General features: G+C 43.6%; 4 protein-coding genes and 1 pseudogene across 6 annotated transcripts; 2 read left to right on the top strand and 3 right to left on the bottom strand.

Moving 5' to 3' along the window:
* Positions 1-41,139: 41,139 nt before the first annotated feature.
* On the top strand, positions 41,140-42,672 carry LOC127307474 (peroxidase 57-like; annotated as a pseudogene).
* A 2,016-nt stretch (positions 42,673-44,688) lies between these two features.
* Positions 44,689-46,896, bottom strand: LOC127307476 (uncharacterized). The gene is made up of 3 exons (XM_051338202.2): positions 46,427-46,896; positions 45,785-46,353; positions 44,689-44,716 (listed from the first exon to the last, which is right to left on the bottom strand). The coding sequence occupies exons 1-3, from the start codon at positions 46,550-46,552 to the stop codon at positions 44,689-44,691; spliced, it is 723 nt and encodes a 240-aa protein (XP_051194162.2). The 5' UTR covers positions 46,553-46,896.
* Positions 46,897-48,430: 1,534 nt separating this feature from the next.
* Positions 48,431-49,784, top strand: LOC127307473 (peroxidase 57-like). The gene is made up of 2 exons (XM_051338201.2): positions 48,431-48,692; positions 48,799-49,784. Exons 1-2 carry the CDS (start codon positions 48,465-48,467, stop codon positions 49,558-49,560), a joined length of 990 nt encoding a protein of 329 aa, XP_051194161.1. The 5' UTR covers positions 48,431-48,464; the 3' UTR covers positions 49,561-49,784.
* Positions 49,785-50,368: 584 nt separating this feature from the next.
* Positions 50,369-54,461, bottom strand: LOC127307477 (protein FAR1-RELATED SEQUENCE 5). Its single transcript, XM_051338203.1, has 5 exons — positions 54,201-54,461; positions 53,937-54,071; positions 53,013-53,063; positions 52,881-52,943; positions 50,369-52,791 (listed from the first exon to the last, which is right to left on the bottom strand). Exons 2-5 carry the CDS (start codon positions 54,063-54,065, stop codon positions 50,668-50,670), a joined length of 2,367 nt encoding a protein of 788 aa, XP_051194163.1. The 5' UTR covers positions 54,066-54,071; positions 54,201-54,461; the 3' UTR covers positions 50,369-50,667.
* A 764-nt stretch (positions 54,462-55,225) lies between these two features.
* On the bottom strand, positions 55,226-59,401 carry LOC127307478 (protein FAR1-RELATED SEQUENCE 5). Of its 3 annotated transcripts, none has more exons than XM_051338204.2 (4): positions 59,149-59,401; positions 58,868-59,002; positions 57,854-57,916; positions 55,226-57,760 (listed from the first exon to the last, which is right to left on the bottom strand). In XM_051338204.2, exons 2-4 carry the CDS (start codon positions 58,994-58,996, stop codon positions 55,616-55,618), a joined length of 2,337 nt encoding a protein of 778 aa, XP_051194164.1. In that variant the 5' UTR covers positions 58,997-59,002; positions 59,149-59,401; the 3' UTR covers positions 55,226-55,615. The 3 variants fall into 3 exon arrangements, with proteins under 3 accessions (XP_051194164.1, XP_051194167.1, XP_051194166.1); XM_051338207.2 differs by having other exon boundaries at positions 57,868-57,916; positions 59,149-59,399; XM_051338206.2 differs by lacking the exon at positions 57,854-57,916 and having other exon boundaries at positions 59,149-59,400.
* Between the last annotated feature and the right edge of the window lie 11,913 nt (positions 59,402-71,314).

Below are 71,314 nucleotides of genomic sequence, written 5' to 3'. Positions count from 1 at the left end.
CTGCTATCTAGCCTGTGGTGCGTGAGAATTGGAGACAGAGAGAATGTTACGTTTACTTATTTCTTTTCGATAGTGAACTCTTATGTGGGAACATTCCTTATGCATTATTTTATACAAGCACACAGGTCAACGAGAACTAGCTTAATTATAATGAACCCTAGACAGACGCCGCGGGCATAATAATATTATGACAGTTTTACTAAAAAGTATTTTAATACTTAAAAAGTTTAAGCATTACACCCGATCTCTATATAACTAAAATGCACACAGTTATTCAACATCTAGATTGTGAATACAAAAATAAAAGGCTCGATACACGAAGTCGTCATGAAACTGTATCGACTCTTAAGGTGGTGGGAGTCCAATTCTTGATTATGCCTCCATTCATGTAGAGAGTTCGCGGTTATCCATACGGTGAAGAGATGACCATTAACGGGCAAACTGGTGCACCGATAGATAACTTTAACTTGCATAAGAGAGCAAATTTTCTTATTAAAAACCTTGTCATTTCTACATAGCCAAAGCTTAACGGCAAGCTCTCCACCCTAATAAGTATTTTAAACTATGATTCACCCTATTAAGTTAATTGGCAAAAGTTTTGACAATGCTACGTGGTGGGTATAAGGTAGAACCTATTTAGATGATTGACAATATAGATCTTGCAAACTGGCTGAAGAATAAGTGTTTATAGTCTTATCCTGGTGCCAAAAGACACAATTTTTACTTCCATGCTAGTTCCATTTTGCAAGGTTGTCCATAGTGAGAGTAACCCCTCGACGAAGATACCGCGCGAAAACCTTGGTCTTAAGCAGTATCTTCATCTACCAAATCTTCTTATTATTAACTATCGGCTCAATAGGCTGGATCAACTCTCCATAGATGGAATCCACAAAGAATTTATCATTCTCATTTAGGTTCAATGGGAACTCGTCCGCCCCTTGCGGAAAATGGACGAAATCCTGACCCTATAGCAATGCATTCCAAGATGCAAGCTGGGGACCAACAAGGTCTCTTCTAGACATCACACTCGGTGGGAAGGATTCCATCACCTTACCTAAGGTATCACATATGCACAATATTGTACAAAGTTGGATATTGTTCTCAGAGCGTTGTATTTTTCTAGCCATTTATAATCCTAGAACCTTATCTCAGATTTATCCTTAATAGAGAAAGAACCATATGGAAAGAAATTCTTCTTTGCTGACATAAGGCCAGTCCAGAAGTGTGAATCCCCAAGTTTTAATAAATCTGAGGTATCACATGCGAGCCAACATATTTTATCCTCGGAATAGTATGCCAAACCTCATCTTCGGTGAGTAGCTTGGCCAGCCATTTACCCTATTCTTAACCTCAAGGTCATGACACCAAGCCCTATTTGATATTTTGAGCGGCAAACAACACTCCATTTAGTAAGCCGGTATTTCTATTTCTCACTACCTTCTTGCTAAAAACTCTTGATTGGAAGTAATTCAATCGATGTAAGACTTCTTTGGATATCTGGAAAAAATATATCATATACATTACACTACAACAAAAACATGCAGTAGCCCACTATACCTCTTAAAATCATATCCAATTTGTTATAGGGGCATTAAGAAAGACACTTCAAAAAATGCCTTAGCGGGAGAGACATGAACCTAGAGACATTGTCCAAAATGTCTCTTAGCCTACATGTAAAGGCATTGTATGAGCCATTCTTGAGAATGTCTTAACAATAGAGACATCTACTTAGAGACACTCTTTATAATGTCTCTTAGCATATTTGTACAAACATTAAAAGAGACATCTCTTAGAATGCCTTAAAAGTAGAGTCATTTTCTAGAGGCACTGGGTATGTATTACAATGAGGAACATGTTGCAAAATGCGTTAAAAGTGAGAAGCTTGCAATATCGATCATTTCATCTACACCAGAATATCGACTTCTATTTCTAAAACCCTCGTTCTTGATGTTTCTACCTACCAAACCCTAAATCGTGCATGTAGATTATATCTACTTGGTTATCTTCAATAAGATCAGATTAGTCTCGTAATCTCATGCCTTTTAGCCCTATTTTGACCTTACACCAAAGCCTAATTAATGTTTTGTAATCTATTATTATCGACATAATCTTTCTTTTTCGTGTCATGTTTTAAATCATGGTTGCCAATCTTTGATCCTGTCATATTTATCGAACCTTGTGTCGAATGATTCGTGCCTTTGTCATATATGAATAGTTTCACTTCCCTTTTGACAAACTTTCAAAAAACAAAAGCAAATGAAGAAAATATGAAAATAAAATAAAAATATTATGACGTAGGTAATTTTATGTGCCTATTCTTAGTCGCTATGAAAAATTACAAACATTTCTTTTGACATCTTTTGTCGAAAAACATGCATGCCAAGCAAGGCACCACCACTATGTGTCTACTCCTTTTTTTGTCATCTTTTATGTGTCTACTCCTTTTTATGTATTTATGCATTGCCTTGGCGACATGATTAGCATGGTTGAATCCTTTTTCTAATTAACATGTCTAGTACATACAGAACCCTTTTTTCAAATTAACACATCTCTTAACAGTGTAAATCCACATGTATCTAGTGAGAAAAAAATAGATCGAGTCCGGTCTATTATTGTTCGTCCGGCCTATTTCATCGGCACGTATACATGCATCTCGTGTCAATCTTTTTTCCTTTGAGGGTTGTCTCAAAATAATTGAGCGCGACTGGGCCGAGTGTGTGCGCGCGGGGGGCGATGGTGATTTTGGAAAGAAATTTGGCAACTTTAGTGCGCACTGAACCGACTATCTGACTTATCTCTTCACCACGCCAAAAATCCTAGACTTACGGGACGAACGTGGAAGTAGTCAGTTACTTGCCACCACGCACCATCTCCTGTCCAAAAATTCCCCTTCTTGCCGCCACCCTACTACCGATCCAATCCGCTGTCGTCGAGATGGTTCTCCTCCCATCGATCCCGTCGTTGACCTTGTCCATCTGGTAGCCGTCTTCCCCTGTCTTTCCCACCATGTGCGCGGTGTTCGGCGACGAACACCCAAGACGAGCGCCACCGCTAGATCCGCCGCGACTCCCGCAAAGGTGTGTTCATCCTTTCCATGCCACCCCGTGCTTAATCCTTGCTGAAATGGCTCCCAATGTACTGGTACGCCATTCAACATATATTGGAAACCGACACCGGGGGCTCCAATGCTGGAATGGCAGTAAAACCTCAAACTGTAGTTTTCGCAAAAGAACTGAACTTTTAGAGAGTTCCCAAACTCCTGTTGAGATGAAACCAATTTTATTGGAAATATAACGACAAATGGAAATGTTTGGACTCCTCACGGAATGTTTACATGATTTTATAGAGGAAGCGACTCAACGTCAAGAAAGGTAAAAACGTCCAAACTCGAAAAAACAATAGAAGATGCATTCAGATTTCGTTTTCGATGAATTTGGCCTTGCTGAAAAGCTAGCAAAAAGATCAAGAAGCTCACGCAGAGAAATACCAAGAAGCAAGAATAATATAAGGATGCCTCTATTTTTAGTGTGTAGATTCACTCATTATAGGATTATCTATTTCATTTTAAAATATCTAAAAGGTCTTATATTTATGAACAGAGGAGTAGATCTCAAGCATTTGTTGAGGAAATTAAGAAATGCACATAGGCTAGTTGCCAATGGCGCACAAAAGTCTTCGTAGATCAACTCCAGCTACCTTCTACATTTAAGACAATCTCGTGGAACAGTACCGAATATGTTCAGCACTGCATATGTCATGCACTCTGTGGCTCACTAACATAGACTGAATCTTATAAAAAATACAAAATATGAAATTATTGAAGTTTAGTTAAAGTTTTTCTAATAATATGAAATTTGAATAATATTAGGATACTGGATATAACTTTTATTGTGTTTGAATACAATTTTGTCATGTTATCAGTCAAACTTTGAAGATTTGATTGTCAAAATTAATTTGAATATGTTGGGAACTTGGGAATTGTTTGAATAGATTTCACTTCAAAGATATTTAAAAATAATAATGGTGGTCATAGTAACATTTTGAGACCGTGTAAATTTCAAAAATGCAACATCTTCATGTATTAGAAGAATTAAATATTTTGCAATAGCCGTACAAATTGTTTACATTGCCCTTATTTGCAAAATTTTGTTCAAATTTTGCAATAGCCGTACACATTTCTAATTTTTTTCTAATAGATGTACAAATTTATAAATTTGGAATAGTTGTAAAAATTTCTAAATTTAGAATATTTAATGTTACCCCAAGGTTCGGGAACACTACAGACATGATCGAGACGCCTCTTCGATCAATGATCATCAGCTGGACTTAGATACCCATAATGACCCTTATGTATTACATGAATGTACATACGTCGTTAAACCATAAATGTTGAGTCGTATTCTCTTTGTTACTTCGATACTAGCACTTGTCCGAGATCTGATCATCGGTGTCATCATATCTAGTTCAATCTTCTTATTGACATTAGATGAATTAAATTACTATGGTTATAGTAACATTTTGAGACCCTGCAAATTTCTGAAATGCAACATCTTCATGGATTATAATAATTAAATATTTTGCAATAGCCGTACAAATTGTTTAACTTGCCCTTATTTACAATTTTCGTTCAAATTTTGCAATAGCCATACACATTTCTAAATTTTGGGATAGTTGTACAAATTTGGAATATTTAATGTTGCATGCAAGGATGAATGCGAGATAATCAAATGTACTCCCTCCATTGCAATTCATTCTACTACATTCTTATGCACTTTCTGGGACTAACCTATTAACAAGATGCCACAGTGCCAGTTCATGTTTTCTGCTGTTTTTGATTTCAGAAAAGTTGGTTTACAAATATTCTCGGAATTGGACGAAACAAAAGCCCACGGCCCTATTTTCCACGGAGTGTTCCAGAAGACCGAAGAAGAGTCGAGGTAGGCCAGCAGGGGGGCCATACCATAGGGCGGCGCGGGAGGCCCCACTGCCGCGCCAAGGTGTGGTGAGGGAGCCCCTGGCTCCCCCGACGTGGCCCCTTCGCCTATTTATTCCTTCGTCTCCGAAAACCCTAGCACCGGGAGCCAAAATACGAGAAGAGTTCCGTAGCTCCGCTGCCACCAAAAACCCTAATTCGGGGGACAGAAGTCTCTGTGTCGGCACCCTGCCGGGACGGGGAATTGCCCCCGGAGCCATCTCCATCGACTCCATCGCCATCTTCATCGTTGTTGCTATCTCCCATGATGAGGAGGGAGTAGTTCTCCCTCGAGGCTGAGGGCTCTACCGGTAGCTATGTGGTTCATCTCTCTCTCCCATGGTGTGATCTTTATGTGATCATGAGCTTTGTAATCTAGTTAAATATGTAGATGTTACTCTTGTTTATTATGCACTCTAGAGGTTACTTTAATATGAACTCCGGAGTCACTCTCCATGGTGTGATGGTGACAGTGTGCGCATCGTGTGTGATTCCTTTATGACGTTGTGGAGTTTGTTTACTCCGGCTTGAGGTGTGCTTTTGCAGCCCTACAGAATGAATGGTGTTTGCTATCCAACAAGAGAGTGTTTGAGAGTAGCATTTATTTATTCAGTTATGTGATCATTGTTGAGAGTGTCCACTAGTGAAAGTATGATCCCTAGACCTTGTTTCTAAGCATCAAAACACCGTTTCCAACAAATTCTGCTACATGTTCGCTTGCTGCCATTTTTATTTCAGATTACAATTACTACTTATAATCATCCATATTACTTGTATTTCACTATCTGACAAGGTATTAACTTGTCAATGCCTACGGGTTGTAGACTACGGTTTAGTTGGAAGTAGAGGGCAAGTAGATCTCGAAGGTTTCAGCCGAAAAGTACTCGACGATTATGAAAACTAGGGTTTGAGAGACAATGATTCGATGCTTTTTTGTCCCTCGACTCCCCCTTATATAGGAGGCGGAGCCGAGGGATTCGTATTGTACAAGTTACAGAGTCCGGGAGGGTTTCTAACTCATCCCGCAAGATTACAAATAATGCTTCCTATTACAAGTCTAGCTTTCCTTAATAATATCTTGGGCTTCCAAATCTTCTTATTCTTTGGGTAGTGGGCCTTCAGTAAACCCCGGGTACTATCTTCGGCAGGCCCATTGGGGATGCCTATGTCAGTAGCCCCCGAGATTTTGCTTGAATTGTAGAGTCAGGGAAAATCTCCACTGTTTATTTTTACTCGACAACTCAAAACTTTTCTATATTTCTTCACGTAAATTTCTATATTGTGCAGGGATAATGGTAGTTGGGGCTAGTTCATCTGACGGATCAGGTACTAGTTAACTGCTCTAGCGGCAATCCGCAAAAACCTACTTCAAGATCACATCCCTGGACATGATCTCGGGATACTGGTGTAAACTTCGACAGGTGCCGCTTAAGGTCTTACCATTCTGTCGAGTCCCAGTCTTATTTATCGGGTACCTAACGCGTCCATTAGGATTTTTCTTCGTATCTGTTGATACGGATAAAAGTAGCAAACCGACGTCAGAGACGGCGCCACGCCTCACAGAACGGATCTGGGGTCTTACCTTCGCAAAGTTTTGCGGCATTCAGAAATTGATCGCAACTTTGGCGTTCTGAGAATATATTGTCGAGTGCTTATTCGGCTGTTGGAATGGCACATTTTATTGAGTCAAAGATGACTTATATTGCTCTCCCGATGGGAGTACATGCAGAGTTATTTATAACTCGAAATATACTCTTTTGCTCTTCTATCTTTCTTCTTTTCACTCTTTCTTTCTTTCTTTTTAATAATTTCATCGGGCACGCGAACAGCGTTCCCGATGGGAGTAGCCCCCGAGGCTATAGCCAAGGACTTGTGCTTGGGTGTAGGCTCCACGTCCTATGCCGCTATATTTTTCTTTCTCTCCCGAAGTTTTACAATTTCTCGGGTGCGCGAACAGCGCTCCCGATGGGAGTAGCCCCCGAGGCTATGAGCAAATATTTGTATTTGATCATAGGCTCACGCCATTTCTATTTTGTCTTTCTTGATCTTTTCATTTTTTCAAAGTAGCCCCCGAGCATTTGATCAAAAACTTGTATTTGATCAAAGGCTCATCAATATTTTCCATATCGCCTTTTTATGAAGCTGTTGAGGCGAATTTTTCCTTCTGCCAAGGTGACGTTATTGCTGACGATAGCCACGATTGCAAGTCCGAAAATCGCGAGAATTTTTTCTCCCGCTGCCTTGCGGGCCCAAATTATCCATTATCTTGACACATCGTGCAGGTGGGGGACACACGTCCTCCGCTTTTCCTGGCGCACGTACCGTAACTTCTCCGGTGTTAAAATACTTTCTTACCCCTGTTTCCACGTGGTTATCATCTGCCACGCACTTTTCCTATCCAACGGTCCACCGCTTCGCCGCACCTCTATATAAGATCCCCTTCTTCTTCCTCGAGCACTTCCGCTCGCGCCATCCTCCTGCTCTCCTCTGCAAAACTTCCTCTCGCGCCCCACAACTCCCTAAGCTCATCTTCTCCAAGCTGCATTCGTGCGCCATTGTTGATGCCACCGCGTCGATTGATCAAGCATAGCACGCCTGAATCATCAATGGCTGCCGTGGATCTGGGAAGTGCGGAGTGGGAAAGGTCCAAAATTTCCACCCAGGACATCAATCTCTTGAAGAAGCTGGGGATCAGCAAGAAACCCAAGGCGTTGTGCTTCCCTAGTGAAGAAAGCTACCCAACCCCTCCAATGGGGTATCGGGTAAGTTTCGTCGACCACCTCATCCGTGGTCTTTCCGCCCCCATTCATCCTTTCCTCCGTGGATTGCTTTTTGTTTATGATCTTCAACTTCACCACCTCACGCCCAACTCTATCCTCCATATCTCCATTTTCATCACCCTCTGCGAGGCCTTCCTTGGCATCCAGCCTAACTGGGCGCTATGGAAGCGCATTTTCTTTTGTCGCCACAATGGCTCTCCCAATGTCGCCTATAATATAGGCGGCGTTGTTATTTCCGTTCACCCCACAGTCGATTACTTCGACGTCAAACTCCCTGACTCAGTTCAAGGGTGGCGCAAGAAGTGGTTGTACATTCAGGAGGAGAACCATGGATGTGCTGAAGACAACATCCCTCCCTTCGATGGTGCCGAGAAAATCCTTCGCCGCCGCTCCTGGGATGCAGAGGCTACCGAGGAAGAAAAAATGTCGACAGAGGCCCTGATGACTCGCATCCATGAGTTGCAAAATACTCGCGGCAAAGAGCTGTCAGGTATTCAGATCACAGCGTATTTTCTTAGAACCAGAGTGCAGCCTCTTCAGGCTCGCAAATTCCCTCTCTGGAAGTACGCTGGCGACAAGGACGCAGATCGGTTGTCGGCGGATTTAGATGTCAAGGACTTAGAAAAGCTTGTCCGAAAAATCTCCTCCCTCAGCAAAAAAGATCCTATCCCTTCTTCTTGTCGTGTAAAACCATACAGCGCCACCAATGCGCTTCCCAAGGTAAACTTTTTCGATTGATTTTGTTATTGCCTTGCTATCTTTTTTGTAATTCCTTTTTTGACATCTTCCCCTGTTTTTTATATAGAACCATCCAAATCTTGTCTCGCTTCCTCCCCTTCCTGAAGGTGGAGAAGTCGATGAAAGGGCCGTTGTCACCGACGACAACCAAGATGCCCCCTCTTTTGTGAATGAACCCGTAGATTCTCAAAAATCTGCGGGATCTTCTGAAGGCACTGCATCGGCACAATCTCCTCCTCCTGCTGTTTCTCCAAAGAACAAAAGGAAAAGGGACGATGTCGAAGATTCCGGCACTTCCAAAGCCGAAGAAGTTGCTCCTTCACGCCAGAAGGCAGCTTATGATCCATACCTCGAGGCCCTCATCAGCTCGTAAGTCATTGTTTATTTCCCTTTATGTTTGTACTCAAAGATTTTGTCTATCTTGCTTTTTATGCTGCCGACATTTAATCATAGTGATGATGAGGAAGAAGTACCAGCTGTTGATGTGGCTGCTCGAACGAGTACGTCACATACTCTGGTTGTTTCGGAGACGCCAGTCGAAAGAGAGGAATCCTCGCCTCCTCAACAAAACGTCGGTGCTCCTACTCCTCCTTCAAGCCCTCTTGTCCCTTCACCAAAAAGGACAAGGGTTGAAACAATCCCGGAGCCTACCCTCCAATTGGGTAGCTCCTCTAGCCCTCTCTTGGATGATGTAAGTTTTTTAGTTTTCTTGTCACTGTCTATATTTCCTCTGTTTGCTTCTTTATGCCATCATATTTTTCCCATACCGACATTTTCTTTCTTTGTCTTTCTTTGACAGCCTATGATCAAAGAGCTTGTTCGCATCGGTGCCCAATTCATTGGGTACCGTGAGCATGCCAGCAAGACTGAAGGTAATAATTCTTTGCTGACCCTTGTTTATAACTTCTTGCTCCTGTTTTGCCGCACTTTTGACGATTCTTAACTATTTTGGCAGAAAAACTTGCGGAAGCCAACAAGCTTGTCGACACGCTTGCTCAAAAATTAGAGCAAAGTGAAGCGGCTCGCAAGAAGGCTGAACTTGATGCTAGCAAAGCTAAAGCGGAGGCTGATAAGGCCAAGGCAGAAGCTGTTGGTGTCGAAGATCTGCAGAAAAGACTTGATGATGCCGAAACTGCTTTGAACGAGCACAAAGCCGCACAGGCTACTCGTGAAAAGGCGATCATCAAGCGCTTGAACACGCAGAATCAGCGCTTTGTCGGTAAGTTTATCAATCCGCTCTATTTTTCTTAGACTTGCTTTTCTTTACTTACTGTCGACCAACATATATTTTCTGCGACAGGTAAAACAAACCAAGAATTCGAGCTTGAAGATCCTGACAACGATCCTCTTCTTGACGCGCTCTCTATCCTTGAGTTTCATGGAACCGAAGCTCGCGAAGGCATTGGACATGCTTATTCAGGATTGTTGCGGCTGTTCCCCTACTTCTTCCCGAAGAAAGCGGAACCCAAGACTTTCCTTGCTCTTGCCAAGGACTTCAACCCACCAGAGGATCTTGGACTGAAGATGCGCCAAGAGAACATGAAGATTGCTGTCAAAAGCACTGTTGCCTTGGTCGCTGATAGCCAACAAACTTTTGACTGGGCGAAAGTAGGCGACACAGAGCAGATAGAGCAAACAAAATGGCGATCGCTGATCAAGGCGGCAAAGCCCAACATGAAGAAAATCCTGGCCTATCTTGGAATCAATTCATCTTCAACTCCTAGCTCATCAAAGCCGGAGGTCTAGTTGAATGCCCCTTCTTTTTATTTTTTCTGTTTCTTTAGCTATTGTTGCCATATTAGCTTTGGCGACAATTACCTTAGTAGTCCCTTTTGAAGAACCCCTTCTGTAATATCCATGTAAATTTCATGAAGATCAATGGAATTCTGTCTTGCGCAATCGTTTGATGTTTAAAATTTTCTTTTGTAGTTGATATTTGATAACTACTCCGACAATCCTTGTTCTGCCGATACTTCGCCTGCTTCTTCATTCTCGAAGAAAACCCTTATCGAAGATTTTTCCAGTAAACATTTGTCGCAAGATTTGCAAGAACTTCGCCAACAACTCCAATCCATGAAGAAACAAACTCTTGCGATGATGGAGCAATCGCGACAAGCATCCGAGAGGGAGAAAATTGCTCTTCAACAGGCGAAAGAAGCCATTGCTGCAAAGGATGCTGCTGTTGCTGAGGCTACCGAAGCTTCTTCTCGAGAAAATTATATGCTTCAGCTAATGACTGACGCCAGCCTGGACATGACAGGTATGTTTCCTGTTCATAACCATGCTGGACGTTGTTTTTGCTATTTTTCCTTCCTTGACAATTTATTTGCTGTACCAGGCTCATTTTTGGATACTGCTGCCGAAGATCAACGTGTTGAAGCTCGAGCCAATGTTCTGCTCAGACTGGCTGCACAACATGGTTCTAATTTCTGGGTTACCCCTGAGTGTACCCGCCAAGTTGTCAGATTCCAAGATCGCGCGGCTCAGGTCCGTGACTTCCTTGACTTCTGTACGAAGACTTTGTTTTTGGTTTATGGAACCATGTTCCCTCGCAACAAGATGCCAGAAACTCTTCTTGCTTTAATGGAAAAATTTCGAGATGCTCCTCGAATCCATGGCTTTGTGCGGGCTCAACTCTCTGCTGGCGCAAGATTTGCTATGATGATGATAAAGATTTGCTATCCAAAATTGCCCATGAATCAAATTGTTCCCACGTGCCTGGCCAAGATGTCGAAGAAAAAGAGAAACATGGGCAAGATTGATGATCTGGTGACTCCTGTAGCCGAAGATATGATGGATGAACTTCTTCGGATGGATGCTGAGTTCTTTGTGAAGGGTAGCTATGCCGAGCATAGTACTCGTCCTTCCAATGAGCGAATAACCATAGACCATGTGCTATGTATTCATTGAGGATTTTCTCCTTTTTCTTGTTGTAGTTTCACCATTGATATGTCTTTGTGCATTTGTAAACATGATCTATATTGTAAAGCTGTCAACTCTGAAAATATGTATTGTTTCTATTTTTGATCGTCAAGCCCCCGAGCCTTTGGCTGGAGTTTATACTGCTTTGTTATCCCGAAGATTTTTCTCTTGTTGCAAGGAGATATCTATATTTTGCTGTCGATGGGTACAAGCCCCCGAGTGTCTTGGTGGTGATGTTCTATATTTTTGTTGCGGGGTTTTTAAACCAAAGCAGTAAATTTTTTACGAGTACTCTATATTTATAGTTGTTAGCTTCCGATGTTCTATTTGGCAAGGTATTCTTGTACCAAGGCGAAATATTTCGGTAAGTCTAGTTTATCTATATTGTGTATATTTTGTAACTTGAAGGCGTTGAGCCCCCGAGCGTGTCGGAGAATAAGAAGTATATCTCCACTATCTTTATTATATTGCAGCACCGCGAGCCCGCCTCATTAAAAACCTTTCCGGCCCCACTCGGTGCCCCGAAAAGGAAAAGAGTGCGTCTGAAAACTCGCGGGCGTTTCAGTACATTGTATTTTTACAGAGGAGGACTATATTTCGACTCTAGGCGTAGAACTGCCTGAGCTGCACCACGTTCCAGGGGTTTTTCTCGGGAACCCCTGTCTTCTTGTCCTTGATCCTGTATGCACCTCCTTCGATTACTTTTGTGATGATGTAAGGGCCTAGCCATGGCGATTCGAGCTTTTCAGTACTTTTTTGATTTAACCGTAAGACCAGATCTCCGACCTGGAAAGATCTTGGCCTTAACCGTCGACTGTGGTAGTTTTTGAGGTCCTGCTGGTATTTGGTGACTCGTGAAAGTACTTCATCTCGAGCTTCATCGAGTGCGTCTACGTCGTCCTCCAAAGCTTTTCTTGAAGTTTCCTCGTCATACTCTGTCACTCTTGGAGAATCATGCTCTATCTCGATTGACAGTACTGCCTCAGCTCCGTGGACGAGGAAGAACGGAGTTTCTTGTGTCGCCGTATTTGGTGTTGTTCGGATGCTCCATAAAACACTTGGCAATTCTTCTGGCCAGGTATGTCGAGCCTTTTCAAGCGGTCCTAGCAAGCGCTTTTTGATACCGTTGCAGATGATGCCAGTGGCTTTCTCGACTTGGCCATTGGTTTGCGGGTGCCCAACTGACGCAAAGTGCAATTTAATGCCTACTTCTGTGCAGTACTCCTTGAATTCCTTGGACGTAAAGTTGGTACCGTTGTCTGTGACAATGCTATGAGGCACTCCGAACCGAAAAACGAGGCCTTTCACAAACTTTATTGCCGATGCTGCGTCTGGTGAATTTATTGGCTTCGCTTCTACCCACTTTGTGAATTTGTCGACAGCAACCAACAGGTACTCATATCCTCCTGGCGAAGCTTTGTGCAACTTGCCCACCATATCAAGTCCCCATGGGCAAAGGGCCATGACAATGGTATTGGCATCAGCTCTGTCGCCGGAGAGTGAGGTTTTGCGGCGAATCTCTGGCACGCGTCACAGGTTCGTACTATCTCTTTTGCATCCTCGATTGCTGTCAACCAGTAAAATCCTGCCCGAAAAACCTTGGCTGCAATAGCTCGGCTGCTCGCGTGGTGACCACATATTCCTTCATGCACATCTTTTAGGATTATCCTTCCTTCTTCGGGTGTGACGCACCTTTGCAGGACGCCTGAAATACTTCGCTTGTATAACTCCCCTTTGACCACTGTGAAAGCTTTGGACCGTCGAATAATTCGCCTTGCCACAACTGGATCGTCGGGTATTTCTTTCCGAAGGATATACGATATGTAGGCTTGCATCCAAGGAACTTCTACCATCATCACAAGCTCTTGGTCCTCTTCGTCCTCCACGGCTTCTTTGAGGGGCGCCGAAGTTTTTTCTTCCTTTGCTTTGTTCTGCGCCTTCTTCGGCTTTGTAGATCTCTCCGCTATTTCTTCCCAAAATACACCTGGCGGGATTGGGAGGCACTGGGACCCGATGTTTGCGAGAACGTCGGCTTCATCATTGCTCAACCCACTGATGTGATTTACCTCGCATCCATCAAACAGCTTCTCAAGCTCATTGTACACCTCCTTGTATGCTATCATGCTATCATTGAATGCATCACATTGGTTCATAACTTGCTGAGCCACCAATTGTGAGTCGCCAAAGATTTTTAGTCGAGTTGCGCCGCAAGCTTTCGCCATCTTCATCCCGTGTATGAGGGCTTCGTACTCTGCTTCATTGTTGGATGCGTTTGGGAACGTCATCCGTAGGACATATTTTAACTTGTCGCCTTCGGGTGATATCAATATCACACCTGCGCCAGCTCCTTCTACTCTCTTGGATCCATCGAAGTTCATGGTCCAAGTTCTCGACAAATCTGGGGGTCCCGTGTTTTGCAGCTCCATCCACTCTACAATGAAATCTGGCAAAACTTGCGACTTGATTGCCTTTCTTTTTTCATACGTGATGTCCCGAGGGGAAAGTTCTATTCCCCAAAGGGAGACACGCCCTGTGGCTTCTGGATTGTTCAGTATATATGAAAGAGGTGCTTCATTGACTACTATTATCGGGTGTGCCGAAAAATAGTGGCGCAACTTTCTTGCCGTTGTAATCACTCCATATGCTAGCTTCTGGTACTGCGGGTACCGCTGTTTAGAAGGCGATAAAACTTCACTGATGAAATATACCGGCCTTTGCACTCCATGGAGTTTTCCTTCTTCTTCTCTTTCAACGACTAACACCGTGCTAACCACCTGGGGTGTGGCTGCAATGTACAGAAGGAGAGGTTCCTTTTCCTTCGGCGCCACCAAGATTGGTGGTGTCAAGATTGTGCGTTTCAAATCCTCGAAAGCTCTGTCGGCTTCTTCGTTCCACTGGAATTTCTCCCCTTGCTTTATTAAGGCGTAGAACGGTAACGCTTTTTCTCCCAGCCTGGCGACGAATCTGCTTAGCGCTGCGACTCGCCCAGTTAATTGCTGTATTTCTTTCAACTTTGTTGGCTTCCTCATTGTTACGATGGCTTGTATTTTGTCGGGATTTGCTTCAATCCCTCTTGCTGAAACTAGAAACCCAAGAAGTTCTCCTGCTGGGATGCTGAAGGAGCACTTCGTCGGGTTCAGCTTGAGACAGAATTTGTCGAGGTTGTCAAAGGTTTCCTTGAGATCCTCGATCAGCGTCGCCCCCTTTTTTGACGTTATGACGACGTCGTCGATGTATACTTGCACATTTTTTCCAATCTGTGTCGCCAAACACTTCTGCATCATCCTCTGATATGTTGCTCCCGCGTTTTTCAGACCAAAAGGCATTGTTCTATAGCAAAACACGCCGTAAGGTGTGATGAACGCTGTTTTTACTTCATCTTCTTCTTTTAATATGATCTGGTTATAACCAGAATATGCGTCCAAAAAAGAAAGACGTTCACATCCTGCCGTGGAGTCGATAATTTGGTCGATCCTCGGGAGGGGAAAGTGATCCTTTGGACAATGTTTATTGAGACACGTAAAGTCGACACACATGCGAAGGACCTTAGTGTTTTTCTTCGGCACCAACACTGGATTTGCTACCCATGTAGCCTCTGTGTGCAGCTCGTTGATAAAACCAGCTTCTCTTAGTCGATCAATTTCTGACAGCATAGCCTTGCGATTTGGTTCCGAAAAACGTCGCAAAGGTTGTTTGATTGGTCTCGCTAGTGGATCCAAGTTTAGGTGGTGCTCGGCAAGTTCCCTGGGTACTCCTGGCATGTCAGCTGGACACCATGCGAAGATTTTCCAGTTCTCACGGAGGAACTCGACGAGCGCGCTTGCCTATGCGAGGTCCATGTCATTTGCAATGGACGTCGTCTTTTTCGGGTCTATCGGGAGAATCTGCACCTCCTTAGAATTTTTCTCAGTATTGAAAGTTGATTCTTTATTTGGCCTTCCAACGTCTGGCAGCACGTCGTAGTCAGTCATGAGCCTTGACGCCAAATACTCAGCTTGCATCCCGAAAGTTTCTGATATTCGATGAAAATCCTTATCACATTTATCGGCTAGGGCGAAGCTTCCTTTGACTGTGATTGGTCCCTTAGGTCCAGGCATCCTCCACAACAGGTACGTGTAATGTGGTACCGCCATAAATCTGGCATATGCTGGTCGTCCCAACAGAGCGTGGTACTGTGACGGGAAATCTATGACTTCAAACTCCAACTTCTCGATTCTGTAATTTTCTCGGGTCCCAAACTGAACGTCGAGATTAATCTTCCCCAGCGGATAGCTTGGCTTCTCTGGTGTGATACCGTGGAATCTCGTGTCTGTTGGCTTCAGGTTTGCTAGGGATATGTTCATCTTCCTTAATGTATCTGCGTACATAAGGTTTAAGCTGCTGCCTCCATCTATAAACACGCGAGATACGTCAAATCCTGCGATGACCGCTGGTAGTATGAGTGCTGACTGCCCTGGTCGAGGAACTTGCTGTGGATGGTCCGCTATGGTGAAGCCAATATCTTGCCCTGACCAATTAAGGTACTCGACTGTTGGTGGAGGCATTTTTTCTGCCATGAACACCTGCCGCGAGATTACTTTCTGAGCTCTATTGGATGGCCTTCCCTTCTGAATCATCGAGACCGCTCCGTTAGAGTTTGGGTCCACGTAAGGCGGTGGTGGAGGTGCTGCCGCTATTCTGAGCTGGTGTCGATTGTCGTCCGTAATCACGGGAGGAGGTGGTAAGTGAATCTCACTCCTGGGTTCTCGAGGATTTCTCTGTGCTGCCTGAGCATTAGCATGCCCTGCATACCTTAGCATTGCCTGGAAATTGCGACAATCCTTCTGCAGATGTCCTGACTGTCTTTTCCCGTTGCTGTCGAGGAAAAAGTGCATCTGACACGGCCCGTTCATCATCTCTTCGGGAGACACGAAAGGCCTCTGGAACCTTGGCCCGCTATTTTGCCTATTGTTTCGAGAGTCATCTCTATTGTCGCCTCGTTGCTCGTTGCTTCTCTGGTACTCCTCTCTGTTGTTTCCTCCTGTGCTTGATCGGAAGCCAGCCGAGATTTGTCCTGGAGCATCATAGCTCGAGTACTGCCGAGAAAATCGTCGCCTTGGTTGATAATTTCGACCGCGGTCTTCCTCTGGCGACCTATGCCGTTTATTGTGAACAGCATCTTCTCCATCTGCCCATCTGTTTGCTATTTCCATTAACGCGGATACTGTCTTTGGATTGGTCCTCCCCAAATCCTCGACAAAATCTCCACGCCTGATCCCTGCGACAAACGCATCTATTGCTCTCTCGTCAGATATATTTTCTGCCGAGTTTTTGATGATATTCCACCTTTGTATATATTTTCTCATTGGCTCGTCTGGCTTTTGTCGGAACGCTCTCAGCTCCTCTAATGATGCAGGTTTTTTACATGTGGACCGGAAGTTCTTGACGAACACCTCCTCGAAGCTATCCCAGCTGTCGATAGATCCTGGAGGAAGTTTCTTTATCCAAGATCGTGCGGCTCCACTCAAATGCACCTGGATGCTTTGCATAGCTGTTGCTCTGGTTCCTCCTGTGAGTTTCACCGTCTCGAGATAATCGATTAGCCAATCCTCTGGATCTTGAAGGCCGTCGAATTTCTTGAAGTTATCGGGTAACTTGAATCCTGAAGGGACTCGAGTTTTTCGAACTCTCCTTGTGAAGCATGGTAACCCGCACATATCCTCGTCGTTTAGCTCTGGGGACTGCCGATGTTCCCTTCTGCTTTGTCGCGCTCTGTCGACCCTTGCTTGTGCTGCCGTGTCCCTTGCTCCACTTGGTCCTTCGGGAGCTGCTGCTGTTGCTGCCGCGGGTCGTGGACTATTTTGTCTTACTGTTCCTTCGGGAGGTGTTGATACAAACGCCGTCCCCATGGCTCCAACTCCTGCCATTGCCATGTTATACAATGCCTCCCTTGGATCTCCTGGTGGTGGCCTGGATGCAAGGATGAAAGCTTGTGTCGCCATATACCTAGCTTCTGGTGTCTTGGGGATGATGTTCCCTCTCGTGTCTATCGACATAAAAGACATGTCGAGGTTTTGAACCAAGTGATCTCTTTCTCCTTCGGGTACGTTTTGCAACCTTGATCTTGCTCTGTTCCGAGCTTCCCTGTGGCTATCACCCGAAGTTCTAGATTGTCGACTGAGCTCTGCCCTTCGCCTACTTGATGCAGAGGCTGCCTCCTTTCTTCTGTTTAGCTCAGCTGTCTGTTTTTCCAATTCCCTTGCAGCTCGTGCGAGCCTATATTGATATGCTTGTAATTCTTCTGGCGTGGTTGTGGTGGCCATTGGTTCTGAGCCATCCATAGCTCTTGCGGCTCTATCCCATGCTGCTTGCAGGAGTCGGACACTGTCTCGCGGCTGTGGCCCGATATATTTATTGCCTAGGCCTCGCCGCAAATCAGAGGGATCGACGTATGGATTTCCCAAATCGTCGAAAGCCTCGGATGTTTCCTCCTGATCACAACTTGGCTCTCCGATGACATAAATCTGATGATACTTTGTATTCAGATCTATGTTGGGTTTGGTGACACCATCATGAAGATTGGCGAAGACCTTGCCCACTGTAGTAGATTTGTCGATGAAGTCGTAACTGTCGACACTGCTTGAGCCATCGCTTATAAAGGAGTCCGCAGATGACTCAAACGACATGTCGCTGAAGATCTTGGCAAGTTTTTCTCTTGCCCTGGTGCTGATGAAGCGTGACAACGAAGTTTCTTCGTCTCCTGATTCGGTTGACGATGTATAGCTTGAAAAATCGGAATCGACCGCCGACGATCCCGACGAAATCGGAATTTCGACACGATACGATCCCTCTTTCTCGACGCGAAAGTGAAATCTTCCGAACGTCATCTCCATAGGCTCCTCCAGATACGCATATGCATCCAAACGGGAGGGCGGATGAGGAACAAAATCGACAAGACCAGTTGCGATCTGTTTACCTCGATCCATCGCGTTGCTTGCGGTTGATGAAGTCGACGATCTTGAACGTGCCATCGAGATCGGATCCTTGACGCCTCTAGTTCCCACAGACGGCGCCAATTGACAAGTTAATACCTTGTCACTATCTCTTCGCCGAACTAGTGCACCTATACATCTGACAAGTGTATTAGGTGTGTTGGGGACACAAGAGACTTCTTGCATCTTCATTGCAGGGTTGCTTGAGAGGGATATCTTTGACCTCTACCTCCCTGAGTTCGATAAACCTTGGGTGATTCACTTAAGGGAAACTTGCTGCTGTTCTACGAACCTCTGCTCTTGGAGGCCCAACACTGTCTACATGAATAGAAGCGTGCGTAGACATCAAGCTATTTTCTGGCGCCGTTGCCGGGGAGGTAAGGTAAAAGGTATTCACATCCTCCGACTACTTAGCTATTTCCTAGCACTGTTGCCGGTGTGTGAGTGCTCGAAGGTGTCTCCTTTAGATTCTACAATTTTATCTTTTTGTCTCTTGTTTTTATTTTCACTAGTTAGGCTTAATGGAAAACAACAACAAAATTAGAGATCTTTATGAACTTTATATTGAATTAGGACATGATGTGTTTGAAGAGAGAATTAAAAAACCCATGGAACTTTGTTTGCAAAATAGTTGTAGCAATGTTTTTAGCATGAATTCTTTGAACACTATTATTTTTAATGCTGTGGAAAAGTCTAAGCTTGGGGAAGCTGGTTGTGATATTTTTAGTCCCCCAAGTTTTGAGGAGAAAATTTTCTTTGATGATACTTTGCCTCCCATTTATGATGATTATAATGATAGTGGTATTTTGGTGCCACCTACTATGGAGGATAAAGTTTATTATGATTATATCATGCCTGCAATTTATGATGATTACAATGATGGTTGTGATAGTTTTACTTCCACTATTACTAATAAAATTGATTATGCTTATGTGGAGAGTAATGATACTTTTATGCATGTGGATCATGATAAGAATGCTTTATGTGATAGCTATATTGTTGAGTTTATTCATGATACCACTGAAAATTATTTTGAGAGAGGAAAGTATGGGTATAGAAATCTTCATGTTACTTTAAGACCTACTGGTCCTTATGAGAGAGGGAGACACGATTTCATATATCATAATAATATTAAGTCTCCTCTCCTTGTGTTGAAATTTTTGAAGTTACACTTGTTTTGTCTTCCTATGCTACTCACTTTGTTCTTCATTGACTTGTTTTCTTACAAGGCTCCTATGCATAGGAAGAGTGTTAGATTTAAACATGTTTTATATATGCTTCTTGATGCTCTCTTTTCAACTCTCATCTTTATGTGAGCATCATAAAAATCACTATGCCTAGCTAAAAGGCGTTAAAGAAAAGCGCTTATGGGAGACAACCCATCGTTTTTATTTTCTGTTATTTTTGCTTTTCTTTTTGTTTTGAGTCAAGGTGCTTATTATTTCTGTAGCAATACCTTTGTATATTTATTTACGTGCATTGTTGTTCCAAGTAAAGTCTTTGAAAGAAAGTTGATACTAGATTTGGATTTCTGCGCAGAAACAGATTTTTAGCTGTCACGGTTTTGAGTTTTTCTCTCTGTAGAAAAATCTAAAAATCTTGAAAAAATTCATGAGTAATTCTCAGATATGTACACAACTTTCATTCAACTGGAGCTTTTCCATATGAGCATGTTAAGTGCCTCGAAAAAAGTCGTCTTTACGGACCGTTCTGTTTTGACAGATTCTGCCTTTTATTTCGCATTGCCTCTTTTACTGTGTTTGAGTGGGTTTCTTTGCTCCATTAAATTTTAGTAACCTTGGGTAATGTCCAGAAGTGTTGGGAATGATTGTGTCCTTGCTGAACATGTGAATTTTTGATTATGCACTAACCCTCTAATGAGATTGCTTTGAGTTTGGTGTGAAGGAAGTTTTCAAGGATCAAGAGAGGAGGATGATACAATATGATCAAGAAGAGTGAAAAGCCTAAGCTTGGGGATTCCCCCGCGGTTCATCCCTGCATATTTCAAGAAGACTCAAGCGTCTAAGCTTGGGGATGCCCAAGGCAGCCCCTTCTTCATCGACAACTTATCAGGTCACCTCTAGTGAAACTATATTTTAATTCCGTCACATCTTATGTGCTTTACTTGGAGCGTCTGTGTGCTTTTATTTTCGTTTTGTTATTTTCATTCTCTGAATAAATCGGATCCTAACATGCTTGTGTGGGAGAGAGACACGCTCCGCTTTTTCATTTGAACACTGGTGTTCTTCGTTTTACTTTTAATGTTCATGGCAAAAGCTGAAAGCCGCTGCATTTATTGCTATTTGGTTGGAAACAGAAAATGCTTCATGTGGTAGTTGGTATATTGTCTTGAATAATTTGATACTTGGCAATTGTTTTGAGCTCTCAAGTAGATCATGTTTAAGCTCTTGCATCATGTAGTTTAAACCTATTAGTGGAGAACTACCGTAGAGCTTGTTAAAATTTGGTTTGCATGATTGGTCTCTCTAAGGTCTAGATATTTTCTGGTAAAAGTATTTGAGCAACAAGGAAGACAGTGTAGAGTCTTATAATACTTGCAATATGTTCTTATGTAAGTTTTTCTGTACCGGTTTATACTTGTGTTTGCTTCAAACAACCTTGCTAGCCAAAGCCTTGTACTGAGAGGGAATGCTTCTCGCGCATCCAAAACCTTGAGCCAAAACCTATGCCATTTGTGTCCACCATAACTACCTACTATGTGGTATTTTTCTGCCATTCCAAGTAAATACTTCATGTGCTACCTTTAAACAATTCAAAACTTTATTACTCCTTATTTGTGTCAATGTTTTATGGCTCTTGAGGAAGTATGTGGTGTTTTATATTTCAATATTGTTGGGCAGACTTTCACCAATGGACTAGTGGCATCATCCGCTTATCCAATAATTTTGCAAAAAGAGCTGGCAACGGGGTGCCCAGCCCCAATTAATTAACTTTCATTAATAATTATCTTCACATGTTTTGCCCAGATTTATCAGTAAGCAACTTAATTTTGCAATAGACACTCCTCCATGGTATGTGAAATGTTGGAAGGCACCCGAGGATTCGGTTAGCCATGGCTTGTGAAAGCAAAAGGTTGGGAGGAGTGTCATCTATAAATAAAACTAAAATACATGTGTAAACAAAAGAGAAGAGGGATGATCTACCTTGCTGGTAGAGATAACGTCCTTCATGGGAGCCGCTCTTTGAAAGTCTATTTGACAAGGGGGTTAGAGTGCCCACTACCATTCGTTGACAACAACAAACACCTCTCAAAACTTTATTTTTATGCTCTCTATATGATTTCAAAACTTGAAAAGCTCTAGCACATGATTTAATCCCTGCTTCCCTCTGCGAAGGGCCTTTCTTTTATTTTATGTTGAGTCAGTTCACCTACTTATTTCTATCTTAGAAGCAAAAACTTGTGTCAACTGTGTGCATTGATTCTTACATGCTTATTTATTGCACTCATCATATTACTTTGTGTTGACAATTATCCATGAGATATACATGTTGAAAGTTGAAGGCAATTGCTGAAACTTAAATCTTCCTTTCTATTGCTTCAAAACCTTTTATTAAGAATCTATTGCTTTATGAGTTAACTCTTATGTAAGACTTTTTGATGCTTGTCGTGAAAGTACTATTCATGAAAAGTTTTTGCTATATGATTTAGTTGTTTAGTCATTATCTTTTTGTTAGCAAACTATAGACCATTGCTTTGAGTCACTTCATTCATCTCATATGCTTTACAATAGTATTGATCAAGATTATGTTGGTAGCATGTCACTTCAGAAAATTATTCTTTTTATCGTTTACCTACTCGAGGGCGAGTAGGAACTAAGCTTGGGGATGCTTGATACGTCTCCAACGTATCTATAATTTCTTATGTTCCATGCTAGTTTTATGACAATACCTACATGTTTTATTCACACTTTATAATGTTTTTATGCATTTTCTGGGACTAACCTATTAACAAGATGCCACAGTGCCAGTTCCTGCTTTCTGCTGTTTTTGATTTCAGAAAAGTTGGTTTACAAATATTCTCGGAATTGGACGAAACAAAAGCCCACGGCCCTATTTTCCACGGAGTGTTCCAAAAGACCGAAGAAGAGTCGAGGAAGGCCAGCAGGGAGCCCACACCATAGGGCGGCGCGGAAGGCCCCAATGCCGCGCCAAGGTGTGGTGAGGGAGCCCCCTGGCTCCCCCGACGCGGCCCCTTCGCCTATTTATTCCTTCGTCTCCGAAAACCCTAGCACCGGGAGCCGAAATACGAGAAGAGTTTCGTAGCTCCGCCGCCACCAAAAACCCTAATTCGGGGGACATAAGTCTCTGTTTCGGCACCCTGCCGGGACGGCGAATTGCCCCCGGAGCCATCTCCATCGACTCCATCGCCATCTTCATCGCTGTTGCTATCCCCCATGATGAGGAGGGAGTAGTTATCCCCCGAGGCTGAGGGCTCTACCGGTAGCTATGTGGTTCATCTCTCTCTCCCATGGTGTGATCTTTATGTGATCATGAGCTTTGTAATCTAGTTGAATATGTAGATGTTACTCTTGTTTATTATGCACTCTAGAGGTTACTTTAATATGAACTCCGGAGTCACTCTCCACGGTGTGATGGTGACAGTGTGCGCATCGTGTGTGATTCCTTTATGACGTTGTGGAGCTTGTTTACTCTGGCTTGAGGTGTGCTTTTGTAGCCCTACACAATGAAATAGATAATGACTAAACAACTAAATCATATTTGAATAATGATCACATAATTGAATAAATAAATGCTACTCTCAAACACTCTCTTGTTGGATAACAAACACATTCATTGTGTAGGGCTGCAAAAGCACACACAACTGAATCATATAGCAAATAGATGATGACTAAACAAATAGATAATGACTAAACAACTGAATCATATAGCAAAGACTTTTCATGAATATTACTTTCAAGACAAGCATCAAAAAATCTTGCATAAGAGCTAACTCATAAAGCAATAGATTCTTAATAGAAGGTTTTGAAGCAACACAAAGGAAGATTTAAGTTTCAACAATTGCTTTCAACTTTCAACATGTATATCTCATGGATAATTGTCAACACAAAGTAATATGATGAGTGCAATAAGCAAGTATGTAAGAATCAATGCACACAGTTGACACAAGTGTTTGCTTCTAAGATAGAAAGAAGTAGGTAAACTGACTCAACATAAAGTAAAAGAAAGGCCCTTCGCAAAGGGAAGCAGGGATTACTCATGTGCTAGAGCTTTTTATTTTGAAAACATGGAAACAATTGTGTCAACGGTAATAATAATTCATATAAGTTATGTATAAAACTTCCTATAAGTTGCAAGCCTCATGCATCGAATACTAATAGTGCCCGCACCTTGTCCTAATTAGCTCGGATTTCCATGGATTGTCATCGCATTACATATGTTTCAACCAAGTGTCACAAAGGGGTACCTCTATGCCACCTGTACAAAGGTCCAAGGAGATAAATCGCATTTGATTTCTCGATTTTGATAGATCTCAACTTGAGGACATCCATACCAGGACAACATAGAAAACAGATAATGGACTCCTCTTTTATGCTTTAAGCATTCAACAACATATAATATTCTCATAAGAGATTTGAGGATTAATGTCCAAGCTGAAACTTCCACCATGATACATGGCTTTGGTTGGCGGCCCAATGCTCTTCTCTAACAATATGCATACTCAAACTATTTCAAATCATGGAAAATCTCCCTTACTTCAATATGCATGCTTTGGTTGGCGGCCCAATGGTGTTTGTTATCCAACAAGAGAGTGTTTGAGAGTAGCATTTATTTATTCAATTATGTGATCATTATTGAGAGTGTCCACTAGTGAAAGTATGATCCCTAGGCATTGTTTCTAAGCATTGAAACACCGTTTCCAACAAGTTCTGCTACATGTTCGCTTGCTGCCATTTTTATTTCAGATTGCAATTACTACTTATAATCATCCATATTACTTGTATTTCACTATCTCTTCGCTGAACTAGTGCACCTATACATCTGACAAGTGTATTAGGTGTGTTGGGGACACAAGAGACTTCTTGCGTCTTAATTGCAGGGTTGCTTGAGAGGGATATCTTTGACCTCTACCTCCCTGAGTTCGATAAATCTTGGGTGATTCACTTAAGGGAAACTTGCTGCTGTTCTACGAACCTCTGCTCTTGGAGGCCCAACACTGTCTACAGGAATAGAAGCGTGCGTATACATCAGAGGGCTAAAAAAGAAATAATTCGTCGTCAGTACAATTTAATTAGTTAATGCATCTAGTCGATCAGCAGCGGCTTAATTTATATACATGGGTGATAACTACGGTTCTGGAGCCATTATGATGATCTTCTTCCTCACCGGAGCCATTAGGATCTTCTTCCTCATCGTCGCTATCTTCTCTTCGCTCAATATTCTTCGCTCCCTCACCGGAGTCATTCAAAAAAGTTGCGGTGACATCGTCACCGCCATTATCTGGAATAACATCGTCATCACGATCATCCAGAGTACCATTGGCTATGAGGTCAGCCATGAATTTTTCTGTGGCTTCGTCTCTGTATCCGTCCATGCTTTCTACAACGACTTGCAAGTTATATATAGGAACCATCATATGATCAAATTAAGGATAATGCAGAAAACTGAAAATGGAGTTACATATGTAGTTATTAATTAAGGATCGATAAATGTAGTGCTGAAAGCAGATAGTGCAGTTACATGCATACATAGATCGGGTTCATGTTTATTTAACCCTAATACATCAATCACTACTACAACCTCTCAACTGCGCTGACCGGGTCCTATAACGCGCCGACCGGATCCTGAGCCGCGTCGGGTGAACCCCCAAAGCCACAGAACATTAACGGGAGCATAGCTAACATGAGATCCCTGCATAACTGACCATCCGGTCCTATACATGGTGTCTAACGCATACATGTAACAGCGAACGTGCTCGTCCTCCGCTGCAATGCGCTGAGCTACCTCCTCCGGCGGGGCCAGCTTCCTCTGAAACGAGCGTGGCCCATAAGACCTCCACCAGAGAATATCCGGGTCGACGACGGGACCCGGATTCTGCACCAAGGTGCGCGCCCCGGAAGATAACACCTCCCAGTGCCACCCCGGCGGAGCCCAGTCCCAGACCTCACCCATCGACTGCATCTGCTCCAGAATGGTCCCTCCACGACGCGGCGGTTGTCGCGGCATCGTAGCTACGAAACCAAATCACATATATATATGTACTAACATAAATAAAAAATCATAATATTGTGCTAAATAAAATAACTTCACTACTTTTGTAGTAACAACTATTTCTAACATATAATTTCACGACCGCGTTCGGGGTTCGGGGTCGACGCCGCGTTCCACGACCCCGGATCGATCGATCCGGATCGGGGGTCGGGAACGACAGCGGGAGCGGTAGCGGGAATTGAACGACCGTATTTTGGGGGCGCCGGCAGGGGCGCCGGCACTACCAGCATCGCCACGGACTCGGCGCTCCTCCTCTCGCTCTTCTCTCTATTTCGCGACCCTAACTATATGTCGCGGCGGCACCGCCACGGACTCGGCACTGCCACGGTCTAGGTCGTCGGCGCGCGCGAGGGGCGGCGCCGACACACTATTTTTTAACTTTTTTCTAACTAAACTAATTAAATCTAACTTGTTTTCTAACTACTTTTCTAACTATTTCTAACATAACTACACTAATTATCCTATTTTTAACTAAAATAAAAAAACAAAAAAAAGATGAACTACACTTGTAGCCGGCCGCCGGTCGGCCGGCCGGAGGAGGGAGAGGGAGGACGCGCGCCATACCTGCGGAGGAGGCGCGGTGGCGGGCGGCGACGGAGGCGACGAGCGCGGCGGTGGAGGCGACGTCCGCGGCGGCGGGCCACGCAGCGCACGCGCGGCCGTGCGGGGGATGCGGACGGAGGCGCGGCACGGCGGTAGGAGGGGCGGTGGCGGAGGCGGCGGCGGAGGACGGTGTCGGCGGCGACAGGGGCAGGCGGCGGTGTGGGCGCGCGGCGGAGCAGCCTGGCGGCTCGTCTGTGCGTGTGCGGCTTCGTCTCCGCGGGATTGATCTCCGCGGAGACGAAGTGGTGCAGTTATAACCCCCCTTTGGTCCCGGTTCGTATTACAAACCGGGACCAAAGGCCAATTTTTTTTAAAAATTTTTTTTCCCGCCTTATTTCAAATCAAAAAAAAGGCCACGTACTAGCCACCGCCGCCGCCGTGCCACCGTCACCGCCACCGCCATGTACTAGCCACCGCCACCGCCATGCCACACGTGTCCACCGCCGCCGCCGCCGCCACCACCACCGCCATGTACTGGCCACCGCCACCGCCGTGTACTGGGCACCACCGCCACCGCCATGTACTGGTCACTGCCGCCACCGTGCCACACCTGTCCCTTCCCCGTGCCACGTGTCGCCGCCGCTGCCACGTGCCTCGCCCCGCTGATGACGCGTGAAGCACACGTCCGTTGGAAACCCCAAGAGGAAGGTGTGATGCGTACAGCAGCAAGTTTTCTCTCAGTAAGAAACCAAGGTTATCGAACCAGTAGGAGATGACGGCCACGTGAAGGTTGTTGGTGAAGGAGTGTAGTGCGGCGCAACACCAGGGATTGCGGCGCCAATGTGGAACCTGCACGACACAATCAAGATACTTTGCCCCAACTTAACAATGAGGTTGTCAATTTCACTGGCTTGCTATAAATAAAGGATTAAACGTATGGTGTGGAGAATGATGTTTGCTTGCAAAGAACAACAGAGAACAATGATTGCAGTAAGTTGTATTTCAGATGTAAAAGAATGGACCGGGGTCCACAGTTCACTAGTGGTGTCTCTCCAATAAGATAAATAACATGTTGGGTGAACAAATTACAGTTGGGCAATTGACAAATAGAAAGGGCATAACAATGCACATACATATCATGATGACTACTATGAGATTTACTTAGGGCATTACGACAAAGAACATAGACCGCTATCCAGCATGCATCTATGCCTAAAAAGTCCACCTTCGGGTTAGCATCCGCACCCCTTTCAATATTAAGTTGCAAACAACAGACAATTGCATTAAGTACTTTACGTAATGTAAACAATACAAATATCCTTAGACAAATCATTGATGTTTTATCCCTAGTGGCAACAACATATCCACAACCTTAGAACTTTCTGTCACTGTCCCAGATTCAATGGAGGCATGAACCCACTATCGAGCATAAATACCCCCTCTTGGAGTTACAAGTATCAACTTGGCCAGAGCCTCTACTAGCAACGGAGAGCATGCAAGATCATAAACAACACATATATGATAGATCGATAATCAACTTGACATAGTATTCCATATTCATCGGATCCCAACAAACACAACATGTAGCATTACAATAAGATGATCTTGATCACGATAGGCAGCTCACAAGATCTAAACATGATGGCATAATAGGAGAACACAACCATCTAGCTACTGCTATGGACCCATAGTCCAAGGATGAACTACTCACGCATCAGGCCGGAGGCGGGCATGGTGATGTAGAGCCCTCCGGTGATGATTCCCCTCTCCGGCAGGGTGCCGGAGGTGATCTTCAGAACCCCCCGAGATGGGGTTGACGGCGGCGGCGTCTCAGTAACTTTTCTCGTATCGTGGCTCTCGGTACTAGGGTTTTCCGATACGAAGGAATATATAGGCGAAGAGGCAGCGTCGGGGGAGCCAGGGGGTTCCCTCCCGACACCTGGGCGCGCCAGGGGGTGGGCCGCGCCGCCCTATGGGGTGGCCCCCCTGCTGGCCGCCTCCGACTCTCCTTCGATGTTCTGGAATCCTCCGTGGAAAATAGGGCCGTGGGCTTTTGTTTCGTCCAATTCCGAGAATATTTCCTGTGTAGGATTTCTGAAACCAAAAACAGCAGAAAACAAGAACTGTCGCTTCGGCATCTTGTTAATAGGTTAGTACCGGAAAATGCATAAAAATGATATAAAGTATACATAAAACATGTGAGTATTGTCATAAAACTAGCATGGAACATAAGAAATTATAGATACGTTTGAGACGTATCAAGCATCCCCAAGCTTAGTTCCTACTCGCCCTCGAGTAGGTAAACGATAAAAGGAATAATTTCTGAAGTGACATGCTACCAACATGATCTTGATCAATACTATTGTAAAGCATATGAGATGAATGAAGTGATTCAAAGCAATGGTCTATAGTTTGTTAACAAATAGATAATGACTAAACAACTGAATCATATAGCAAAGACTTTTTATGAATATTACTTTCAAGACAAGCATCAAAAAGTCTTGCATAAGAGCTAACTCATAATGCAATAGATTCTTAATAGAAGGTTTTGAAGCAACACAAAGGAAGATTTAAGTTTCAACAATTGCTTTCAACTTTCAACATGTATATCTCATGGATAATTGTCAACACAAAGTAATATGATGAGTGCAATAAGCAAGTATGTAAGAATCAATGCACACAGTTGACACAAGTGTTTGCTTCTAAGATAGAAAGAAGTAGGTAAACTGACTCAACATAAAGTAAAAGAAAGGCCCTTCGCAGAGGGAAGCAGGGATTACTCATGTGCTAGAGCTTTTTATTTTGAAAACATGGAAACAATTGTGTCAACGGTAGTAATAATTCATATAAGTTATGTATAAAACTTCCTATAAGTTGCAAGCCTCATGCATCGAATACTAATAGTGCCCGCACCTTGTCCTAATTAGCTCGGATTTCCATGGATTATCATCGCATTACATATGTTTCAACCAAGTGTCACAAAGGGGTACCTCTATGCCACCTGTACAAAGGTCCAAGGAGATAAATCGCATTTGATTTCTCGATTTTGATAGATCTCAACTTGAGGACATCCATACCGGGACAACATAGAAAACAGATAATGGACTCCTCTTTTATGCTTTAAGCATTCAACAACATATAATATTCTCATAAGAGATTTGAGGATTAATGTCCAAGCTGAAACTTCCACCATGATACATGGCTTTGGTTGGCGGCCCAATGCTCTTCTCTAACAATATGCATACTCAAACTATTTCAAATCATGGAAAATCTCCCTTACTTCAGACAAGACGAACATGCATAGCAACTCACATGATATTCAACAAAGGTGTGACAGGTTGATGGCGTCCCCAGATAACATGGTTACCGCTCAACAAGCTACTTATAAGAACTAAGATACACAAGCGACATATTCCTTACCACAATAGTTTTTAGGCTACTTTCCCATGAGCTATGTATTGCAAAAACAAGGAATGAATTTTTTTTTGAAAGGATTTAAAGGTAGCACGCAAGCAATTTACTTGGAATGGCAGAAAAATACCACATAGTAGGTAGTTATGGTGGACACAAATGACATAGGTTTTGGCTCAAGGTTTTGGATGCACGAGAAGCATTCCCTCTCAGTACAAGGCTTTGGTTAGCAAGGTCGTTTGAAGCAAACACAAGTATGAACCGGTACAGCAAAACTCACATAAGAACGTATTGCAAGCATTATAAGACTCTACACTATCTTCCTTGTTGCTCAAACACTTTTACCAGAAAATATCTAGACCTTAGAGAGACCAATCATGCAAACCAAATTTCAACAAGCTCTATGGTAGTTCTCCACTAATAGGTTTAAACCACATGATGCAAGAGCTTAATCATGATCTACTTGAGAGCTAAAAACAATTTCCAAGTATCAAATTATTCAATTATTCAAGACAATATACCAATTACCATATGAAGCATTTTCTGTTTCCAACCAAATAGCAATAAGTGCAGCAGCTTCTAACTTTTGCCATGAACATTAAAAGTAAAACGAAGAACACCAGTGTTCATATGAAAAAGCGGAGCATGTCTTTCTCCCACACAAGGAATGCTAGGATCCGATTTTATTCAAACACAAACAAAAATAAAATCACACAGACGCTCCAAGTAAAGCACATAAGATGTGACGGAATAAAAATATAGTTTCACTAGAGGTGACCTGATAAGTTGTTGATGAAGAAGGGGATGACTTGGGCATCCCCAAGCTTAGATGCTTGAGTCTTCTTGAAATATGCAGGGATGAACCACGGGAGCATCCCCAAGCTTAGACTTTTCACTCTTCTTGATCATATTATATCATCCTCCTCTCTTGATCCTTGAAAACTTCCTCCACACCAAACTCAAAACAATCTCATTAGAGGGTTAGTGCATAATAAAAAATTCACATGTTCAACGAGGACACAATCATTCCCAACACTTCTGGACATTACCCAAGGCTACTGAAATTTAATGGAGCAAAGAAATCCACTCAAACACAGTAAAAGAGGCAATGCGAAATAAAAGGCAGAATCTATCAAAACAGAATAGTCCGTAAAGACGAATTTTTTCGAGGCACTTAACAGGCTCAGATGAAAAAGCTCAAATGAATGAAAGTTGCGTACATATCTGAGTGTTACTCATGAATTTTTGCAAGATTTTACGAATTTCCTACAGAGAGATCAGCTCAAATTCGTGACAGCTAAAAATCTGTTTCTGCGCAAAAATCCAAATATTGTTTCAACTTTCTATCAAAGACTTTTCTTGGCACAACAATGCAATAAAGTAAAGATACAAAGGTATTGCTACAGTAGTAACAAGCACCTTGACTCAAATATAAAACAAAAATTGCAGAAATAAAACAATGGGTTGTCTCCCATAAGCGCTTTTCTTTAACGCCTTTCAGCTAGGCGCAGAAAGTGTAAATCAAGTAATATCAAGAGAAGAAACATCAACATCATAATTTTCCTTAAAAACACAACTTGTCGCAACAGGTATCTTAGATGCTCCATTATCTAAATTTCCCATAGTGGTACTAAGGGTTTTATCGATTTTAAGCTCATAATGATTCTTTGGCTTAGGCATCTTAGGGACATACATGAACTTTTGCTCCTTACCCACATAAGCTTTCTCCTTAAACTTAAGAGAAGAAAAAGTTGAACCCAAGGTTCCCATAGCTTCTTCAAGTTCACCAATCCTATGGGTTTGATTATCATGGATAGCACAAGTTTCTAAGACAGCAGTTCTTTCATTAATTCCTCCTAGAGATTTATCAAGTTTATCAGTATTATCAAGTACCCAATTTAGCCTCAACACTTGGAAGATTTTTCTCTATGGCCTCCAACTTTTTCATGACATCCTCGAGAGAAATTTCAATTTTAGCTTCATTAACAGGAGGTATTCCAACTAGACTCAATAATGCAACTAGCTTCTAAAGCAGGAGTACCTAGGAAATTACCCCCTGCAAGAGTATCAAGAACATACCTATTCCAGCTAGAGATACCAACATAAAAGTTCCTAAGGAGGATAATAGTGGAGTGTTTCTTAGTGCACCTATGATGAGCATCACTAATTCTATACCAAGCATCTTTAAAACTTTCTCCCCCTTGTTGCTTAAATGAACGAACTTCAACTTCAGGACTATTCATTTTAGTGATAATAAAAATAAGTAAAGCAAAACCAAATTAAATAAAGTAAAACAAGTAACTAATTTTTTTGTGTTTTTGATATAAGGAAAGCAAACAAGACAGAAAATAAAATAAAGCAAGAAAATAAACAAAGTAAAGAGATTGGGTGTGAGAGACTCCCCTTGCAGCGTGTCTTGATCTCCCCGGCAACGGCGCCAGAAAAAGTGCTTGATGACGCCTGAAGCACACGTCCGTTGGGAACCCCAAGAGGAAGGTGTGATGCGTACAGCAGCAAGTTTTCCCTCAGTAAGAAACCAAGGTTATCGAACCAGTAGGAGATGAAGGCCACGTGAAGGTTGTTGGTGAAGGAGTGTAGTGCGGCACAACACCAGGGATTCCGGTGCCAACGTGGAACCTGCACAACACAATCAAGATACTTTGCCCCAACTTAACAGTGAGGTTGTCAATCTCACCGGCTTGCTGTAAACAAAGGATTAAACGTATGGTGTGGAGAATGATGTTTGCTTGCAAAGAACAACAGAGAACAATGATTGCAGTAAGTTGTATTTCAGATGTAAAAGAATGGACCGGGGGTCCACAGTTCACTAGTGGTGTCTCTCCAATAAGATAAATAACATGTTGGGTGAATAAATTACAGTTGGGCAATTGACAAATAGAGAGGGCATAACAATGCACATACATATCATGATGACTACTATGAGATTTACTTAGGGCATTACGACAAAGAACATAGATCGCTATCCAGCATGCATCTATGCCTAAAAAGTCCACCTTCGGGTTAGCATCCGCACCCCTTCTAGTATTAAGTTGCAAACAACAGACAATTACATTAAGTATTGTGCGTAATGTAAACAATACAAATATCCTTAGACAAAGCATTGACGTTTTATCCCTAGTGGCAACAGCACATCCACAACCTTAGAACTTTCTGTCACTGTCCCAGATTCAATGGAGGCATGAACCCACTATCGAGCATAAACACCATCTCTTGGAGTTACAAGTATCAACTTGGCCAGAGCCTCTACTAGCAACGGAGAGCATGCAAGATCATAAACAACACATATATGATAGATCGATAATCAACTTGACATAGTATTCCATATTCATCGGATCCCAACAAACACAACATGTAGCATTACAATAAGATGATCTTGATCATGATAGGCAGCTCACAAGATCTAAACATGATGGCATAATAGGAGAAGACAACCATCTAGCTACTGCTATGGACCCATAGTCCAAGGATGAACTACTCACGCATCAGTCCGGAGGCGGGCATGGTGATGTAGAGCCCTCCGGTGATGATTCCCCTCTCCGGTAGGGTGCCGGAGGAGATCTTCTGAACCCCCGAGATAGGGTTGGCGGCGGCGGCGTCTCTGGAACTGTTCTCGTATATTGGCTCTCGGTGCTAGGGTTTTCAGAGACGAAGGAATAAATAGGCGAAGGGGCAGCGTCGGGGGAGCCAGGGGGCTCCCTCACCACACCTTGGCATCGGGGGAGCCAGGGGCTCCCTCACCACACGCCCTACGGCATTTTCGGAAGCTGCTCCTCGGAATTTTTTCCCTGCAAGCCCCTGAACGACTACATCTCCTCTAACAATGTTGGGGAAAGGGTTGGGAAATCTCCCGTGGCGCAGTTTCTCGAAGATGTCGTTGGTGCACACGCCCTACGGCATCTTCGGAAGCTGCGCCTCGGAATTTTTTCCCTGCAGCCCGTGAACGACTACATCTCCTCTATATATATGGTACAAAAAGCCAACCACATCTCCACTTTTAATATCTTACATACAGTTACATGATTACAAAAAATAAATGGGAAATTGATTGCCATGTTGAGATACTCATTTGTGCCATGAACATTTTTCAATTAACTTGATGATGGAGCATCTTCATCATTTAACCTTCTTCGGCCGTAACCATGGAGCATTTTCATCATTTAACTTGATGCTTGAATCAATGTTCACTCTGAAGGGTGGAATTTCATCAAACTTATTATAATCTTCTGACATGTCTGTCTTGTCCTCCACTCCCACGATGGTTCTTTTTCCAGAAAGAACTATGTGGCGCTTTGGCTCATCGTTTGATGTATTCGTTTCCTTATGTTTCCTTTTTCTTGGTTTGGTAGACATATCATTCACATAGAAAACCTGGGCCACATCCTTGGCTAGGACGAATGGTTCGTCTCTATACCCAAGATTGTTGAGATCCACTGTTGTCATTCCATACAACTTGTCTACCTGAACCCCGCCTCCTGTTTTGTTGACCCATTTGCACCTAAACAAAGGGACCTTAAAAGAAGGTCCATAGTCAAGTTCCCATATATCCTCTATGTAACCATAATATGTGTCATTTGGGCCTTCATTGATTATTGCATCAAATCGGACACCACTGTTTTGGTTGGTGCTCTTTTTATCTTGGGCGATCGTGTAAAATGTATTCTCATTTATCGCGTACCCTTGGAAAGTCACTACAGTCGAAGATGGTGTCTGGGCCAACAAGTACAGCTGATCTTCAATATCGATGTTATTCAGGAGATGTTTTTGCAACCAACCGCCGAAAGTCGATATGTGTTCACGTCTAATCCAATCGTTCGACTGCCCCAGGTTCTGGGAGCGTACAAAGTTCTTGTGGTCACCGATATACGGAGCCACCAAGGTGGAACTTTGTAGAACTGTGTAGTGTGCTTGAGTCAAAGAAATCTCGTCCCTACATATCATTGATTTCCTTCCTAGCATGCCTTTTCCACTTAGTCTCCCCTCATGCCGCGATTCAGGAACACCAATCGGCTTAAGGTCAGGAATAAAGTCAACACAGAACTCAATGACCTCCTCTGTTTCATAGCCCTTGGAGATGCTTCCTTCTGGCCTAGAACGGTTATGAACATATTTCTTTAAGACTCCCATGAACCTCTCGAAGGGGAACATATTGTGTAGAAACACAGGACCGAGAATGCAAATCTCATCGACCAGGTGAACGAGGAGATGTGTCATAATATTGAAGAAGGATGGTGGGAACACCAGCTCAAAACTAACGAGACATTGGACCACATCATTCTGCAACCTCGGTAGAATTTCTGGATTTATTACCTTCTGAGAAATTGCATTGAGGAATGCACATAGCTTCACAATGGGCAGTCGAACATTTTCCGGTAGAAGCCCCCTCAATGCAATCGGAAGCAACTGTGTCATTATCACGTGACAGTCATGAGACTTCAGGTTCTGCAATGTTTTCTTCTCCATATTTATTATTCCCTTTATATTGGAGGAGAAGCCAGACGGGACCTTGATACTGCTCAGACATTCAAAAAATATTTCCTTCTATGCTTTTGTAAGAGCGTAGCTAGAGTAATGACGTCCTTTATCTGTCTCATGCAGTTTTTTGGGGTCTTTCCTACGTTGATGGTCCTCTCGTGCTTCTGGTGTATCTTTTGTCTTCCCGTACACGCCCAGAAAGCCTAGTAGGTTCACGCAAAGATTCTTCGTCACGTGCATCACATCGATTGAAGAGCGGACCTCTAAGACTTCCCAATAAGGTAGATCCCAAAATATTGATTTCTTCTTCCACATGGGCGCGTGTCCGGCAGCGTCATTCGGAACAGACCATCCGCCAGGACCCTTTCCAAATATTACATCTAGATCCTTGACCATACCAAATATATCAACACCATCACGATGGGGAGGCTTCCTCCGGTGATTAGCCTCACCGTTGTAATGCTTGCCTTTCTTTCTTACGGGATGGGTATGCCTAAGAAATCGACGATGCCCCAGGTACACGACCTTCTTACATTTTTCCAAATAATCACCTTCGAGCTCATGTAAACAGTGTGTGCATGCATTGTATCCCTTGTTTGACTGTCCTGAAATGTTACCAAGAGCAGGCCAGTCATTGATGGTTACGAAAAGCAGTGCTCGTAGGTCAAATTCCTCCTGCTTGTGCTCGTCCCACACAGGTACACCTGCTATGGACCACAGCTGTAGAAGTTCTTCGACTAATGGCTTCAGGTACACATCAATGTCGTTCCCGGGTTGCTTCGGGCCTTGTATGAGCACTGGCATCATAATGAACTTCCGCTTCATCCACAACCAAGGAGGAAGGTTATATATACAAAGAGTCACAGGCCAGGTGCTATGGTTGCAACTCTGCTCTCCAAAAGGATTCATGTCATCTGTACTTAGACCAAACCTTAAGTTCCTTGCATCCTGTGCAAAGTTTGGGAACTCTCTATCGATTTTTCTACATTTGGATCCATCAGCAGGGTGCCTCAACATCACGTCTTTCTTACGGTCTTCTTTGTGCCATCGCAACAACCTAGCGTGCTCTTTATTTCTGAACAAGCGTTTCAGCCGTGGTATTATAGGAGCATACCACATAACCTTGGCAGGAACCCTCTTCCTGGGGCGCTCGCCCTCAACATCACCATGGTCATCTCGTCTGATCTTATACCGCAATGCAGTGCACACCGGACATGCATCCAAATTCTCGTACTCACCGCGGTAGAGGATGCAGTCATTAATGCATGCATGTATCTTTTGCACATCTAATCCTAGAGGGCAGACAATCTTCTTCGCTTCGTGCGTCTTTGGCGGGCAATTCGTTACCCCTTGGAAGCTTCCTCTTAATTATTGTCAGCAACTTTCCAAATCCTGAGTCAGTGACACCATTCTCTGCCTTCCATTGCAACAATTCCAGTGTGCTGCCTAGTTTTTTATGGCCATCTTCGCACGTTGGGTATAACAATTTGTTGTGATCTTCTATCATCTTGTCGAAGGCCAACCTTTCCTTTTCAGTTTCACATTCTCTCCTTGCATCAGCAATGGCCCGACCAAGATCATCATCAGCAGACTCATCTGGTGCCTCTTGATCTTCTGCTTCATTGTCTTCGTTACCTTCTGCAGTGTCATCGTATTCAGGGAAATTGGGATAACCGTCATCATCCTCTTCATCTTCTTCATTGTCTTCCATCATAACCCCTCTTTCTCCGTGCTTGGTCCAACAATAGTAATTGGGCATGAAACCGTCCCGCAGAAGGTGGCCGTGAATGGTACTCGAGTGAGCATAATTTACGATATTCTTACAGTTAACACATGGACAATACATGAAGCCACCATGTTTGTTTGCCTTAACCACGGTCATAAAATTACTCAGTCCCGAAGTGAACTCGTCAAAGCGTCAGTCAATGTACATCCATTGCCGATTCATCTGCATGATATAATTAAGCTTATCAAAAACCATTACAGAACATCACGATGTATATATACACATGCATTTTATCAATTACAGATGAAAGGATAAAGTTGTTAACCTCGATGGAGAAGAAAAAAGCAAGTTAAGTGTGACTTGATTTGTGTGAACTCAAGTGGTAAAACCTCTTAGGCATTTCATCGAACACCTCTTGTGCATGTGAAGAGAGCAAAGCAATACACCCCTCTTGTGAGAAGAAAGTGAAAAAATGGCTAAATGTGGCTCACACTTGGGCAGGGGCAAGGTTATATAGGCAGATTGGGGACTTTGTCCCGTTTTTTAATACAAACCGGGTCCAAAGGGTGGGCCTATGGTCCCGGTTTGTGCTACAAATCGGGACTAAAGGATTCCAACGTCTGACACGGCCTGCCACGCCCTGCCGCCGACCCTTTAGTCCCGGTTTGTACTACAAACCGGGACCATAGGCCGCTAACGGACAGGCGCCAACGAGTGGGGTCGCCCTGCGCGTAACGAACCGGGACCAATGCCCCCCATTGGTCCTGGTTTGGTTGAGAACTAGGACATTTGCTCCCAGAGGCTTGGGACCAAAGGCCTCTTCTCTACTAGTGGCAGTAGATGTCTTCTGAAACTGTAACCCCCTAAGTACTTTGTCTATCAGAGTTGCATGCATGCTGTCACACGTGATCAGATGACTGTTCATATACAACCAATTTGATTATCAAAATGGAGAAAAAATTATAGTACATAAGTCATCATGGCGTTTATATTGAGATGCAGATGACCCAGGAGGTGCCCCCAGCCTATAGTAATGATAAAATTCCATAACAAGGTGCCTCTACAATTTTTAAAGGGGCAATATGAATGTCTCTATGCACTGTCTTTGTATTTCTAAAGAAAGAATAAAACGCCCCATTGAAATGTCTCTACATTTTTTGTGACAGATAAGTTGCCACACAAAGATGTCTTTATGATTTTAGAGGCCAGCTTAACTGCCACATAAAGGTGCCTACATATCTATACATATACGGTCCAAGTGTATCTTTGAAGTGTCTCTATGTGTATAGATACACAACACCTTGTCTCTACAAAATGACTTTACACCATTTATAGGCATTTCACAAAATGACCCTATGGACTAAGACACACTGCACATAGTGACACTTTTGTGACAATGTGTAAAATGCCTCTACAACTGCGTAAAGGCAATAAAAGTGTCTCTACATGACCAAAATAGTGTCTCAACGGGTCAGTTCTCTTGTAGTGTTACCATGTTTGTTCGTACTAAATTAATAAGAACCAACCCCACCTAAAAGAGTAGAAGAAAATTTAACAAATGCAGAAGCCAAGGATAAATCTTTACTATTAAATTGCAATAGGTGACTGCCTGGTGTCACAAATGGACCTTGCGATATGTGGGCCAACGATATTATTATTATTCAACCTCACGTCCAACCAGCCCACGGGAAATCTTGTCGAGCCGGAGTTCGATTCAAAACAAAGTCATGGTACAACACACAATGAACGAGGAAAAAGAGATTAACACGTGACTGACTTGATGGCTTCTCATCTGAAAATGACTGAACCACGTCCAAAAGAATAGCGCCACGCTTGGGCCAACGAGAAAAAAAAATAAACCACCATATCGAGCTGAGTCCTAATCGATCACAGCATGTTTAGTGTCCTATCTCGGTAATTAATCTAGGGATCTACCCAGCTCTGTGTCCATCGTCCTTTCTCCAGCATCGCAGCTCGAGCGCCGCCCGCCATTCCTCATTGACGGAGATCACGACAGATCACGACAGCGCCGGGACCTTTCTGGGTGGGCTTCTCTGGCGTCGCCCGCGAGGTCAAGGTGTCCGCGCTCGCTGCCCGCGGGTACTTCAAGGCCGACACAGGTTTGCTGCAAGGCGCCGACACCAGAGCTGCAACCGGCCACACCTGATGATACAAGGGCCAACATCGAATTCGCTGATGCTAACTGCGGCTGCCGCCGTTGCTGCCTCAGGCGGGCGCGGCTGCAACCGTTGCTACCTCAGAACCCCGCCGCCGCTACATGCGGCTGCCACCTCAGGCCGTCGCCGCTGCTACATGCGGCCGTTGCCGCTGCTACATCAGGCCGTCGACGTTGCTACCTCATGCCGCCGCCAGCATCGCAGCTCGAGCGCCGCCCGCCAATCCTCATTGACAGAGATCGCGGCAGCGCCGGGACCTTTCTTGTGGGCTTCTTCGGCGTCGTCCGCGAGGTCGAGGTGTCCGCGCTCACTGCCGGCGGGTGCTTCAAGGCTGGCACGGGTTTGCTTCAAGGCACCGAGGCCGGAGCTGCAACCGGCCACCCTCGATGATACAAGGGCCAACATCGAATTCGTCGATGCTACCTCAGGCGGGCGCGGCTGCAACCGTTGCTACCTCAGACCCTCGCCGTCGATACATGCGGCCGCCTGCGTTGCTACCTCGGGCCGTCGCCGCTGCGACATGCAGCCGTTGCCGCTGCTACATCAGGCCGTCGATGTTGCTACCTCAGGACGCCGCCGCTGCCGCTGCTACATCAGGCCGTCGACGTTGCTACCTCAGGCCGCAGCGACTGCTACATGCGGCCACCGCCGTTGCTGCAAGCTACGGACGTGAGGCTCGTCTTCTCCGGTGACAATCTGACAACATCTTCTCCGGCGACGAGACAACGACATCTTCCCTGGCAACGGTCGTGACTCACTTGAGGACAGAGACACCGATCTGCTGCAAGCCATTGGGGAGCGGTTGGGGGCGCAGGTGCCAAGGCACCGACATCGCTGCTGGCAAGGGCAGCGGTGCTACCGGCACCGCGCGGGTGGCTCGAGTCATGGGAGGATGGCGCGACACGCAGGGTGGCTGGAGTCACGAGAGGACGGCGCTGATGATCCTTCCTAGAGTGTTTTTTCTCTTTTGGTTGGACCGGAGTGTTAACCCGAGATAGACAACTTTAATCGGTCTCATTGGACGGTTAGCGATCCGGGAGGTGACGCTCAGTGTTGAGGGTGAGCTAATTAAGCAGGAATTGTGAGGCTGGCTTGGTGTAGCCATGTTTAAAGAAGGCCGATTAGCCATCGTAAAGCTGCTGGCCTTTGCTGCTTGTTGTGAGTTGTGACAACCCAACAAGTGTAATAAGTACCTACACGAAATAATACCTCGTTTTTTTTTCAATACATTGGCAAATTTGTAGTAATTCATGGCGATCTTTTGATTTATAATTCAACAACATGCAACTGAAACTTGGATATAGATCCAAAAACTTAGCGTTTTCTGCAAGTGCGGCACAAAATGCATCATTTTGCATGGACATGTTCACACAATAGAACCTACAAGTATAAGATCAACAAACCTTGCCCTTTCGCAGCAACGCGCGGGCATTGTGCTAGTACACAAAATAATCTGGCAATAGGCAATGGACAAGTCGATCCCACCCGTGTCCTTCCACCCGCACAACGGCCACCTCCACAGCTGCATGGACAATTAGTAACTTTGAAGAAGCCGTTGGACAGCTGACAATTGAAATTTTCTCCTCAAATTAAAGCTTTGTTCCTGACAATTTTTTCAACTTTCCTGATGTCTTGCTTAGTTCATAACGCTGTCTTAAAAACATGTGCTCTTTCTTCTCGCCGTTTGTGGTTGGAGGGTGGGCAAGGCGGTTGTTTATCAACAGGTTTTTGTTGGTGTGTTGTTTGCCCCTCGGCATTGCATCGTGTTGGGTGTGTGGAGTTGTAGTTTACTTGGCGTTGTATCGGTCGTCATAGCCTTTCTTCTATATGATTAGTACACTTCTAGGCTGTATTCAAAAAAAAATGTTTGTCAACTTTGACATGTTGTTGGGTTAGGGAAGACCTTGACTTCTTGCCATGGATGGAAAACTGGAAAAACACCGATGAATACTCATACTATTTCAGTCACAGCTACATAACAAAGAAAATGATTCAGGTCGAGTGTATACGTGTTCTCCATGACCAAACAAAATTCTACAAGGTAGCTAGCGTGAGTGCGTGACCATGCCATCTCCTCATTACGCAACTATAATTCTATAAGTAAGCTAGGCCTAGTTAATTAGCTTCTCACAGCCCCCCAGTGAGACAAGAAACAATTTCAAGAGAGGCTAGGCAACGAAATGGCCCTAGCAGCGCAGACGAGCGCGATGTTGCTAATGGTGGCGATCTCTGTGCTGGGGCTGGCCACCGGCGGCCTCGCGCGCAGCTGAAGAATGGGTTCTACACGGGCAAGTGTGGCGCCAATGACGTGGAGACAATCGTGCAGGGTCTCGTCAAGACCCGCGTCGGCCGTGACGCCGCAATCGTTGCCCAGCTCCTGCGCTTGCAGTTCCACGAGTGTGCCATCAATGTACGTGATACTGTTCTAGTGCTTGCAATTGCGTATGCACGTCGCCATTGATCTTCTGCCCAATGCATAGGTCGACGAACATAAATTACCTATATGTGTGATGTAGGGCTGCGACGGCGGGCTTTTGATCGACGGTCCGGGGTCCGAGAAGACGGCAACGCCGAACCTGAGCGTGAAGGGTTACGACCTAATCGCGACTATCAAGACGGAGCTCGAGAAGCGGTGTCCCGGCGTCGTGTCTTGCTCCGACATCGAGATCCTCGCCACAAGGGACGCCGCCGCTCTGGCTGGTGTGCAGAGGTACTCTGTGCGCACAGGGCGGAGGGACAGACGGCGGTCCAATGCCGCCGACGTGAAGCTTCCAAGTGAAGAGGATACGGCCGTGCAGGCAACCTCTTACTTCGCCGGTCTCGGCCTCACCCAGTTGGACATGGTGGTTCTGCTAGGCGCGCACACGGTGGGCGTGACGCACTGCAGCAAGATCAAGAAGACACGTCTTTACAGCTACGGCGGCAAGACCGGCGCGACGGACCCGAGCTTGCACTCGGACGATGTCGCCGTGTACAAGAAGTATGTGTGCCCCAACACAGCCTCGTCGGACAACAACATCCTGTACCTGGACACCCAGTCCAGCGTCTCCAGGATTGACAACAGCTACTACAAGAGACTGCAGGGACGTCATGGCGTGCTCTCCGTCGACCAGAACCTCTACGCCAACGGCTCCTCCACCAAGTGGCACGTCGACAGGCTCGCTAACACAGATCACTTCTCCTGGCTCTTCCCACAGGCGCTCATCAAGCTCAGCGAGATCAACGTGCTCACCGGCACGCAGGGAGAGGTTCGCAAGGTCTGCAGCAGGTTCAACTGATCGATCATCACCATTTCCAAACATGTGTGTGACAACTAACGACTAAGGCAGGCGTCGCCACTTTATTTCCTTTTTTCCTTATTTTATGGATATTGTTTTTGGTCAATTTGAAGTACTGCCTCCGTCTAAAAATAAATGTCTTAGTTTTGTTTAGATACGGATGTATCTAGACGCACTTTAGTCATATATACATATGTATCTAGAAAAAGTTGAGACACCTATTTTTAGATGGAGGGAGTACTACTTAAGGACAATCCCATGTTTTTTTTCTTAAGAGGAAGTTTAATCCCATGTTCAATTTATTTGTTTTGTGTTTGGCATAACGGCGTTGTGTAATAACGTGTAATGGTAATGGTATTGCAATATTATCAAATGGCTTCTTTCACATGCAATATAATTATATGGCTCCTCTCACATGCAGTATTTTTTTGTATTTCGATTGATATTGGTATTGCAATATTATTATATGGATTCTTTCACATAAAGATGATTTTTATTAGAGTTTTGATGGTGATGATGAGAAAGGTTACTACGAGAAATCACCTCGATGAGTTAAAGCAATGAAACATCAAGGTGTATAGACACGGTATCGATTTTCTTATATATGATCCTAGGAATGAAACTCTTCTCACATAAGTGTTCTGAAGCATGCCGAATGCATTGCCATTGATAAAAGTAAGAGGCCCGTACTAGGGCACAACACGAAGCCCCTATGATGCACCTGAAGAACATTACCTAGATGCGATATGAGGGGACGAATAAAGAGGCGAGGCCAGTTTTTTGAACAAGTACAAGGCATATAAGATGTGACTTGTTTGCTACTGGTAACGGTCTTAAGTTGTGTTTCGCTATTGGTCGCCTGAACTGTGTTAATGATCTTCCTATGTTTGTGGCACGTAAAGAGCGAGATGACTGCGCGCTGCGAGCATGGGTGCACCAAATCTGGAGCTGCGATTAATCTCGTCCTCTTGTTCTGCTCGGGCCTAAGCCTTCTCTCCTCCAGCTTTCGACAACTAAATGACTACGGACAAATAAACACCACTGTGGGCTTTTGCAAAATCAAATGTAACCACATGTGTCGTAAGCTGGCAGGCTCCTAAATTATCACACCTCACGGGAAATTCTACACAAAATTTATCACTCAAAACAATCTGTAAGATAGGTGCTCAATCCAAGAGTTAAACCAAAATGTCAAGAAACATATCATGTACCACTTTACAACACAACTCAACGGAATGGCGTAAACCATTCAACCCAAATAATCACCATGTTGTGGGTGCCAAAAAATTCAAGATCAACACTTACTCAGGGTAATGACGAGTATTTCCTTACACTCTCCAGTACTACTTGACCCGGCCCGATAAGGTAGGGAGGTTTTATGCTGCATGTTTCATTTTGTATATTTTATTTCTAGTTTCCATTATCTTAGCTATTCCAATTCTATTTTCTTTTGTAAGAACTCCTCTTGTGTGTAAAATGCACGTATTTTTTATTTTTCACTTCTAATATTGTTCTTACATGAATATTTGTTAAAGTATATGCATAATTTTTTATTATGTATGCAAGTTTGGTAAGAAATATGTAAACATACTTTATGTAAAATTAATTATGTAATATATAAAAATTTCAGCCACTTATAAATGTTCTCCATGTAGATCATATAAAATATTTATATGAGTTGTAAAAAATGTTACAGTAGGTACACAATTTAATGTCATACAAATATTCATTCACGCACATGAACATGTTTTTCTTGTATTTTTGTTTGGTGGCTCAAAATAAGAAATACTCTTAACAAAAAAATTCTACGCAGTGACGAAAATAGTTTCTATCATGAACATTTTTTTAGAAAAAAATAGCAAAAAATTGTGAATATAAAAATAAACATATTTATAAAATAAATAAATAAATAAATATAAGAAATATAATTTGAAAAGGAGAAATTTGCCAATTCCATCATGTACTCCCAACATACCGCTACAGACCCCTATCATCAGAAAAAACAAACCAGCCCAAAAAAACACATATTATGCTAGTGTGCAATCACATATTGTGTTGCAGTATCATGCATAATGCATTTTGCGGTTCCCACAGATTACTAACCCCGAGCTCCCCTTCGAGTGAGAGTGAGTTACACACTGGTAACGTCGCTTTTTGGCCATGCCCAATAACATTTAATTTAATTTTTCCATTTACCCTTTTTGTTTCTTATTTTTTGTGAGATTTTTTTCTACTGTTTTTCTCCTTAATTTGTCCTTATATTTTATTTTTTTCTTTGTATTGTTTTTGCGTCTCCATATTTTATAAAAATTACTTTACTTTTGATTTTTCAAAAAAAATTCGTCAGGTCTAATAACTAAATAGTCAAACATAGAAGGAAATTAAATTGAAGAGAACATGGACTTGCCATTTAACACAACCTCTATTTACCTCGTAAAAGATAGTACTACCCACCTGTGTTGGCATCAATGAAGCGTTAACAGTCTGTCTGTGAGGGTCAATCATGTTGGTTAGTGCAAACCCACTAATGCAGAACCAATGTTCTTCTATGACCAATGCATAACAAATCTAGGAGTGCATTGTACGATATGGAGCCCATTTCTTCACCCTAATATACAGTTTCAGTATAATACTCTCTCTTCATGAAACTTGTCTTAGATTTATCAAAATTTGGATGTATTTAGATATTTAGTGTCTAAACACATTCAAATTTTGACAAATCTAAGACAGATATAATGAGATGGAGGAAGTACGTAGTAGAAAAAGTTGAACCGCACCATCTATCTGCTAGCTAGCTATACCACACAATGAAAAGTCAGAAATATAGCCCAGAAAGGTTGTGGTGCGTGAGAATGTGAGAAAGGAAAAAATGTTTCGTCTATGTATTTCTTTTCTTTAGTGAACTCTTCTGTAAGAACAGACTTTATGCGTCATTTTATACAAGAAGCGCACAGGTCAATGAGAAGCATCTTAATTATAATGAACTAGTACATGCGCCGCTGGCACAATAATATTATAAAATAGTAGAATAAAAATTGACAAAAGTGCCTGCAAAAGCCAAAGATACATAAACAAAGTAATCGATCTGTCAATGGACAAGTCGATCCCAGATGTGTCCTTCCACCCGCACAACAGCCTCCCCCATAGCTGCAACAACAAGTAGACAGTTAGAGCATCTCCAGCCGCGTTTTCCAAAGCGTCCCCCAAACCGCGCCGGATTGAGCGTTTGGGGGACGTGTTTTGTTCGTGCCGTCTTTGGGGGACGTCGCTCCCCAGCCGCGTCCCCCAAACGCCGCCCCCAATCAAGAATTCAAATTTTGCATTCAAAAGAGATCGTTCCCGCCGATCAGAGTAGCGGCGATCATATTATAGACCATATAGTGCATGCTAAATTAGAAGAAGGGGTTGGTCGATGGCGACGTATCCTGAATCGACGCAGGCCCGTCGATCACGACGACCTCGTCGCGATCTGCCTGGTGCTGTGCATGCTCCGTCTCCTCCGCCGCCGTCGCGTAGGCCGACGATGGTGTAGCAGTCGAAGACGCGGCAGCCGGCTCTTGCGCCGCAGTTGCTGCCGCTGTCGCTGCCGCTTCCTGGGCCGCCGCGTCGGCCGCCGCCATTTTGGTTTCGATGTCGTCGAGGATCTGGCCTTTGAAGAAGTTGTGCGCCGCCCGCGTCCGGGGAGACATTCCCTCTGTCGACGCTCTCAGCAGGGACATGTCGTCCCTGCGTTTCTTGAGCTCCAACTTCTCCTCTTGCCTCTTGAGCAGCTCCGCCCACTTTTCGTCGTTCTTTTTGGCGCGGGAGAGAAAGGTCGAGGAGACGTCCGCGAGGCATTTCGTGATCGACGCATGCGTCTTCTCACACGACGCGGCGTCGGCCAAGGCGGCCTTGGCAGCCTTGTTGCCAGTAGGACGCCCTGCCGACGTTGCCGACGCCGCGTCCAGATCAATGGTGTCCTTCCCCTTGGACAGCGACAGGCGCGTCAACCGCCATTTCTCATTCCCTTTGAGCTTGCTATAGCAATGCATCAGCGCGAACGGCTTATGCCCATCCGAGTTCCTCGCGTAAACCTCCATGGCCCTATCAAACTAGCCAAAGGAAGCGGAATCATTTCATCGAACACAATGTAGGCGCTACAGATTATGGAAGAAAGAGTCATACCATTTGGGAGAGGTCGGCGCCGCTCTCGGCTCTGGTCAGTAATTCCTGATGGTATCCATGGAAGGAGTTCACCGACGCCTGGATGATGGCCCATCGCGTCGACATTGCCTTTTGGCTCCTCTTCATTGTCACTTTGTTGTAGTCGCCCTTGGTGAGCTTGCGCTCATCGAACTCGGCCTTGATTCTCGCCCAATACTTCCCGTGTTTTTGGTTGGCGCCGATGATGGAGTCATGGCTCACCGTCGCCCACGACTCGCACAGACAAAGATCCTCCAAAGCCGTCCACTTGGGGCCTCGTGTGCCCGACGCCTTCTTCTTCTTTTTCTTCTTCACGCCGTCCGCGTCGACCTCCACGAGATCATCGTCACCGGTACCCTCCTCGTCTTCTTCCTCGCCGCCCTCTTCGTCCTCGTCGTCGTCCTCGTCCTACACCCCCTCCTCTTCATCGTCCTCCTCTTCCTCAGCACCCTCAGCACCGGCGCCGTCGAATTCGAGCGGCCCCCTGCGGCCAGTGAAAGGGTCACCGTCCGCACCGGGTCCTGGCTCGCGCTGCTCGTACGCTAGGGAGTAGAGGTTGTTGGGGTTGAAGCCGCCATGCGGCAGCGCATCCTGGTAGTGCGGCGACAAGTTAGGCGTCACGCACCCGGAAGTGCCGGAGGGGGCATCGTTGTAGAAGGCGGATGACGACGGAGAGAAGACTCCCGGAACGTACACCGGCATGTTCGTACTATATGGGCTCGCGTTGGTGGTGGCGAGACACCCGGCCATTAAGTGCTGGTGCTGGCGCGCCGCCAGAGCCTTCTTCTCCTGCTCTGCCGCCCTCCGCCCTTTCCGCTCCGCCGTCGACATCTTCCGGCGCAGACAGTCTTCATGCCACTGATCATCGGTCAATCCTTCCGGCCTCTTCATCGGGGCCGGCGTCTTCCGCGGCTTCGCGATCGGCGCTTTCGCCCCTTTCGTCGCATTGCCCGGCGGCTTCTTGGCCGCTTTCTTGGCCATCTTCTTGGGGGCTACCGGCGGCGTCATGGAATGGGGAGAAGGTAGCGGCGGCGGGTGGACGGCGGGAGGGAGAAACGAATCGGCGGGGAAAGGAGAAATGAATCGGCGGCAGGGAAAGGAGAAATGAATCGGCGGCGGGGGAGGCCAGAAATGCGCGGCGGGATAGGCGCGATATGGCGGGAGGGGCGGGATTTGGCGGGAGTGGGAGACGATTTTTCACTGAGCCGCTGACGCGTCGGTTCGCCTCACTTTTCGGTGTGTCCGGCGTCCCCGGTGCGTCTCCTGTGGGACGGGGACAGGCTCGGGGCGCCGGACACCGTATCGGGCCGCGCCGGACAAAAATGGGCGTTGGAGGACGCGGCTGAAAAGCATTTTTTGTCCGGTGCGTCCCAAATCCCTTTGGGGGACGCGGCTGGAGATGCTCTTAGTAACTCTGAAGAAACCGTGGATAACTGACAACTAAAATTCCTCTGCTAAATTAAAGCTTTGTTCTTGGTTTGTGACGTGGTCCTCAAATCATTTGCTCCTTTTCGCCATTCGTGGTTGGAAGCTGGGCAAGACGGATCGTTTATCATCAGGTTTTTATTGGTGTGTTGTTTCCCACCCAGCGTTGCATCGTGTTGGGTGAGTGAAATTGTAGCCTTTTAGCGTTGTATCTGCCGTCTTGCCATTTCTTTTATATAATTAATACGTCTTCAAGGGTGTATTCTTAAAAAAAATGTTTGTCAACTTTGAGAGAGGCAAGTTGATGGTTCATGAAAGACCTTGACTTCATGCCATGGATGGAAAACTAGAAAAACACCGATGAATACTCATACTATGTCAGTCACAGCTACATAATATAACAAAGAAAACGATCCAGGCCGAGTGTATACGTGCTCTCCATGACCAAACAAAATTCTACAAGATAGCTAGCGTGAGTGCGTGACCATGCCATCTCCTCATTAAGCAACTATAAGTATGGTTGGCATGCGCAATTAGCTTCTCACACCCCCCATAGCCAAAGCAGCCATTCCAAGAGCAAGGTAGGCGCAGCGAAATGGCCCTAGCAGCGCAGACGAGGGCGGTGTTGCTAGTGGTGGCGATCTCTGTGCTGGGGCTGGCCACCGGCGGCCTCGCGCAGCTGAAGAATGGGTTCTACACGGGCAAGTGTGGCGCCAATGACGTGGAGACAATCGTGCAGGGTCTCGTCAAGACCCGCGTCGGCCGTGACGCCGCAATCGTTGCCCAGCTCCTGCGCTTGCAGTTCCACGAGTGTGCCATCAATGTACGTGATACTGTTCTAGTGCTTGCAATTGCGTATGCACGTCGCCATTGATCTTCTGCCCAATGCATAAGTCGACGAACATAAATTACCTATATGTGTGATGTAGGGCTGCGACGGCGGGCTTTTGATCGATGGTCCGGGGTCCGAGAAGACGGCAACGCCGAACCTGAGCGTGAAGGGTTACGACCTAATCGCGACTATCAAGATGGAGCTCGAGAAGCGGTGTCCCGGCGTCGTGTCTTGCTCCGACATCGAGATCCTCGCCACAAGGGACGCCGCCGCTCTGGCTGGTGTGCAGAAGTACTCTGTGCGCACCGGGCGGAGGGACAGACGGCGGTCCAGTGCCGCCGACGTGAAGCTTCCAAGTGAAGAGGATACGGCCGCGCAGGCAACCTCTTACTTCGCCGGTCTCGGCCTCACCCAGTTGGACATGGTGGTTCTGCTAGGCGCGCACACGGTGGGCGTGACGCACTGCAGCAAGATCAAGAAGACACGTCTTTATAGCTACGGCGGCAAGACCGGCGCGACGGACCCGAGCTTGCACTCGGACGACGTCGCCGTGTACAAGAAGTATGTGTGCCCCAACACAGCCTCGTCGGACAACAACATCCTGTACCTGGACACCCAGTCCAGCGTCTCTAGGATTGACAACAGCTACTACAAGAGACTGCAGGGACGTCATGGCGTGCTCTCCGTCGACCAGAACCTCTACGCCAACGGCTCCTCGACCAAGTGGCACGTCGACAGGCTCGCCAACACAGACCACTTCTCCTGGCTCTTCCCACAGGCGCTCATCAAGCTCAGCGAGATCAACGTGCTCACCGGCACGCAGGGAGAGGTTCGCAAGGTCTGCAGCAGGTTCAACTGATCGATCGTTTGTTCGTCTCCAACCACGCTCCTGTGCGAGGCCGGCGGATTTATTCCATTGCCCCCCTCATTTTCTGGATTCTGGTTTTGGTCACATTGAAGGAGTACTTAATTTTGATCCCATGGTCAACTCATTTGTTTTGGGGCTTATTTGTAATAACGTGCAAGGTTGTATGTTCTTTTCTGTGTGATGAAGATAATGAAGGACATTATTGTGTTGGTGCATATGTTCATGTCGCATATAAGAGATCTTGAGTATCATTTGTACATTTCTAATGAACCCCTATCTTCCAATCTGTTGCAAGATGTTATTCGACTAACACTAACAGAATTTGTGCCCGAAAGCTTCCATTTCCATATGCAGATTGTATTAGCATGCAGAATTTGATCAAATTTACTTCCTCCCACCTACAATAAGTGTCGTGGTTTCGTTCAAATTAAAACGAGTTCACGACACTTATTATGAATCGGAGGTAGTATAATTTATGGTCTCATAAGCTCTACCAATAGCTCGTTCTAATCTTTTCTCCCACTTTCACAGTATCAAAATGCATAAACTCATTCATCTAAAAAAATGCTTTGTCATTTTTACAAGGCGCGTACAGATATTGAGATTTAATTTTGACCAAACGTACATTATGTGCAACAAAGAATTATACAGTTGTATTCCTATTTGAAATTTTTCAGCGGTGTCGTTTTTAAGACGCATGTCTCACATATTACTGGTCAAATCAAACTGAAGCTGACTGCGACATCAATTTGAATGTTCATCAAGGCTGAGCGGCAAGCTAAAAGACAGACATGCTAACTGAAGGTCAAACAAAACGAGAAACAACGATTAGGGATTATTTCAGCCTCGTGAGCATTTCCCACAGTGCTGCCAGATCTATCACATGATCTACTGGCATGAATAAACTCTCGAAACTATGTCTCCACCTTGACTTTACAGTTCTCCTCTACTCTCATCTCTAAATTACTTAAATAAACTAAACCATGCTAACTACTATTATCCTTCATCCTGGACAAGAGCATTCACCTGGACATGGACAAAGTTAGATAAATGCTCCTGTTGCCTGAGCCCTAGTCCAGAAGACGTGATGTTTAACTGTCACTGTTGTGAGGATTCTCCTTGGGACATTAACAACCTTTCTTGAATACTGTCAAACTCTAGCATAAATGTGTTGCATTTTGCGCCATCACCACATATTTTCTTGCCGAGGTCAGCCATTTTACTCATTAACATGGCATATCTTGTTGTACTGTCTGTCTTCTCCAAGCATTTTTGCCTGTACTGCTTTTCCTTCTCTTCTTTGAATTTATCAGTCCATCTGGGAACTATGTATTGCCCTGGTATTTCATTGATTCCAAACTGTGTGAAGAGCCTGAATATGTGGCAGCACAGTATTCCATCTCTGGCAAACTTTGCACATTGGCATATGAACGCACTGCTGCCAGGTTCAACTAGCACTTCAAAATATTTTCTATCAAACTCTGCGTTCTGGTAGTTGAAAACCTTCTCCAGTCGGTAGACAGCCCCCCTTTGTACCTCCTGCACGTTGAATGCAGTAGAATGGAGTAGTTCCCTCTGTACTTTCAGGAATATTTGCCTTGTGTAAATATTAGATGCATGCTTTTCTATTGGCTGCAATGAGAAGCATGAAGGTACAGTTCCTGCTTGCTGTCTATCTTCGTCATCCGTTTGTATCGTCTTCTTTTGTATCTCCTCATATCTTTCGATGAACTTCTCTATGCTGTCCTTTGGAAGCACGGAGTCTTTGAATAACAAATTTGTACCTTCGCCACATCCGAGTGACTGGACAAATGGATAGAAATCATGTCTGAAATAAACAGGGACCCAGATTTTTCTTATTCGCCACATGAACTGTAGGTACTCGTTTTCACTTGCATTGTATCTCTGCATAAGTGAAATCCATCCTTCTTCGAATTCCGTTTCTGTAAGTGAGTTGTCAACTAAGCTATGCAGCTCTGCTTTTATGTTACCCCTTGCTGCCATGAAGGCTGCTATCCTTTCATGTGCTTTCCCCATTACATCCCATTTGCAAAACATGTGCCTCACTTGTGGCATGATCTCTACAATTGCTTTTGCCATAGCTTCATCTTGGCTTGTCACGACTGATCCTGGTATTTTTCCTCCCATCACTTCCAAAAGTGTTTGGAACATCCACTTCAAGGTTTCAGCTTTCCTATCATGTAGTAGGGCGCATCCTAACAAGAGGGTCCTCCCGTGGTTATTTATTCCAACAATGGTAGCAAAGGGCAAATTATGCCTATTTGTGGTATAAGTAGTATCAACAGACACGAAATCTCCAAAAATTTCATAATCCATCCTTGACCTTGTGTCTGTCCAGAAAATACTGCAGACAATGTCGTCTTTATCTGTTTGCTTCGTGTAGAAAAAACATGGGTTCCGCAGCTCCAGTTCTTTGAAGAGCTTCAGCGCTTTTTGAACATCTGAGTTTTCGGTTCTATGTTGTTCATCAATCTGTAAACTGGTAGCATCTTTCTTCTTGAATGGTATGTTTCCAAAACTGCTTTTCATTCTCCTAAAAATCTTCATAACTTTATTGGGAGGTATCCTACTTTGCTGCAGAACTTTTAGAAACGATTTTTCTTCAATTGGCATGTTTTTGTGGCTCAAGAAGAAGTTCGTGAGAGAAGGGTTTGAACATAACGGATGGTTGTGCTCATTCCGAACTGTTGTGAACTCCCATTGTCCCTTAGTGAGCTTCACTATCACCTTTGCTTGGCAATTTGTCTTCTCAAAAGAATTTCTTTTCCGCTTCTTGTTAGGGTCCTGAGTCAGTGTTGGTTTGCCACTCCTGTTGCAGTCTAGGTGATACTTCTTTCTCTTGTAATTTGAACCTCGCTTGGCCACAAAGCCATTTAGGAGAGCATATGTATTATAGAATCCGTGTGCATCTTCAAGGGTTTGGAATTTCATTCCAGGTTCTGGTTTTCTTGCAGTCTCCAATTCCTCAAATTTAGGATAAAAGTATTTTCCTAGTCCACTATCTGAGTCACCTCCTGAGCTGCTGTCTGAATCACTTTCACTTGTATTATTGCTTGCCTTTTCAATGTTTTCCACATTATCATGCAGGTGGTTTTGTTCTTCAGCTTGCTGCAGTGAATGGACGACTGAATTGGTTTCCTCATACACTTCATCTGCTAATAGTCCATCTGTGTTCTTTTCAATAATATCTGAGGATAGTTCCTGCGCAACAATAATAAGCTACGGTGGAATGTCGTATTCGAATGGCCATACTTAAGTTGCATAAATTATGTTTTGTTTGGTTTGCAAACCTGATAATTATCATCAGCTGATGGTGGTCTTCCTTCTTCCATTGATTGTTTTCCAACAGGTTCCTGTATAAGGTATTATTAATAGCAGGCATTAAGCCATTGAGGAAAATGGTAAAGTTGTTGCTTAAGTACCTTACTCAACTCACTTGCAGGCATCATTGTTTCCACAGTATTTTTACTGGCCTGCAATAAAATTATGTGAAATATACCATGTAATCATGATACTGGCAAAAGATACTTTATTTATCTACTTTATATCTATGTCACTTGTAGTCTCAGTAGAAAATCCCACATTAATTGGATAAAAAAGAAAAATATATGACGGTCTATCTGGTGGGACCAGTTATAGGACTTGTGATTAACAAACATTAGAAAAAGGGAAGTAGGTTTAAAACCAGATATAAGACTTGTGATTAACTGAGACAGAGACTTCTTCTGTCGGATACATGAGTTCAAATTAATTTGTTTCACTGCCGTATGATAGGATGATTTCTCGAAACATATAACAAATTATACAAACTAATTGTTCTCTGTCATAATTTTCCCCAAACCAAACAACACAAAATGCATAACAGTCACGATGCGAGAACTAACTACTGCGTCACGGACACATGATTCCACAGTTGTTAGTTATTATTCATGAAATCAGTGCAAACTTAGTGTTGTCATTTACTACAGTTGCAGCACAACCAAGCCAAGATTTATTTCTGCCTAGTTTTTCAGCTCACATACGGACAGAAACAACACAGGTATAAGACTAGGTGTCAACTGTCAAGGCGCCCACTGGAAACTAGGGCATTGCTGTGAGGCTTGAGTGTTGTCCAATATCGAAAGGAAACCCCCGTGAATATAAGTATACCAACAAGCATAGCAGTACTGTTCCTGAACTATTCACTTAAAATACCTACAGAATACATTTAAATTCATGTTGTACGGTAAGCCACTAAATAAAAAAAAATATGATACACATAAATCAGGGGATTTAGCATTCCATAAACTAGTATTTTTTTAACTGACGAGTGCACAGAAAACTATATAGACATGTTCCGGTGATACCTTTTTGCTAACCGACTCTGGTACAGTGGAACCTTCATCGCCGTCTACAATGTGTATCCCTCTCTTCTTTGCGGATTCGTTTGATGTATCTGCTCCTGGCTTTTCCAACTCTGCAACCATTCCTGTCATGGCAAACTGCAACCATTCCATCAAGTTCATTTCATCTATGAAGCTCGCTATTTCTCATTTTGTGGGTTTGGCACCTCGATCAAAGAAATTACGGTATAGAAGAAAGGGTAAAATCAAGATGTTTTTTGTGTATACCTTGTAGATAACCGCTTGCTCGTCAATACCGGCCGCCGCGCCGCAGAGGGGACTGGATCCGAATCCCCAAGACGATACGATAGGAGAGGGATTGGCGAGGAGAGGAGGGTTTGGGTCTGGACGGCGAGAGAAAACTACCGTTGGAGTGTGTTGAGATGGGGAGGACGGAGCGCTGCGGCGGCCGCCTGCTGGATAGAGAAGCGAGATGCGGGAGGAGGAGAGGTTGACAAGGGGATCTCATGCGCCGCTTTGCTCCTGTAACCCTTCGTTTGTGCTGTGTTGGTCCTGTAAAGCTTGTGCTATGGAGCAAACGTCCACCACTTAACTCAATGGGTGCACAGAGTTACCCTCCTTGTGTTCCTGTGTGCCACCGTGGCAGCTAACCTGGCAAGTGAGATTATTCGCATGTTGCGCTATAAAAGTTTCCACATAGTCGCACTTACCAAACCCACAATGGATTCGATCCAAAGTACTGTATATCTAGTTCAAGAGATGGATATAATAAGCAAAGTTACGAGCAATAGACTAGAGGAAATCCATTTTCCCTCATAGAGTACTATTTTAAATTATAATTGAAAAAATATTCAGGGTGTACTTCCACACATTATATGCCTGCACACAAAGTGTCGCGAAAAAATATTATATTTTGTGGCTTGCGCGAAAAAGATAATTTATGGTGCTTTAAAAAAGTTATTCACGAGACATTTATTTGTGTGTTTTTTAATATGCCACACCAAATGTTTTTTCATGCAAAACTTTTGTGAGCGAACATAGGATATCTAGATGCACACTTAGGAATTTTATTTGAAATCTTTTAACATTTTAAAATACATTTAAAATTTATCTTCACTAGTAGGTGTAGATCCACCTATGAGCCAAAACGCCGTGTCAACTAGCGGAAACCATAAAGAAGTTCAAAGAAAAAAAAAACTCAATGCTCATTAGGCCAATAGAGTAGACCATAAAGAAGTTCAGCGAGAAAGAAGAGCATGCGAAGAAAAGGTTGTACAAGACAATTGTGAAAATGCTGGATCAGAAGTTATATCAGACTTGTTGCAATTAGGCCACAGTGCATTTAGCACAAACTGCACAAAAAATCACATGAACTGCAGGGTCAAACAGATTCACCAAATATAGCTCACAAGCGTCTATCTAACAGACAACAGGCATGCTATCTAGTTCTTCTGGACTCTTATCTCTATCTTATTAGATAAACTAAATAAACATCATCTCAATACTACTTCATCCTGGGCATATGGGTATTCTCCTAGTTCTCTAGGGACCATTGCTGCTGCAAATCCTGATTCATGCATGCCAGACACAGCTTCAGCTGCGCCGCAATATACATGGGGGACACTGCCCTGTAGTTGATGCCGATGCTTCTATTGCCTGCTCTTCTCAACGACACCTGATGTCTAGCTGACATTATTTTCAGGATTTTCACCTTCTTCCATTGCAAAGTTCTCTTGAATCCTATCCAATTCAAGCACGAATGCATTGTATTTTGTGTCATCGCTGCATACTTTTTTGCCAAGGTCGGCCATTTTACTCATAAACGTTGCATATCTCGCTGTATTGTCCGTCTTCACTAAGCATTTTTCCTTGTACTGCTTTTCCTTCTCTTCTTTGAATTTGTAGGTCCATCTGGGCACTATGTACTGCCCTGGTATTTCATTGATTCCAAACTGTGTGAAAAGTCGGAATATGTGGCAGCACAGTATCCCGTCCCTGGTAAACTTTGCACACGGGCATTTGAATGCCTTGGTGCCAGATTCAACCATCACTTCAAAGCTATTTCTATCAAACTCTGGATTCTCGTAGTTGAAAACCTTGTCCAGGCGGTAAACAGCCCCTCTTTGTACCTCTTGCACGTTAAATGCAGTAGAATGAAGAAGTTCTCTCTGCACTTTCAGAAATATTGGCCTTGTGTAAATATTAGCCGCATGCTTTTCGATTGGCTGCAATGAGAAGCATGAAGGTACAGTTCCCGTTTGCAGTCTATCTTCGTCAGCCGTTCTTAGTATCTTCTTTTGTATCTCCTCATATCTTTCAATGAACTTCTCTATTCTGTCGTTAGGAAGCACGTAGTCTTTGAATAATAAGTTCATCCCTTCACAATGTCCATGTGATTCAACGAATGGATAGAAATCTTGTCTGAAATAAACAGGCACCCATTTTTTCCTCGTTTGCCACATGAGTTGTAGGTACTCGTTTTCACTTGCATGGTATCTCTCGATGAGTGCACCCCACCCTTCTTCGAATTCTGTTTCTGTCAGTGAGTTGTCAACCAAGCTATCCAACTCTGCTTTTAGGTTGCCTCTTTCTGCTATGAAGGCTGCTATCCTTTCCTGTGCTTTCCCTATTACATCCCATTTGTAAATCCTGTGCCTTACTTGTGGCATGACTTCTGCAATTGCTTTTGCCAAAGCTTCATCCTGGTTTGTTATAATTGATCCTGGCATTTTTCCTCCCATCACATGCAACAGTGTTCGGAACATCCATTTGTAACTTTCAGCATTCTCGTCATGTAACAAGGTGCATCCAAACAAGAGGGTTCTCCCGTGGTTATCTATTCCAATAATTGGAGCAAATGACATATTATGCCATTCTGTGGTATAGGTAGTATCAAACGATAAGAAATCTCCGAAAATCTCATAATCCATCCTCGATCTTCCATCAGTCCAGAGAATACTCCGAACTATGTTGTCTCCATCTGTTTGCTTCGTGTAGCAAAAACCCGGATTCCGAAGCTCCAGTTCCTTCAAGTACATTAACGTTCTTTCAACATCTGAGATTTCCTTTCTATGTTGTTCCGCACAAAGTGAATTGACTGGATCTGTTTTCTTGAATGGTATGTTTCCAGAACTGCCTCTCATTCTCTTAAAAATCTTCATCACTTTAGTGGGAGGTATCCTAGTTCGTTGCAGAATTTTTAGAAATGACTTTTCTTCAGCTGATATGTGTTTGTGGCTCAAGAAGAATTTTGTCAGGGAAGCGCTTGGACATAGCGGATGGTTGTGCTCATTACGAACTGTTATGAACTCCCATTGGCCCCCCTTAATGAGCTTCACTATCACCTTTGCTTGGCAATTTGTCTTCTGTATAGATTTTCTCTTCCGCTTTCTGATCAGGTCATCAGTTGCCCTCGGTTTACCATTCCTGTTGCATACGAGGTTAAACTTCTTTCTCATATAATTTGTACCACGCTTTGCCTCAAACCCATTTAGGAGAGCATATGTACTATAGAATCCGTACGCATCTTCAAGGGTTTGAAATTTCATTCCAGGCTCTGGTTGTTTTGCAGTCTCCAATAGCTCAATTTTAGGATAAAAGTATTTTCCGTTTTCACTATCTGAGTCACTCCCTGAGCTGCTGTCTGAATCAGTTCCACTGCTGGTATTGTTGCTTACCATTTCATGGCTTTCCACATTATCATGCAACTGGTTTTGTTCTTCAGCTTGCTGCACTACCAGTGGATGGTCGACTGAGTTGTTTTGTTTATCCCATTCATCTGCCAGTAGTTTTTCTGTACTCTTTTCAGTTCTATCAGAAGATAGTTCCTGCATGACAATCAACAACTTATGGTTAGCGCCATGCAATGCCATATTCAGATATCTATGTGTGACATAATCATATTTCCTTGCTTGGCGGACCTGATAATTATTACCAGCTGGTTTTAGTCTTCCTTCTATCATTGATTGTTGGCCAACAGGTTCCTATGTTAGGTATTAATAATTTGTATAAACGCCAAATGGTGGGACGGCACATGAAACAGAAAAATGCCATACATTAATGTACACCATACTAATTATTCACAGTCAGAATTCTTTCGTACAGTCAAACAATACAAAGAGTGATACACTAATAGTTCACGACACGAATTCTTTTTCCAACTCAAACTACATAAAAATCATTAGGTAATAATTTGTTTCAATGTGGTATGATGGGACGACTCGTGAAATAGAAAAGTGCCATATATGAACATACATGTACTAATGATTATCAGTCAGAAATCTTTCCTCCAGTCAAACAACACAAAGAAAAATGCCATATACCAAGTACATTTAAATTTCTGCTAGCCAAATTGCTCTGGACATTAAAAAAACTCAAATAACACAAAAATACATAACATTGACAGAAGACCTAATTAGTATGTTGACAGGCCACGTCATCTAGTGGTTAGTTATTATCTGCAAAATCAGTGTGTAATTCGGAAAACATGGTGTTGTGGTTTCATTTAGTTGCAGGACAAGCAAGCCTAGGTTTATTTCTGCCTAAATTTTTAGGCACAAATGTTACCCGCGGACGGACACGAACAACGCCCACATGCACGTACACCCACACAAACTGAATACTTGGTGCCTACTGGACACTATGTCCACAGTGGTACAAGATCACAAAGTTGCTCTATGTGCATCACTATTAGACATGGGTGTCACCTACAATGAAAGGAAAACCATGTCGATAGGTAACACCAGGTCACATAGTCCTGAACTATTTACTTAAGATGTCTACCAAGTACATTTAAATTCCATTATCCCAATAAGCCGTCAATTAAAAAAAGATTGCCAACGTGACATAACATTCTATAAACTAGCAGTCGCACGAGTTGGCCAGCAGTATTTGTGAATGCACACAAACGCTTGACAGATATGTTCAAGTGATACCTTTTCACTAGGAAAATTTGGTAGAGAAGAACCATCATCTTCAGGTACAATGTATGTCTCTGTCGATTTTGTGGAGTTCTCTCCCTTCCCTGCCCCTGCCTTGTCCAATTCTGTAACCATGTCTGCCATTACAAACTGCAACGATTCCATTAGGTTCATTCATGTATGAATACATCATAAAATCGGTAGCAGACAGTATACGATTTGGGGGTTTGGCACCTGGATCAAAAGCAACTGACATAATGGGGGAAAGAATGGCTTTAGGGTTCTTGGGTATATACCTCGTAGATATCAGCATCAGAAGGGTGGGTCTGCCGCGGACGGGACTAGATCCAAATTACCAGGAGGAGAGGAGGAAGTTGGGCCTGGACGGGAAGACGAAGGCTACCGTTGTAGAGCTGGTGCTGTTGAGATGGGGAAGAGAAGCGGGGGAGAGTTGTGTGGCGGCCGCCTGCTGGATAGAGAACCCAGATGGACGCGGAAAAGGGATCTTGCGCTGTGTTGCTCGTGTAGCATCAGAAGGGGGGCAAAGGGGCGACCGCCCCGGGCCCTCGCCCCTCGGGAGGCCGGGGCCCTGGTCCAGGTAGTACTACAGTATTAGGTTTAGGAAAACAAGAGAAAATAAAAAAATAGAAGAAGAGAAAGATCGTCTAAGCCCAACCACGTACATGGGTGTAATGGTAACAACTTACCACACAAGGATCAATCCGTGGTGGGCTTTTTCTGAAAAAATGAAAGTTGGGGTATTATTTCTGGAATTAGAGAAAAATATATCTCAAAAAATTCCGTGTGGATTTCCTCATTTTTTAAGTTTTTTTTTTGAAGCTGCATAGTAGGTTTCCCCACTGCAAATTTTTATTGATTTTTGGTTTATAAGAGTTACAACAAATACAAAACTGAGCTTGAGAGAAGCTCGGAAAGGCTAACTAATGAAAGATCGTACAAAAACCTTTTATACAAAGGCAGCACACCAGGATTTCATGCCAGCATAAGCCTTCCTAGTAGCCTTATGAAGGAGAAGAGCCATCTCACTCTTGAACGTTGCCTGCACTCTGTAAATATTTGACTCCTCTCCTTTAAAAATATAGTCATTGCGGCTAATCCAAATAGACCAGGACAATGAGTTCCAAAAAGAAAAATTGTTGAATGGTAGCTTTAAGACTCTCAATGAAGGAAATAATAGGGACATTTGGAGGTGGAATGATTCGAGAAGGGCAGAGGTATCTCCAACAAAGCTGCGCAAAAGGGCAAGTGAAGAACAAATGGCTCCTTGATTCCATAGGATGAACATTGCACATAGGGCAAGAATTATCTACAATTGAGAAATTCTTCGTCTCGAGCTGCCTTGTGCTTAATCTGTCCATAACAAGAAGCCAAAATAAAACTTTGTGCTTTGACTGACAGCAAGCCTTCTAAATCTATTTGAGGGTTGGACAGACAATATGGTGTAAGGGTATATTGCCCCAATGTGTGGTTTTGGTAATTAATGACAACCCAAATGGACTAATGTTTTCATTGAGTTTATATGAAGGAATATTCCATAGGTACTACTTGTAGTCCATATGTTGGATTCAAGTATGGATGCCATGAAGATAAAGATATACCTTGAGTATTGGCATCAAGATCATCAATTTAAAGACATATATGGGATATGATCAAGAAGAAGAAATGAAGATGGAGTTCCTATGTGGAACTCAATATTAGCCATGCTCTAGCTTATGTGTTAAGCAATGAATGATCAAGATCTGGAGTGCTTGATTCCAAGTGAAGAATTCAAGATATGACTCTAAGTCGGTGTCATGATAGACTCATAAGTTGAGCTAGGATTGACTAAGATTTAGAGCATGAAAACATATGAAGAGTTCTTTATACACCTCAATATAGTATGATAGAGCATGAGAAGATACAAGGTTGACCAACACAAAGAGTGAAGAGTAGATTCAAGTTTGATCAACACATGAAGCATGAAGAATGTGCTGTTGGAGATATGCCCAAGAGGCAATAATAAAATGGTTATTATAATATATCTTTGAGTTTATGATAATGTTTACATACCATGCTATAATTGTATTAACCGAAACATTGATACATGTGTGTTATGTGAACAACAAGGAGTCCCTAGTAAGCCTCTTGTATAACTAGCTTGTTGATTAATAGATGATCATAGTTTCAAGATCATGAACATTGGATGTTATTAATAACAAGGTTATGTCATTATGTGAATGATATAATGGACACACCCAATTAAGCGTAGCATAAGATCACGTCATTAAGTTATTTGCTATAAGCTTTCGATACATAGTTACCTAGTCCTTTCGACCATGAGATCATGTAAATCACTTATACCGGAAGGGTACTTTGATTACATCAAACGCCACTGCGTAAATGGGTGGTTATAAAGATGGGATTAAGTATCCGGAAAGTATGAGTTGAGGCATATGGATCAACAGTGGGATTTGTCCATCCCGATGACGGATAGATATACTCTGGGCCCTCTCGGTGGAATGTCGTCTAATTAGCTTGCAAGCATATGAATGGTTCATAAGAGATGACATATCACGATACGAGTAAAGAGTACTTGTCAGGAGACGAGGTTGAACGAGGTATAGAGATACCGATGATCAAACCTCGGACAAGTAAAATATCGCGTGACAAAAGGGAATCGGTATCGTATGTGAATGGTTCAGTCGATCACTAAAGTCATCGTTGAATATGTGGAAGCCATTATGGATCTCCAGTTCCCGCTATTGGTTATTGGTCGGAGAGAAGTCTCAACCATGTCTACATAGTTCGCGAACCGTAGGGTGACACACTTAAGGTTTGATGTCGTTTAAATAGATATGGAAATATGGAATGGAGTTCGAAGTTTTGTTCGGAGTCTCGGATGGGATCCAGGACATCACGAGGAGGTCCGGAATGGTCCGGAGAATAAGATTCATATATAGGAAGTCATTTTCTAGGTTTGAAAATGATCCGGTATTTTTTCTGGAAGGTTCTAGAAGGTTCTAGAAGAGTCCGGAAGAAATCAGCATGGAAGGTGGAGTCCCAGAGGAACTCCACCCACCTTGGCCGGCCAGCCTAAGGGAGGAGGAGTCCCAAGTGGACTCCTCCCCATCGTGGCCGGCCACCCCACCAAAGGAAAGGGGGGGAGTCCCACTTCCCCTAGGTTTGGTCATATGGAAGGTTTTATGTTGGGGTCTTATTCGGAGACTTTTGACCTAATCTTTGGGGTTTTCCACCTATATAAAGAGAGGAGGGGAGGGGCTGGCCGGCCACTCTTGCCACCACTCTTGGCCGCATGATACGTCTCCAACGTATCTATAATTTCTTATGTTCCATGCTACTTTATTGATGATACTCACATGTTTTATACACACTTTATGTCATATTTATGCATTTCCGGCACTAACCTATTAACAAGATGCCGAAGAGCCAGTTGTTGTTTTCTGCTGTTTTTGGTTTTAGAAATCCTAGTAAGGAAACATTCTCGGAATTGGACGAAATCAACGCCCAGGGTCTTATTTTTCCACGAAGCTTCCAGAAGACCGGAGGAGATACGAAGTGGGGCCACGAGGCGGCGACACAGCAGGGCCGCGTGGCCAGGGCTGGGGCCGCGCCGCCCTGGCGTGTGGGCCCCTCGTGACGCCCCCTGACCTACCCTTCCGCCTACATATAGCCTTCGTCGAGAAAACCCCAGTACCGAGAGCCACGATACGGAAAACCTTCCAGAGATGCCGCCGCCGCCAATCCCATCTCGGAGGATTCAGGAGATCGCCTCCCGCACCCTGCCGGAGAGGGGAATCATCTCCCGGAGGACTCTTCATCGCCATGATCGCCTCCGGAGTGATGTGTGAGTAGTTCACCCCAGTACTATGGGTCCATAGCAGTAGCTAGATGGTTGTCTTCTCCTCATTGTGCTATCATTGTCGGATCTTGTGAGCTGCCTAACATGATCAAGATCATCTATTTGTAATGCTACATGTTGCGTTTGTTAGGATCCGATGAATATGGAATACTATGTTATGTTGATTATCAATCTATCATCTATGTGTTGTTTATGATCTTGCATGCTCTCCATTGCTAGTAGAGGCTCTGGCCAAGTCGTTACTTGTAACTCCAAGAGGGAGTATTTATGCTCGATAGTGGGTTCATGCCTCCATTAAATCTGGGACAATGACAGAAAGTTCTAAGGTTGTGGATGTGCTGTTGCCACTAGGGATAAAACATCAATGCTTTGTCTAAGAATATTTGTGTTGATTACATTACGCACCATACTTAATGCAATTGTCTGTTGTTTGCAACTTAATACTGGAAGGGGTGCGGATGCTAACCTGAGGGTGGACTTTTTAGGCATAGATGCATGCTGGATAGCGGTCTATGTACTTTGTCGTAATTCCCAATTAAATCTCACACTACTCATCATAATATGTATGTGCATTGTCATGCCATCTTTATTTGTCAATTGTCCAACTGTAATTTGTTCACCCAACATGCTATTTCTTATCGGAGAGACAGCACTAGTGAACTGTGGACCCCGGTCCATTATTTACATCGAATACAATCTACTGCAAACATTGTTCTTACTGTTCTCTGCAAACATCATCATCCACACTATACATCTAATCCTTTGTTACAGCAAGCCGGTGAGATTGACAACCTCACTGTCACGTTGGGGAAAAGTATTTTGGTTGTGTTGTGCAGGTTCCACGTTGGCGTCGGAATCCCTGTTGTTGCGCCGCACTACACTCCGCCACCATCAACCTTCAACGTGCTTCTTGACTCCTACTGGTTGGATAAACCTTGGTTTCTTACTGAGGGAAACTTACTGCTGTAGGCATCACACCTTCTACTTGGGGTTCCCAACGGTCGCGTGTTGTACGCGTGTCAAGCTAAATTTCTGGCGCCATTGCCGGGGAGATCAAGACACGCTGCAAGGGGAGTCTCCACTTCCAAGCTCTTTACTTTGTTTTTGTCTTGCTTTACTTTTATTTACTGCTTTGTTTGCTGCATTATATCAAAATACAAAAAAATTAGTTACTTGTTTTACTTTATTTACTATCTTGTTTGCGTTCTCCATATTAAAAACACAAAAAAAATTAGTTACTTGCTTTTATTTTATCTAGTTTGTTTTATTTACTATTGCTAAAATGAGTAATCCTGAAGTTGAAGTTCGTTCGTTTAAGCAACAAGGGGGAGAATGTTTAAAAGATGCTTGGTATAGAATTAGTGATGCTCATAATAGGTGCACTAAGAAACACTCCACTATTATCCTACTCAGAAATTTTTATGTTGGTATCTCTAGCTGGAATAGATATGTTCTTGATTGTCTCGCGGGAGGTAATTTCCTAGGCACTCCTGCTTTAGAAGCTATTTGCATTATTGAGAGTCTATTTGGAATACCACCTGTTAATGAAGTTAAAATTGAAATCTCTCTTGAAGATTTCATGAAAAAGATGGAGACCATAGAGCAAACTATTCCAAGTATTGAGACTAAATTGGGAATATTACTTAATAGCACTGATAAACTTGATAAATCTCTAGGTGGAATTAATGAGAAAATTGCCATCTTAGAAGCTTGTGCTACTCATGATAATCAAACCCATAGGATTAGTGAACTTGAAGAAGCTATGGGAACCTTGGGTTCAACTTTTTCTTCTCTTGAGTTTAAGGAGAAAGCTTATGTGGGTAAGGAGCAAAAGTTCATGTATGTCTCTAAGGTGCCTAAACCAAAAAACTATTATAGGCCTAAAATTGACAAAGCCCTTGATACCACTATAGATAATGGAGCATCTAAGATACCTATTGTGACAAGTTGTGAAAATTATGTTGATGCTTCGTCTCTTGATGTTACTTGATTCACACTTTCTGCGCCTAGCTGAAAGGCGTTAAAGAAAAGCGCTTATGGGAGACAACCCATGATTTTACTTCTGCACTTTTATTTTATATTTGAGTCTTGGAAGTTGTTACTACTGTAGCAACCTCTCCTAATCTTTATTTTGTTGCATTGTTGTGCCAAGTAAAGTCTTTGATAGTAAGGTTCATACTAGATTTGGATTACTGCGCAGAAACAGATTTCTTGCTGTCACGAATTTGAGTAGTATTCTCTGTAGGTTACTCAGAAAAATCTGCCAATTTGCGTGAGTAATCCTCAGATATGTACGCAACTTTCATTCAATTTGAGCATTTTCATTTGAGCAAGTCTAGTGCCCCAGAAAAATTCATCTTTACGGACTGTTCTGTTTTGACAGATTCTGCCTTTTATTTCGCATTGCCTGTTTTGCTATGTTTGATGGATTTCTTTATTCCATTAACTTTCAGTAGCTTTGTGCAATGTCCAGAAGTCTTAAGAATGATTATGTCACCTCTGAACATGTGAATTTTTGATTATGCACTAACCCTCTAATGAGTTTGTTTTGAGTTTGGTGTGGAGGAAGTTTTCAAGGATCAAGAGAGGAGGATGATACAATATGATCAAGGAGAGTGAAAGCTCTAAGCTTGGGGATGCCCCCGTGGTTCATCCCTGCATATTTCAAGAAAACTCAAGCATCTAAGCTTGGGGATGCCCAAGGCATCCCCTTCTTCATCGACAACATTATCAGGTTCCTCTAGTGAAACTATATTTTTATTCCGTCACATCTTATGTGCTTTACTTGGAGCATCTGTATGTTTTTGTTTTTGTTTTGTTTGAATAAAATTGGATCCTAGCATTCATTGTGTGGGAGAGAGACACGATCCGCTGTTGCATATGAACACATATGTTCTTAGCTTTATTCTTAATGTTCATGGCGAAGGTTGAAACTGCTTCGTTAATTGTTATATGGTTGGAAACAGAAAATGCTACATGTGGTAATTGGTATAATGTCTTGAATAATTTGATACTTGGCAATTGTTGTGCTCATGTTTAAGCTCTTGCATCATATACTTTGCACCTATTAGTGAAGAAATACATAGAGCTTGCTAAAATTTGGTTTGCATGATTGGTCTCTCTAAAGTCTAGATATTTTCTAGTAAGGGTTTGAGCAACAAGGAGTACAGTGTAGAGTCTTATAATGCTTGCAATATGTTCTTATGTGAGTTTTGCTGTACCGGTCCATACTTGTGTTTGCTTCAAACAACCTTGCTAGCCTAAGCCTTGTATCGAGAGGGATTACTTCTCATGCATCCAAATCCTTGAGCCAAAAACTATGCCATTTGTGTCCACCATACCTACCTACTACATGGTATTTTCCGCCATTCCAAAGTAAATTGCTTGAGTGTTACCTTTAAACAATTCAAAAGTTATTACCTCTTATTTGTGTCAATGTTTTATAGCTCATGAGGAAGTATGTGGTGTTTATCTTTCAATCTTGTTGGGCAACTTTCACCAATGGACTAGTGGCTTCATCCGCTTATCCAATAATTTTGCAAAAAGAGCTGGCAATGGGATTCCCAGCCCCAATTAATTAACCTTCATAATTTTACAAATAGACACTCCTCCATGGTATGTGATTGTTGGACGGCACCCGAGGATTCGGTTAGCCATGGCTTGAGAAAGCAAAGGTGGGGAGGAGTGTCATCTAAATGAAACTAAAATAAAAAGACACTCCTTCATGGTATGAGATTGTTGGCAGGCACCCGAGGTTTCGGTTAGCCATGGTTTGTGAAAGAAAAGGTTGGAAGGAGTGTCACCCAAAAATAAAAAAATTCATGGGAGCCACTCTTTGAAAGTCTGTCTGGCAAGGGGGTTAGAGTGCCCACTACCATTCGTTGACAACAACAAACACCTCTCAAAACTTTACTTTTATGCTCTCTTTATGTTTTCAAAATAAAAGCTCTAGCACAAAAATAGCAATCCATGCTTCCCTCTACGAAGGGCCATTCTTTTACTTTTATGTTGAGTCAGTTTACCTACTTCTTTCTATCTTAGAAGCAAACACTTGTGTTAACTGTGCATTGATTCTTACATACTTGCATATTTGCATTCATCATATTACTTTGCATTGACAACTATCCATGAGATATACATGTTACAAGTTGAAAGCAACCGCTGAAACTTAATCTTCCTTTGTGTTGCTTCAATGCCTTTACTTTGAATCTATTGCTTATGAGTTAACTCTTATGCAAGACTTACTGATGCTTGTCTTGAAATTACTATTCATGAAAAGTCTTTGATATATGATTCAGTTGTATAACCATTATCTTTACCATTGCTTTGAATCGCTGCATTCATTACATATGCTTACAATAGTATTGATCAAGATTATGATAGCACGTCACTTCAGAAATTATCTTTGTTATCGTTTACCTACTCGGGGACGAGTAGGAACTAAGCTTGGGGATGCTGATACGTCTCCAACGTATCTATAATTTCTTATGTTCCATGCTACTTTATTGATGATACTCACATGTTTTATACACACTTTATGTCATATTTATGCATTTTCCGGCACTAACCTATTAACAAGATGCCGAAGAGCCAGTTGTTGTTTTCTGCTGTTTTTGGTTTCAGAAATCCTAGTAAGGAAATATTCTCGGAATTGGACGAAATCAACGCCCAGGGTCTTATTTTTCCACAAAGCTTCCAGAAGACCGGAGGAGATACGAAGTGGGGCCACGAGGCGGCGACACAACAGGGCCGCGCGGCCAGGACTGGGGTCGCGCTGCCCTGGCGTGTGGGCCCCTCGTGACGTCCCCTGACCTACCCTTCCGCCTACATAGAGCCTTCGTCGAGAAAACCCCAGTACCGAGAGCCACGATACGGAAAACCTTCCAGAGACGCCGCCGCCGCCAATCCCATCTCGGGGGATTCAGGAGATCGCCTCCGGCACCTTGCCGGAGAGGGGAATCATCTCCCGGAGGACTCTTCGTCGCCATGATAGCCTCCGAAGTGATGTGTGAGTAGTTCACCCCAGTACTATGGGTCCATAGCAGTAGCTAGATGGTTGTCTTCTCCTCATTGTGCTATCATTGTCGGATCTTTTGAGCTGCCTAACATGATCAAGATCATCTATTTGTAATGCTACATGTTGCGTTTGTTGGGATCCGATGAATATGGAATACTATGTTATGGTGATTATCAATCTATCATCTATGTGTTGTTTATGATCTTGCATGCTCTCCGTTGCTAGTAGAGGCTCTGGCCAAGTCGTTACTTGTAACTCCAAGAGGGAGTATTTATGCTCGATAGTGGGTTCATGCCTCCATTAAATCTGGGACAGTGACAGAAAGTTCTAAGGTTGTAGATGTGTTGTTGCCACTAGGGATAAAACATCAATGCTTTGTCTAAGGATATTTGTGTTGATTACATTACGCACCATACTTAATGCAATTGTCTGTTGTTTGCAACTTAATACTGGAAGGGGTGCGGACGCTAACCTGAAGGTGGACTTTTTAGGCATAGATGCATGCTGGATAGCGGTCTATGTACTTTGTCGTAATGCCCAATTAAATCTCACACTACTCATCATAATATGTATGTGCATTGTCATGCCATCTTTATTTGTCAATTGCCCAACTGTAATTTGTTCACCCAACATGCTATTTCTTATCGGAGAGACACCACTAGTGAACTGTGGACCCCGCTCCATTCTTTACATCGAATACAATCTACTGCAAACATTGTTCTTACTGTTCTCTGCAAACATCATCATCCACACTATACATCTAATCCTTTGTTACAGCAAGCCGGTGAGATTGACAACCTCACTGTCACGTTGGGGCAAAGTATTTTGGTTGTGTTGTGCAGGTTCAACGTTGGCGCCGGAATCCCCGGTGTTGCGCCGCACTACACTCCGCCACCATCAACCTTCAACGTGCTTCTTGACTCCTACTGGTTCGATAAACCTTGGTTTCTTACTGAGGGAAACTTACTGCTGTACGCATCACACCTTCCACTTGGGGTTCCCAACGGTCGCGTGCTGTACGCGTGTCACCGCACCACCTAGGGCCCCCATGGCCGGCGCCCTACCCCTCTCTCTCTCCCCAAACCCTAGCGCCCCTCCTCCACATAATACTCCCGCAGCGCATAGGCGAAGCCCTGCCGGAGTTCTCCATCGACACCGCCACCACGCCGTCGTGCTGCCAAAATTCCGAGGAGGATCTACTACTTCCGCTGCCCGCTGGAACGGGGAGAAGGACGTCGTCATCAACACCGAACGTGTGACCGAGTACGAAGGTGCTGCCCGATTGTGGCACCGTCAAGATTTTCTACGCGCTTTTGAAAGCGGCAAGTGATCGTCTACCGCAGCAACAAGAGCCTCCTCTTGTAGGCTTTGGAAATCTTCAAGGGTTAGTCTCGTTCATCCCCTTGTTGCTACCGTCTTCTAGATTGCATCTTGGCTTGGATTGCGTTCTCGTGGTAGGAAATTTTTTATTTTCTATGCTACGAATCCCTACAGTGGTATCAGAGCCGTGTCTATGCATAGATTGGTTGCACGAGTAGAACACAATTGTTTTGTGGGTGTTGATGCTTTGTTGTCTTTAGTTCGAGTACTTTGCATCTTTGTGGCATGGTGGAATGAAGCGGCTCGGGCTAACTTTACATGACCGCGTTCATGAGACTTGCTCCACGTTCGACATGCAACTTGCATTGCATAAGTGGCTTTGCGGGTGTCTGTCTCTCCCACCATAGTGAAGATTCAATTTACTCTTTCTATTGACAACACTAGTATCACCGTTGTGGTTCATGTTCGTAGGTAGATTGGATCTTACTCGAAAACCCTAAACCACGTAAAATATGCAAACCAAACTAGAGACGTCTAACTTGTTTTTGCAGGGTTTGGTGATGTGATATGGCCATGATGTGATGATGAATATGTATGAGATGATCATTTTTGTATTGTGGCAACCGGCAGGAGCCTTATGGTTGTCTTTAAATTTCATGTTGAGTAGTATTTCAAAGTAATTGTAATAGTTGCTACATGAGGTGAACAACCATGAAGACGGCGCCATGGACCTTGACGCTACGCTGACGATGATGGAGATCATGCCCATTGATGATGGAGATCATGTCCGTGCTTTGGAGATGAAGATCGAAGGCGCAAAGACTAAAGGGCCATATCATACCACATATGAATTGCATGTGATGTTAATCCTTTATGCATCTTATTTTGCTTAGAACACGACGGTAGCATTATAAGATGATCCCTCACATTAATATCAAGATAATAAAGTGTTCTCCCCTCGCATGCACCGTTGATATAGTTCGTCGTTTCGAAGCATCTCGTGATGAGCGGATGTGATAGATTCAACGTTCACATACAACGGGTGTAAGCCATGTTGCACACGCGGAATACTTGGGTTCGCTTGACGAGCCTAGCATGTACAGACATGGCCTCGGGACAACGGAAACCGAAAGGTTGAACACGAGTCATATGGATGATATGATCAACATGTTGATGTTCACCATTGAAACTACATCATCTCATGTGATGATCGGTTTTGGTGTAGTGGATGTGGATCGTGTACCACTTAACAACTATGAGGGATGTTGTATTATGTGGGAGTTCATTAGTAATCTACTAGGACAAAACCCATGCGTTGCTACGGAACCACATTATATCAAATAGTCATCCATTTATACATTTAAGTCTATATGTCAATAAATGGCATGCCTCATTTAATTGAACTGTCTTTTTTGGCGTTTAAAATGTCCTCCCTCTTATCAATTTGATGTTTTGAGTATTTTACATAACCAGTGCAAATCTTTTTCAAAATCTTAAAAAATGTGCACTTTTTCAAGATTACAAAACCTTTCTCTTCTTTCTAATTTTTACTCAAATTTAATTGAGAAAATCGCTTTAAATAAAAAGAGAATATATGAGAACCCGGCTAGCCAGGTGCCAAACCGCCTCCCACCTGGCAGGCGTGCGACCGACAGCCAGTGCTCCCCTCCAGCGCCCACCTCCGCTTTCCCTCGTACGCAGCAGCAGGACCAACTCATTCCCTCCTATTTATTCATGCACGCAGAGCAGCAGAGCTCAACACCGTTCCCGTTTATGCACAATCCATCTCCTTGCCCGCCGTCAACACTTGAGTATTACTCCTTTCTCGTCATTAGATTTCAGACAAACCAATACTTTCTTGTACTTTTTTTTCTGATGCATCTTGTTGGTATTGTTGGAACCTTGTGAACGTATATAAATTGGTAAGAGTCTGTCTACGTAAACGAGGTGGGACTATTTAACCCCAAAAGTACACGTCGTGTCCCGTTTCAGTATAACAAAACTTTTTTCTACGTGCTTTTTCCCCATGCGTGATATGCTTGTTCTGGCCTAACCCAGATTGGATGGGCTTAGGGTTACCGCGTCGTGGGAACGACAAATCAGGAGTACACATAGCATCCATTTTTTGGGTATATATATACACCCACCTATAATACAAGTGAATATCTCAACTCTATTTTCCGTAGACAATCGGTTCACATCTTATAAGTTCTAAAAATGATACTTATTCTAAATGCTCTTAACC

Source organism: Lolium perenne, chromosome 6 (genome assembly GCF_019359855.2).
Source record: "Lolium perenne isolate Kyuss_39 chromosome 6, Kyuss_2.0, whole genome shotgun sequence".
NCBI lineage: Eukaryota > Viridiplantae > Streptophyta > Magnoliopsida > Poales > Poaceae > Lolium > Lolium perenne.
This window is presented reverse-complemented; position numbering and strand designations above follow the sequence as displayed.

Bases quoted from the DNA above. Each gene is read 5' to 3' on its own strand.
- LOC127307476 (XM_051338202.2), bottom strand. From the start codon at position 46,552: ATGAAGAGGAGCCAAAAGGCAATGTCGACGCGATGGGCCATCATCCAG. The intron at 46,354-46,426 runs GTATGACTCTTT...TCCTTTGGCTAG, and splicing joins GCGCCGACCTCTCCCAAATG to TTTGATAGGGCCATGGAGGT. The intron at 44,717-45,784 runs GTCGGCCTACGC...ATGCCAACACAG, and splicing joins TCTTCGACTGCTACACCATC to GTGGGTAGTACTATCTTTTA.
- LOC127307473 (XM_051338201.2), top strand. From the start codon at position 48,465: ATGGCCCTAGCAGCGCAGACGAGGGCGGTGTTGCTAGTGGTGGCGATC. The intron at 48,693-48,798 runs GTACGTGATACT...TGTGTGATGTAG, and splicing joins TCCACGAGTGTGCCATCAAT to GGCTGCGACGGCGGGCTTTT.
- LOC127307477 (XM_051338203.1), bottom strand. From the start codon at position 54,065: ATGACAGGAATGGTTGCAGAGTTGGAAAAGCCAGGAGCAGATACATCA. The intron at 53,064-53,936 runs GTATCACCGGAA...ATTTTATTGCAG, and splicing joins CAGAGTCGGTTAGCAAAAAG to GCCAGTAAAAATACTGTGGA. The intron at 52,792-52,880 runs GTTTGCAAACCA...ATTGTTGCGCAG, and splicing joins CAGCTGATGATAATTATCAG to GAACTATCCTCAGATATTAT.
- LOC127307478 (XM_051338204.2), bottom strand. From the start codon at position 58,996: ATGGCAGACATGGTTACAGAATTGGACAAGGCAGGGGCAGGGAAGGGA. The intron at 57,917-58,867 runs GTATCACTTGAA...TACCTAACATAG, and splicing joins CAAATTTTCCTAGTGAAAAG to GAACCTGTTGGCCAACAATC. The intron at 57,761-57,853 runs GTCCGCCAAGCA...ATTGTCATGCAG, and splicing joins CAGCTGGTAATAATTATCAG to GAACTATCTTCTGATAGAAC.